At 38.2% G+C, this 72089-nt stretch overlaps 2 protein-coding genes, 2 long non-coding RNA genes and 4 other non-coding genes across 9 annotated transcripts; 3 read left to right on the top strand and 5 right to left on the bottom strand.

The window, feature by feature from the left end:
* Nucleotides 1-181: 181 nt before the first annotated feature.
* On the top strand, nucleotides 182-284 carry LOC125586507. The gene has a single exon (XR_007323037.1). It is a non-coding gene; the product is annotated as a U6 spliceosomal RNA (small nuclear RNA).
* A 265-nt stretch (nucleotides 285-549) lies between these two features.
* On the bottom strand, nucleotides 550-4181 carry LOC111212796 (vacuolar fusion protein MON1 homolog). 2 transcript variants are annotated; one of them, XM_022714395.2, is made up of 14 exons: nucleotides 3614-4173; nucleotides 3338-3417; nucleotides 3188-3259; nucleotides 3061-3100; nucleotides 2660-2761; nucleotides 2454-2575; nucleotides 2088-2220; nucleotides 1916-2007; nucleotides 1744-1825; nucleotides 1587-1651; nucleotides 1239-1514; nucleotides 1057-1148; nucleotides 910-974; nucleotides 550-799 (listed from the first exon to the last, which is right to left on the bottom strand). In XM_022714395.2, exons 1-14 carry the CDS (start codon nucleotides 4076-4078, stop codon nucleotides 704-706), a joined length of 1782 nt encoding a protein of 593 aa, XP_022570116.1. In that variant the 5' UTR covers nucleotides 4079-4173; the 3' UTR covers nucleotides 550-703. The 2 variants fall into 2 exon arrangements, with proteins under 2 accessions (XP_022570116.1, XP_048610478.1); XM_048754521.1 differs by having other exon boundaries at nucleotides 3061-3259; nucleotides 3614-4181.
* A 7080-nt stretch (nucleotides 4182-11261) lies between these two features.
* LOC106391993 lies at nucleotides 11262-14148 on the bottom strand. The gene is made up of 6 exons (XR_002663105.2): nucleotides 13042-14148; nucleotides 12774-12898; nucleotides 12579-12697; nucleotides 12432-12504; nucleotides 11943-12146; nucleotides 11262-11552 (listed from the first exon to the last, which is right to left on the bottom strand). It is a non-coding gene; the product is annotated as an uncharacterized LOC106391993 (long non-coding RNA).
* A 1804-nt stretch (nucleotides 14149-15952) lies between these two features.
* Nucleotides 15953-18441, top strand: LOC125585451. The gene is made up of 2 exons (XM_048754520.1): nucleotides 15953-16269; nucleotides 16577-18441. Exon 2 carries the CDS (start codon nucleotides 17405-17407, stop codon nucleotides 18236-18238), a length of 834 nt encoding a protein of 277 aa, XP_048610477.1. The 5' UTR covers nucleotides 15953-16269; nucleotides 16577-17404; the 3' UTR covers nucleotides 18239-18441.
* Nucleotides 18442-34305: 15864 nt separating this feature from the next.
* Nucleotides 34306-36533, top strand: LOC125585450. Its single transcript, XR_007322364.1, has 2 exons — nucleotides 34306-35895; nucleotides 35998-36533. It is a non-coding gene; the product is annotated as an uncharacterized LOC125585450 (long non-coding RNA).
* A 9214-nt stretch (nucleotides 36534-45747) lies between these two features.
* Nucleotides 45748-45854, bottom strand: LOC125586565. Its single transcript, XR_007323102.1, has one exon. It is a non-coding gene; the product is annotated as a small nucleolar RNA R71 (small nucleolar RNA).
* Nucleotides 45855-50214: 4360 nt separating this feature from the next.
* Nucleotides 50215-50321, bottom strand: LOC125586554. Its single transcript, XR_007323091.1, has one exon. It is a non-coding gene; the product is annotated as a small nucleolar RNA R71 (small nucleolar RNA).
* Nucleotides 50322-68479: 18158 nt separating this feature from the next.
* On the bottom strand, nucleotides 68480-68586 carry LOC125586553. Its single transcript, XR_007323090.1, has one exon. It is a non-coding gene; the product is annotated as a small nucleolar RNA R71 (small nucleolar RNA).
* Between the last annotated feature and the right edge of the window lie 3503 nt (nucleotides 68587-72089).

Genomic DNA, 72089 nt, shown 5'->3' with positions numbered 1-72089 from the left:
GATTCTTTTGGATTCGCTTTAAGAGTCAAGTCTCGTACGAACATAATTTAAAACAAGTCAAATAAAAAACTTGTAAAAAATTTGGGTATGAACGATAGTTTGTTAGACACTCCATAATTGGTTCTCCAGCAAGTTAAGAGAGAAGTCGGTAATATTTGTCACTAAAACAGTAAAATAATTTGTCTGTTCGGGGACATCCGATAAAACTGGAACGATACAGAGAAGATTAGCAAGGTTCCTGCGCAAGGATGATACGCACAAATTGAGAAATAGTCCAAATTTAAGTTCAAAAAAAAAAAAAAACAGTAAAATAAACTTTTTAATTATGTAAACTTTAGAAGATAACATATTGAAATTGATGGGTCATGGGTATTTAAATCTGAAACCACATAACATAACAACCCACACTCTTCTCTACCAACTCCAGTCTCAATCGTTCTATCAAAACTTGAGAAGGCTTTTAAAAAGAACTAATTGCTGTCTTTAAAATGATCAAGTCTGACTATTCAATCTGATTAATAACAACAATAAAGAGCTACAGAAGAAAAGAAGCATTAAACCTTTAAATAGCTTTCTCAAAAGGCAATAGGGTACAACACACCGATAAACTTAAATTACTTATTTAAGAAACAAAGAAAAGTGATACGCTAGTACAAGATCTGGTAAATATGTGTCAAAATAGTAGAAAGATCTGAAGTAAATATCACCAAGAGAAAGGGCTAGCTCCTTGCAAGAACACTTCATTTTCCACATCTTTTACCCTCTGGCAAACCTGATTGCATATCTTTATCGCCATCGCCTGCCACACAAATTCATCATCTCGATGTTATAACGATCCCATTTTGCAAGTTTCTCAAGCATTCTGATTCCAGTATCCAATATAAGTTTCAAGCTAAAAAACTATCTCACCTTGTCTGCAAGTGGGTCAAATGCTGCATAGAGTTCAAAATCTGGTGTGACCCAACATAGAAGAGCTGAAATCATTACACAAAAGTAAAAAACTTTTTGTTAGTTCGCAGCAAGAGTTTTCGTATTTTTGTTGAAATTCATACTTACTGTAATTCTCATCTCGTCTATATTGAGTTTTATGGGGTCCCAATCCCTTTTCATGCATTGAAGCATAGAGTTTCTGGTATGCTCGATATAGACTGCGACATAACCACATCAGTAACTTCTCCATTCCAAATATTTTACAATTTGGTTAGCGTAATAATCCCATGTGAAATTCATGACTTTACCTTTTCTGTTGTCTGTGGCTAGTTACTGGAGGTGAGAACTCGGATGAAACGTACTGATCTAAATATATACTGCGGTACATGAAATGCCAAAGTCCAAAGGGACCTCCTGTTCCCACGGATGCATCTGTATCTTGTCTTTGGTTACAAGTAGAAGACTGTTTCTGTCGAAGAAGACGGTCTATTGGCAAATCCTCAACCCTCAGTCCACCTTCCGCGATTGATCTTTTAACCGTGCTTAGAATATTTGACTTAAGAAGAACATCCTCAATGCGAATCCTAACACATACAAGTTTGTGGACATCAATACAGTCACAAATATATTCAAGTATGAAAGCTATTTGTATGTACCTGCAATCTTTGAGATGATGGAAGGCCTCTGAACGTGTGGTAAGCAAAATTACATATGTATCATCCTACATCACAGATGTGTTAAGTTAATATATCACTACTGTTCGATGAGTTTGAAAAGCTCTTTACAAATTACAAGTCTTAAAATGTGACTCACGTCGAAGAAGTGCACATAGGCATGCAAAAAGGCATGAGGGTTGTATCTTGGTAGGCAGATTGGCGAGAAAGATTCTGATGTCCTGCTACCAGAGAAGTAGTGAGATGAAATGACACAAACAAATGTTTGGTTCACTGTGTGGTAATACACGGACAGAACATTTAGCACTTGCCTGAATGATTCTGATGACATGACGAAGTTTGAGAGTAGAAGCAAGTCATCGGGATGAAGAGAAGCTTTCTGTGCACCAGCAAGACTGATAACCTGCAAGTTAACACACAGTCATCAACTATGATGGCCTTTCCAGGCTGAAATATTTTGCTCGTTTGGACAAGGGCTTCTACCTTGTGTCTGCACATTAGTAGTGCGAACAATACACCAGACGCGCAAACATCTTGCAATATTGTCCCTGTAGCTTGCCTTAACGCATACGGAAGGGGAAGACAAGTGTATGCATGAAGAAACGTAGCTGGATTCCTAAGATTGGGAAAACCATATCAAAGGTTGTTAGAAATTTTTCTACCTAAACCTTAGTGGCAGACCGACAAGAGAAAAGATGTAATGTGTAGAACAACAGTTTTATAGATTTGGAAAGGACAATAAACAGACTTCAACATTCTAATAACCCTTAAAGGTTTGTATACTAAACGTAGTATATACTTTGATAATAATGTGAAAGGAGTTTGACTTATAATAACTCAGAGACAAACCAGCTAAACGAATGGACAAGAGATGAGAAGACAGCATCTGTCCCATTAAGCAAGGGCGCCATGTCGAAATTTGCATTCTTCTCAAAACATCTGTCTATTGAATTTGTTAAAATGAGTATCATCTGCATCAGTAACATTACATTTTTTATTATTTAAACACGAGAAAGTTTTAAAAGAAAGGAAACAGAGCAGCAATCAGATGTTACCTGACCATATAGAAGATCCAGCTGCCCCCTTAAGTATTCATATGTTTCATCTGTACAGCTGATGCAGACCAGGTATATTGGCCCCTTCACCAGAAAGACAACCTGAATTTGACCATTCACATGACTTACTCTCAATAATAATAATAATAACGTAATTGAACAAAACATTTTGTTCAAAACAAACCATATATGTTGAAAGGAATTGAATGAGCATTCCACTCATTCGAACTAGAACGGAAAACAAAAATTCAAAGGAAAAAAAAAATCCTTTATTTATATATTCCCATTCAACTTATTTATATAGTCCCATTCAACTATATACACCAATGGATCTGATGAGTAAGCTAATATAAACACTACCACCTACCTATCAAAATTGATTGCAAGGAATTTTGGAATACCTGGTGTTTTCCTGCCTTGACTAAATTGACACGGTCGCCACTGAAGAAACAATAATAGGTTAGGCATGAAACCACAAGGAAAAAAAAAATATAACCGTAGAAGGGAAACAAATAACAATAATTGTACCCATTCTCAACAAAAGAAATAATAGCTTGAAGAGTAGCTGAAAAACCAGCAAGCTTATGTTCATCTCCATATCTGAAAGATATACAAAAAAAGAAAGTTCAAGAAGAGTAACGCATTTAAAAAAGAAGAAGAAAGAACTGAAGCAAAAACCTGGAATAAATGGGTTTGCCGGAGTGACTCAAAATGAAGAAATGTTTCTTCCTCTTTCTCCATGACATAGAACCATCGTCCTGCGTTTTTATATTAAAGCTTTCTTCTCAGAGTTCCATTCCATCCAAACATTTTCCACAGTGTTACTTAATACTAATTCAAGCTTTACGATCACAATATCTCCATGAATACTAAAGAAAACGATCAAACACTGAGCAAATGCTTGGACTGCTAAACCCTAGAGTGAACGGAGCTACTACATCAATTCAAACTCACCTCGTCGACGTGGCGTTTTCCAGGCAACCACGCGGCTTCATGCTGCTCACCATCCGCATTGGCTTCCCGAATCTCACCACCCTCGCTTGCATTGTCAGCTTTGAAAGTAGAGGCACCTCCGCCGCTGCTCCCTCTCTCCCCATCGTAACCGCTGCTCGTCGGGCTCGGAGGCTCCTCCCCCGCCTCCATTTCAACCGGATGCTCCGCCGCCTCTCCTCCGCTAACTCCCGCCAAACCTGAACCGTTGGCCGGTACAACCTCCTCCTCCTCCTCCTCCTCTTCCTCATCATCGCCGGTAAAATCGGTGTGGCTTCCGTCAGAGACTTCGCTTGGCTGAGACAAATTCAGCGACTCCAATAGACTTTGAACACGATCCGAGCTCGTATCGGGATCGGTGCTAGGGTTCGGATCGGCGAAATCGGTGCCGGAAGAAGAAGGAGAAGAGCTCGAATCTGAAGTCGCCATTGCGGTGGAATCCTTTCAGGGAAGAGAGAGCGAGGGGAGATTAAAACGGTCTCCTCCAACTGCAATATGATTCACGTTTCACCAACTGATCCAGATTTTACTCGGATATATTCGACCCGCTTAGTGACCCGCTGGGCTTTAGGATACATTCAAAGAGCGTGTGCCTACTTTCTGGTTCATAATGAAAACTGAAAACCGTTTTTTTTTTTTTTTTTAATTTAATACCAAATAGTCGAATACAACATTTACTCTTCTCTAACTCTATTACAAATAATGATCGACTATCTCGTTTAGTTTAGTTAATATAATATTTTGGCTTGTTTGAACTTTGAATCAAATACTCTTTTTATTCAGTACTAGAAAAATATAATACTTATGCTTGGTTACTTGCCAAAAATAATTACTTAATTTATTTATAAATTATTTCATTACTTACAAGTATTTGAAGCAAATATTGTAAAGCAAAATATATGCAACATGTTATAATAATATTTATAATTTATTACATTTGGAAATAGAAATAAAACCAAAATTTTATACTCGCAGATGAGAGATACATATATAAAAAGAAAAGAGCAAAAGCGATTTCTTTTGTTATTGTAGAATGTGGTGTTTTACAAATGATCTAATTGATCGTTTATATAGAAGTGAAAAGTAGTGCATAGTAACACTGAACTCAACACAATATATGTTGGTGCATTTTTGTTTGATGGTTTTCTTTTTCACGTTTTACAACACTTCCTCTTTGAGATTAGTTCCATTATTATCATATTTGTTGTCTCCTTACAAAATTTTCAAGGAAAAATCAGTGGAAAAACCGTACTAAAACAAAAAGAGTACAAATGTGTAAGCTCTCCCTCGATCGAATAATCTTATAGGTCTTGTAAGTGGTGTATTCTTATATTATGGACATGCTTCTTGAAAATCGAGTTTGGAAGTGGTTTTCACATGATCATATACATCTTACTTCAATCTCTTTATTCTTCTCGAGCTCGGGGATATATGAGAATAACTTTGGAGGAATGTGTTTGTTTATATCACTTTTGATATATCTTTCTTTCATTTGTGCAACACATGTAGTGTTGTCTTCATACAAGACAATTGGCTATGTGTTTTCATGTAATCCACTACTTGATTGTATGTGTTAGCTCATTGATCTTAACCGCACACAGTTTCTACTTTCTTCATGGAGTGCAATGATTCTGCACGATTTGAAGAAATTTCCATAAACGTATACTTTTGAGAGCATAAATATATAGTGGTGCCTCCAATCGTGATAACGTATTCCATCTGTGATCGAGCTTTATGTAGATATGATAAATAGCTTGCATCTGTAAAACAACCCATTTGAAAGTTTGTATTTTAAGGTAAAACAATATTAAATCAATAGTTCCTTGAAACTACCGAAATAGCATATTTAATTCATTCCAACGTCTAAGTGTTGGGGAGGAACTGAAGCTTGCCAACACAATGATGGCGAATGATATATCATGTCGAATTGCACTTAAATATGAAAATTCATGACCAAGTATCTCTTTATTTTTCTCAGGAAATGAATCATTTTCAACATTAAGTGATCTAACGACCATCAGAGTGCTGAGTAGAGTTGAGCTGCAGTGTATATTAGGTGCATTATATTTATCTAAATAAACAATATGACGTTCACCAAGGTATAACAATAATATGGTGTTGATGTAAAGGTACTTGTATAATCTTCAATTAATTCGAATAAATAAAGTTTTAATGTTAAATATAACTGCCTAATATTATACTTTAATTAAGAGTCTATATATATATATATATATATAAAATAGACTTTTACTTCTTCTCATGACAAGTGGCAGTGGGCTTTTGCGACACGTGTCCCCTTTTGTTTTTATTTTTACATTTTAAGTCATTATTCTTTTAGAGTACTACAATTTGGTCCAACACTTTCTAATTATACATTTTTTTTCTTGAATTGGTCTCAAATTTTTTAAATCGTGATTCTAACCCCTAATGCATACAAATGACTCTTAAATACAATTCAAAGCACTAAAATGATCAAAAATATTAGGTGTCACATACAATTTCCCATCATTCTCTATCTTTAGATTAGAAGCTATAATAATTCCATAGATTTAGATCATCATCTATTTTTCTAAGGAAAAAAGGTGTAGAAATTATCTAAATAGTTGTATTTCTATTTTTTTATCTGATTAATGTCTTCAAATTGAATTTGTCATCATGGAATCCATTATAAATGTAAAATCCAATAGCTCTATATGTAGAGAAAATATATTGAAAAAAAAAATTTGGTGAAGAAAAATGTTCTCTTCTTTTTCATTGCAAATAGCAAACAAAAACCAAAGTCTCAACGCACAGTAAAAATATTGGTCAAGTTAGAGCGTCCAAATGACAACATCTTTATATATAAAGTAGACTTTTACCTTTTCTCATGACAAGTGACAGTGGACTTTTGCGACACGTGTCTCTTTTTGTTTTTTATTTTTACATTTTAAATCATTCTTCTTTTAGAGTACTACAATTTGGTCCAACACTTTCTAACCAAAGTCTCAACACACAGTAAAAATATTGGTCAAGTTAGAGCGTCCAAATGACAACATATAGAACAACAGCGATGCAGTCCGAATAGTAACAAAAACATATAAATATGTAGGTATGTAGAGATTTTGTTATTATAACTGTGGTGCGGTACAGTTTGTAAATATTCGGAATAATTATTTTTGTTGGTTTCGGTATTTGTGATTTGGAAACTAATAAAATGGGATATCAAATCACGAAGTACATAAAAGCATTTATTTTTGTAAATGTCTATTTTTCTCTTTCAGTTTTCACCACTAAATTAAACATGATCTACTTTGATAGATATGACTAGTCGGAGAATTTTATTTAGGGGAATTAGGCAACATGCACATAACAAACTATAAAATTAACTATATAACCATAGTAATATTTAGACTATGATATTTATGTATTATTTTCTAGATTACCCTTTCTCACTTTCACCTCTTCTTTTTATATAACTTTATAAGTTTAAATATTACTTATGTGAACTTTTTAAATACCTATAAAAAACATAGATTTTTTTTGTATATGAAATGTTTTGGATTTTGTAAAACTAACATATATTTATAAATTGAATATGTACAGTTATAATAAGATTTTTTCTATTCTATTAACGAAACATATAATAGAATTGTAATTATACAATATATATTTGTGCAATCTCTCCCTCTATCTATCTTCCCTATCACCATCTTTGTCTCCCTTCATCTTTACCTTTCTCTATGTATCTCTTTTTCTCTTTCTCCCATTCTCTCTCTTATTTTTTTCTTCCGTAATATGTAATGTTCAAATAATGTATTGTTGTATTCTATACTATTTACAAAATATAAAATAAAATTATAAGTATACACACTCACTCTCTCTCTCTCTCTCTCTCTCTCTCTCTCTCTCTCTCTCTCTCTCTCTCTCTCTCTCTCTCTCTCTCTCTCTCTCTCTCTCTCTCTCTCTCTCTCTCCCCACCCCTCCCCATCCCCCTCCCCCTCTCTCTTGCTCTCATACTTCTACATACTATACTATGTGGCCATCAAATATAAAATAGGAAATTGTTTTATTTTGTACTATATCAATCAAATATGCTTTTTTCATATGATACATATACACTTAAGCATATTTCTTACATACAAATATGTTATTTTATTTATAAAATGTTTTTACTCCACTAAACGCTACAAATAAATAATATTAAGAAATTAAATTCTTCTCTATAGTTGTATGTCCGTTTGAAATGATCTATTCTATATCGTTATTCTAAATGGAATGGTATATGATTGTTGGGTGTGGCATACAAACGCTCACGCACTGCAAACGACTTCAATGTCCATTTATGTGGCAAAGAGACACATTTCTCAAACCATGGCTATATTGTTAATTCTTTTCCTACTATGGTTATACCACAAATTCTCCCTTTTAGTTATCTAATCATTCTCACACTAACCATCATCATATGAAATTTGATAATCAATTTTCTTGGTTTTCAGAATTCAAGATGAATAAAAAATAAGTAAAATAATATAAATATATTTTAAATATTTAATTATTCATAACTAAAAATAACATAAACTTTCATTATTTTATTAATTTTACTATTTTCTATTATTTCATTTAAAATTATTTATTTAATTTAATGTTAAAAATAATAAATCAAACTAAGAAAAGGAAACTAGAGCACAACACAAAATTAAACCTAAAACCTCCACAATTACTGAGGAAAACAAAATGTCATAGTAACAATAACTAAATAAAGGTTTGAAGCTGAAATGAGATAAAAAATGAAGACTAACTTCTTCACATTACCATAGAGTATCTTGACAGGAACAAACAAAGGTCAGAAAATGTATAAAGATAAAATCTGAGACAAGGCAATCCATCGAACACAAAGGAAGTGCGATCAAGCACCAACGCAAAGAACCAAAAAAGCGGATCAGAGGAAGAATAATAACCGAAAGGTCAAAGTCACCACGAAGCTAGAGGACACATTCTTAATGCACCAGAAGCACAACCACAAGTTAAGAGGTGAGAACCACCTCACAAACTAAAGAAGCACAAACAAGGCGTCCATGCCAGCGAAGAATCATAAAGCTCTGGATAGAAGTGACCAAAGCTCCAAGAAACTAACTCCGCACACTTATACCAAGTGGAGCAGGAGAAGAAGAGAAACAACCTGAGGGATGAAGAATGTAAGCCAATCACCAAGAAACCAGAGCCCAAGCCTGAGACCAGAAACAACCTTCCAGACCCACATAGCATTCACGGAGGAAAACATTATCTAAACCTGGAGTAGCAAACATAGCGAAAGGGAGAGCCACCAGAGAAGCGAGCAGAGATGAAAACTGTAATGAGATGAGAGAATATATATGGAAGGGGAAACAAAATGAAATCAGCAAACTGTGGAGCCGTCCTCAAGCTATGAAAGAGAGCTAGAATTCAGATCACCAAAAACCAGATCTTGAAAACCAGGGCGAGCATGAACTACTGACGACAAGCCAACGACGAGGAAAACAACATCAAAGACTACAAACTCTGACCTAACCCAAGGATATATTCCATAAAATCAACCAAAATCTAAAGAAGAAGAGGAGCAGACAATATAGACCGGAACATCCTACAACATCGTGAGAAAAAATCACACAACTAAGAACTCATAAACCCGATCTGCAATAAATATCAGATAATCTCACAGGAGAAGAATGTGAGGAAGAACAAGAGCACACATGTGAGTCTTTTTCCAGTGATGGTGAGAAGCACCACATACCAGAAATGTAAACAAAATAAATAGATGGTGACGACTCATTGTCAAAATATGTAGAGAGAGCAAAAAACATCTTAAAATAATAATATCCAAAAATGTTTAAAAGTAAAATACAATTTTGACGCTGAGAACCAACAAATTCCTAAATAAAACGTTATCGAATTTCAATATACTTTACATTAGAGGCTCACTTCATCATTAATAAGTACTACTATACACACAACGTCATATTATTAAAAAAACACATAATTTATTAACGTACACAATATAAACACCAAAATAATACTCTTACCAAATAAACACGACCATATAATATATCATCCAAAAAATTGTACTTAACAACAATGAAACAATATTCTGCGCGAAGTGCGGATACCCCTCTAGTATATATACTAGAGCCTTTCCCGGGCTACGCCCGGGTTGTTTTACAAATTTAATTTAAGGTTTTGGCACTTTTATTTGAATGTATATATAATGTTATCGATTATAGAAATAAAAATCCTCAGAAAAATATAAAATATTTAAACTATTCATGTCAAACAAAATTAAGATACTTAGAATTCAAAATTTCTTACTATGATCTAGTTATTCTTTTATTTTTGATTTATGTTCTGTTAAATTGACAACTAATTTAAAATTTGGAATAATTGAGTTTTCATTTTTCTACTAATAATAAGTTTTTACTTATTCTAACAAAACTTATACTCTTTTGCATTGGTACTATGGTTTTCATTATATAATTCGAGTATCTATATCGATTCATTTTTATCTCCCCTTAGAAAGTGGTGGAATTAGGAACAATTGAAATCATAGTGATTGAAGATACAATTGTCATGAGAATGAGTCGTGAGAATCATGTCTTATTTTCTTTGCCATGCAAGAAAGAAATTTAGAACATAATATCCTAGATCATATTAATATTTTGCAACATCTATTTTGTATGTTCCTCTCCAATATCCATTTCACTGTTTTTTTATTGAAAGAATATAGTATCTGTAGAAAGAAAAATAATTAGTGATTTTAAAAACTCGACATTTTACTAACCTTGATCACGTAGATTATTAATGTGTCGGACAAAGAAAATTATTTGTTTAGGTTGTAGAAAAACAACAGCCATAAAAAGAAGAGTATGTAGTCATAGATCCTCCATTTTCACGTATTGTAGTAGAGACCTTGACAAATTAGTCTGCCAGATACACACTATAAGTACGAACTATATATTAATCGAAAGTAGCATCATCCTGAGGTTCTTCAACAACATACCACAATAGTTTCTACACTCGAGATTTATCCCACAATAGTTGCAACGATTTTATTTTCTTTATACTTGTTAATCATCTATTTGAATGACATGTGTCATTTTAATATCCTATAGTTTTTTAAATACTCATAACTAAGAAATTTTGCTCATTCTCTTTCTTAATTTCATTTCTTTTTCTTTTTCTTTAAATGCTTAAAATTCCTTCTAATACTTATCATTGGAGGTGCTCTTAGCACCTTTTAGTTCCCGATCTGAATACTTCCAATGCCAAGAAAAGTTGTCATAAAAATCCTATTTTAGCACGTTTTCCAGTCCTAAGCAAGGTGGATTCATCACGTTCACATACATAAAAAATGCTTCTGAGACAATATCTTTAAAGGAAATTGGGATCTACTACTTGATTTGCAACTTTATGAGGAAATGCTAAGGTTTTGTCATCTCCATGATTCATACACATAACTCTAATCTATGTTATATGAACCCAATCTTGATATTAGAGAAAATGACATTATCAAAAACGTTAAAACAAAATAAATCACAGTAAGATTAAACAATTACCAATCTGGTATTCAATAGTGATGCCAAAAATCTTTGCAAAAGGCCAATAAAAATGGATCTATCTATAAGAATCATCGTTAATAGGTTTGTGAGAGTTAAAGTATTACAATATTTGATAGAGTAACCATTTGTGGAGTTGCCTTTTCTACATGTACATGTGCAGTGGGTTTTTAGAGAATAAAGGGAACCAGAAAAGATCCTAAACTATTATTTGTATGGAACTCTTAACTGAAGCAAAATAATGACTTTCTGGCACTCCTTGCTCTTCTGATACCTTTCTTTAGTTCTTTCTTTACTCAGTTGGCATAGTGTCTGAACTTCCAGCAGAAGAAGACCACCTTTAAGTACATTTACCCATACAAAGTGATATCAATATTGCATAAAATTAATAAATTTTACATTGAAAAACAAAAACAACATGTAGGGTCCGAATGGCAACATGCGGGACAACTGCGGAATAACTACGATGCGGTTTATATAATAACGAAAATATATGTAGTGCGGGTGCAGTACGGGTACAAACATTCAAAGCCGTAATTTAAAACATATTTTTTTTAAAAAAACGTCATCTATCAAAAAACGGAAAAAGTATAAATATATGATATTCTTTGATTATTTAGTCGTAACTTTTTTACAAAATACTTTTCCGTTTAAACTTTGTAAAAAATTTATGACTAAATAATCAAAGAATATCATATAGCAAAACAAAGACCATGCCGAAGACTTACTATAATCCACGCGGTACACGTTAAATCGCTCTTGCGCATTTCGGATTTCGGGTAACACAGCTTTGTAGGATAAGTCGCATACCGGAGAAGAACCGATATGGTTTATACCAAACAATTGGGTTTGTATGCATTGTGCACCGAACTTAGGAAATCCCTTGAAGACTTAAAGAGGCAAAGCCTTCATAGTTTAGGTTTTACAACTACCTGAGAGACAAACATACACCAACGATGGTTAGCATTGAGGATATGCAATTATAGAAAATGGGTCAATGCATAGTTAAAGCAGAGTATTATTCTGATATATGTGGTGTTGATTATCAAGGAATCATAAAATTTTCAAATAGATTGAGAAGGCTATATTCATGAATGATTATCAAGAAAACATATGTCAAACACTTTAGACGTTAGGATCCAAGGACTTGCTATTAGCTTGTCATATTTTCCGGAAAGGGACCTTGTGTATCTATGCTTTCTTTGGAGACTATTTACCTGTCTGCCTATATGCCAAGCAAGTGGCATTAATGCGCTGAAAATTTAGGGGATCCACTGCCTCACGATAAACCTACAAAATTTGGTATAATAACTTTAGAAATAAGAATCACAACAGTAACTGATTATTTGTAAAGTAAGACTTACTCCAGATAAGTGTTGATCATGTCTTTCATATATCAGCCACCTCACCATTTGATACTTCCTCATTTAGCACAGCATCAAACACAGGTTCATGCTTTTCAACATAGGCTAGTCAACTCAACCTTCAATAAATTTAGTTATAGATCAGTCTTAGTTTTTTGCTACAGAGATGTCTCAGACAATTGAGGATGCTCGAACCCAAAACATGAGAGACTGAGCTTAAGTTTGGTTTCATGAACTGTTAAGCAATTGGAATTTGTGTCAACAACGTCTTCCTCGTTTTTTGCTGAGTACTTTTTTTAAAAGTTACTTAGGCATCTGTTCTGAAAAAACCAGGGAGCATCATGTTGAAGAAGCGATTAGTACTCAGTACTCACAATGCAAAAAGGCATGTAAATTTCTCAGTTCAAAGTTTAAAACCAAGTGATGCCTGATAGAGAGAGAGAAGTGAATGAAGAAAACGTACAACAACTTTGATCTTTGCGACATCATTCATCCTTTCATTCTCAGCCGCCAGGTTTTCAGTCATGGTAACATTGTAGGAATACGGATCAAGCACAAATCTTAGCTAAGTCTAATCATGATGACATAATAAGGAATCGAAAGTTGAAAAAAAAAAAAACTCAACTCTTTGTTTGATTCCTTCAAGACCCAAATCTTCATAGCTTAAGAGAGACACTGATTTTACTTTGGCGGAGATCGGTTTCAGCTGTAGTCAATAGAATACTTGGAAAACGCTGAAAGTGGTTGGTCCGATCGTTAAGAGGTTGAAGACGGCGACGAAGACGAAAATCTAAGAGATCAGAAGTAGTAATTATGGCATAATTAAAACAGGGAAGCTTAAGAGATACGAATGGGAGGCGAAGAGATGAAGCTCTGAAAAGTGGAGGCGAAGAGATTGAGTTCTGGAAGAGAAGATAACATGAAATTTGGGCCAAATAATTCACTTCACGGATAAAAAAAAAACAGCTCAACACTACCCAAATCCGGTGTGATGTGGCAAAAACCAAGTTTCTCATTGGCTGATTTTTTATGCTGACGTGGATAGGTTTAATGGAGCTTATATTACTTTTTTATTACTTGTTTGATATATTAATATAAAGAAGAGAATTATCTCTTTAGAGGCTGCCATGTCGGAAAATAGGAAAATGAGAGAATGACACGTGGCAATTCATTAACATATTCATTACTTTCTTTAGATTCCAAACGGGCTTCGTGGTTGTTATCTTATTATTGTAAATATGTATTGTCAAGCCTAATAAAGAGATAAAGGTCCATTCACGATAGTCATTTTTGAGAATTAGGGGTTTCAGCTTCTTCGACATTCTGTCGGTACGTAAACCAACAATGGAGAATCAGCATTCTGAGATTGAAGAATCATTGTGACTAGAATCTGTATGGTGTGTCGTTTGCATCGAATCGTCTTCAGTTGGTCCCCTTCGAGACGTTACGGGATCTCTTGATTCATGGTCTTTAAGAAACATTTTAACTCAATCGACGTAAATCAAGCACGGCAATTCATTCAATGATACTTATCACAGTTCTAGGTGGTGGATTTTCATCTATAAAAAAAGGTAATCCTCGATCCCTTGAACATCATCATCACATTTGGTGATAATCCAAAGAACTTATTTGCAGAAAAATGGCTAACACATATGTTCTTCTTGGTGATTTGGAGGCCGGATGCTGTTGTTCCACCATGGAGGTTTTAGGAAGCCAAGAACTTCAAACGCCGTGGTGAATTGATGGGGGGGGGGGGGGGGGGGGCTTAGACATGCTTCTACTTTGTATTCTGATCTTTAATCTCATCATTAATTATAGTATTTCTGCAGTATTCCGTCGCTCACATTCATAAGTATGAAATTCTATAATTTTGATTTTCATCGAATCTTTTTGAATGGTATATTATGAAACTGTTTGTTGATGCTCAATGTTTTTTCAAAGTTTTTAAGGTAACCGTCATGCCATCGCCACTTTCAGGCCACGTCTGAAGGCTGATTCAATGTTCACACTGAGCGGGTTTGTTGTTCCGTGCAATCAGAACTTCAGGCTGTCTGATTATCTTCTGACGATTCGGTTCAGAAGACAACAAGACACAACCTATGAAGATCAGTCCATCTTCTCTAGCGCGTTTCAATGCAGAAGAAGTTTCAAAAGCAGCAGCAGAAGCAAGGAAGAAGTTCAAAATTATCCAGCCAGTGTTGAAAAAGGAACATCCGTTTGTTGGGTCACAAGCAAGAAGCATCAGCTTTAGAATGTTCTCAGCAAAATTTGAATCTGTTAACAGTAATGGGAAACAGGGAAGGCAAATCAAGCGCATACGGTTACCAGCAGAGCCGCTGATGAATGTTCAGACAGGAGTAGCTATGGAGACATCAACTAACTCAGGGCTAGCTCCTCTTCATCTAGACGTAAGAAGCGCGTTTCAGACAAGCCGAGCCATGTCAGAGTCAGGTGGTGTTATGGTGACATCTTCACCAGAGAGCAGCTTAGAATCACACGACATTCACCCTTTTCTAGAGTGTCGTCTGAAGCAGAACGGTCAGTGCTCAATGGATTTTGGTTTGATGGGTCAGAAGAGAGGACAGCACCAACAACAATCCATGATGATGTTGATGCTATTGTCAACGTCTACAAGTGATAATCATAGAATCCTTGAGGCATTCTATGGCTGGTCACGTGCAGATGGATTGGTCAAGAAAAGTCTTTAACATTCTCAGAAAAAAATATTTATGGAACTCTTGCAGTGTTTGCAAGGACCGGGGAGCATCTGTGGGGGAAAAAAAAGGGAAGACTTTTGTGTTTTCTTAAGATCTTTATTGCTTAAGTGCCTCTTTTGTTGGTGTCCGTTTCTGGCTACCACCCGATATGCTTTCTCTCTTGACTAACGATGATATTTGCTTTGTTACGTAGAGACCTTTAATCTTTTGGTGTTATGAAATCCATTTATTAATTGCCAGAAATCTTAGTTTATTACAACTGAACTGAAAGAAAGTAATGTACTCAGTCGGTTAGTACTTTGCGAAAGCCATCATATAAGAATAAAATTGAGACAATTTCGTAGACGTTGTGGATGCAAACATCAATTTCATCATACTAAGAAGATAAAAAATAAGGAAGAAATCTATCAAATATCAAACTGAGTGATTGCTTTGACGAATCCGAATCACAAAACCAATAAAAAAATTTCTAAAATGATGAAAACTTTGAGAGCATTATTGCTACTCAAGATAGGTGAAAAATTACAAAGTGGTTTCTCCATCTAATAAGGTCCAAACTCAAGATAGGTAGGCCTTAAAAATTTAAACTCTTTCTTGGTGAAAATATTAGTTAGGAATTAAAAATCATTCACAATATGACCCTTACGAAAAAGAGAATTAAAATCTTTTCATAAGAAAAAAAATGTAAAATACTTTCCATATTAAAAAACGCTCTCAAGACAAAAATGGCGATGACAAAGGAGATCTAGGGTTTAGATGGATTCTCGACGATGGGATCCCGGTGAAGGAGTGGGTGGTTGTTTGGAGCGGTGTTACATCTGTTGAAGGATTATGGAGAAACGGACGGGCGATTTCAGCCAAATCCCCGATGGATGAAGATGGCAATGGAAATTGATTTTCTTGGAAAGTTGAGGAGATATGGAATCAGATTTTGATTTCAATCATCTTCAAGATGAAATCGCGAAGGTTACAAGGTATGATATCTGTTCCAAATATTGAAATAAAGAGATTCAATTTTGGATTTGGTTTGGGAGTCTTATGGGAAGTATGGATCATATTGGTAAGGTAATGGGGTTTAAATGCTTACGAATCAAATCATTAGGTGAGATTGAGATGGAGATTGAGCGGATCAATTCTGGTGGGCTGGGTTTCATTAACGAATATTCTATCTAGGTTTCTTATAAAAGGATGATTGGGTTCATCAGTTGTCACATAAATCTTATTTCTCTTTCCCCTTCTTGTTACAACAAAGATAAAAGTGTTCTTTTTATCATGACGCAGAGTCAGTTACTACTCGTTAACAACACCGACGTGAAGAATGGTGAGGGCACTCGCAAAAGGTTGAAGATTTCGGTCCCACACTTTGACAACTCTGAGCTGATCAAAACAACATTTTCCAAAACGTTGATTGGAAGGTGTATGAAGCAGGATATGAAGGCGCTGATCACGAATCTCCCAAAGATATGGAAGTTGGAGGATCATGTAGTAGGAACGGATTTGGGTTTTGGGAAATTCCAGTTTGTCTTTGAGAAAGAGGAAGATATGGATGGAGTTTTAAACTTTCAACCGTTTCATTTCGATTATTGGATGCTTTGCTTGGCTAACTGGCAACCAAAGAAATCTCAGCATTACCCGTCGGAAATTCCGTTTTGGTTCCGGGTTCTATGTGTTCCGGTGGAGTTCAAGACGGCACCTATGTATGAGAGTATTGGAAATGCTATAGGAAGAACGGTGGCGGTGGATGTGGAGCACTCACGAGTTCAAGTGGTGGTGGACGCGTTCAAAGAACTATGTTTTGAAACCACGGTGGACTTCGCAGGTGGGGAGTTTTATGAAAGTGAGGAAGCTCCGGTCTCATTGCGATATGAGAAATTATTTGGTTATTGCTACATCTGTTTCAGTTTGTGTCACAAGGATGAGGAATGTCCTCTACACGAATAATTCTAAAAAGGGAGCTGAAGGAAACCGGGAGGTAATGGTGGATGGCGCGATGGGGGTAAGCATGATGAGAGGGCTAGAAGCTACAAAGGAGTGATCATTAATGGTCCTGTGAGTCAACAGAATAGAAATAGAGAGAGTCGGGATCACCATGGGAAGGGGAAAGACAAGATGTTTGTAGAAGCTGACTCTAAGTGGGTGAAGGTGGCAGATAGAGGTCACAAAAGAAACTCCACATATCGTGGAAATTCCCGCGGGGATGGAGAGGCATCACACTATAGAAATACCAGAAGGGAGGAGCCAAGGCATGATACTCAGGAGGGGCGCACTAGGTTATCTTCAGACCAAACCCGGGTTCACAATGTTCAGAATATGCCACGGGAAGAGGCCAAGGAGGAGGGGAATATCAAAGATGATGGAGAAGGGGAGGTGAAATTGATGGAGGAGGATCTCATGGATCAACCATCTCAGAAGTTTCAAGAAGAATTGGCCAAAACTCAGGCTACTGGTGCAGAGACCGTATCGGATCCTAATGATGCAGAGAAGGGGTTACAAGAGGTTCAAGGTCTATTAGGGGAAAAGTTGGTGTCTCCAGAGGATGAAGACCACGTGATGGAGATGGATGAAATAAAGGCTCACTTACTGGAACATGGGATCGACATGGATGCAGCAGATGATTTACCGGACTTTTCAGAAGAGGAAACTGAGGAAGCGATCATGGCATATGATGAGGAAGCGCAGCCGCAAGAGGAGGAGGAACAGCTTCTGACGGGTGATGGAGATGACGCAGCTGTAGCAGACTTGGGGAATAAAAAGACCACTCGCAAGAGGTTGTTTAAACCAGCAGCAAATACTGCAGGAAGCACGAAGATGAGGATTGCTTCAGCTTTGGTCTCCCCGCGCAAACGAGCTGCAGCAAAGCCAAGTATCCACCGGGGTGACAACAACAAACAACAGGAGAGTAAGGGGACTTCATTCCCGAAACCTGGCCATCAAAACGCTTAGTTTATGGATCAAGTCTCTTTAATATTTGGATCAAGAAAGCATGGTTTTACTTATGATTTGAGGGTAGTATTATTTTCAATAAGCTCTATGAGCGTTTGTTTCTTAATGGGTTCGATGGGTTTTTATGGTTGTTGTTTCAGTTGTTTTCTCAGGGAAGTTTTGTGTTTGGGTTTTACAATGGAAGTTTAAGGGATTTTTATTTTCTTGGTGGTTGAGTTCATTACAGTCTTTTCTTACTTATGCTACTATTTTCGGAACAGACCATATATTGGAGCATGGTAGGTATGGATTGATCTCTAGGAACATGTGGTATTATTTGATACTATGGCAAATATATGAAATATCACTCAGGTTGCAGCAGCTACTGCATTTGGTCTCATTAAACCAAGTGCAGTTTCAGTCAAGATGGAGAGTATCGAGGTATGTTATAGACGAATTCAGGGTATCATCTGGGTACGGTTTTTCTTATCTAAGAATGGAGACATGAGCTCTAACGGTTTTTCTTATCTAAGAATGGAGACATGAGCTCTACTGCTTTTAATCGACTGATATGTACGCTGGGGAGTAACAATTCGGAGAAGGAAGATGGTGGGGGTCTCATACTGAGACCGAGAGGTAATAGGAAGAAAATGTTTGGATATAGTGAGAGGATACAGATGTTGTTCATCTAGCACTGATCGTACTTTATATTAATGATGGAGATGTCATTGCTTGGGATGAAATAACAACAGATATCTTGTTCTCTGCTAGCAGAGTGGAGAAGATGCTAATGGTTTACGCTAATATAGCGGTGGTTTACGAATCGTTGGACAACAAAATCGTAAAACCAGAATTGCAACGGAAGCTATGAGGTTTCAGAAGGAGATCATTGAGAGGCTATGGGGTTTTACAGTTTCTTTCAGAGGGTCGGGGTTGTATTGGTTGCTATGGGGTTTTAGCTATGCACTACAAGAAAACAGCGACATACTGAGGGAAAAAATCGTCGGTATGTCGTCGGAATAACGTTATTCCGACTACATACCGACGAAACAAGTCCTCGGAAATAACTCCTCGGAAATTCATTTTTCCTCGGAAATCCCTCGGAATTTTCCGACGGAATTCCGAGGAAACAAATTTCCGAGGAAATTCTGAGGACAACCTGTTCGTCGGAAAGCTCCTCGGAATATACCGAGGGAGAACTTCCTCGGGATATTTCGATGGATTTTCCGATGGTCCAATCCTCGGAAGTTCCGACGAAATGTTACTCAGAATTTTCATCGGAAAATTCCGAAGAATAGGTCACTCGGAAAATTCCGAGGAACGGTGTCCCTCGGAAAATTCCGAGGAACGGTGTCCCTCGGAAAATTCCGAGGAACGGTGTCCCTCGGAAAATTCCGAGGAACGGTGTCCCTCGGAAAATTCCGAGGAACGGTGTCCCTCGGAAAATTCCGAGGAACGGTGTCCCTCGGAAAATTCCGAGGAACGGTGTCCCTCGGAAAATTCCGAGGAACGGTGTCCCTCGGAATATTCCGAGGAACGTGTCCCTCGGTATATTGTCTCTCGGTATATTCCAAGGGACCCCGTTCCTCGGAATTTAAAAAAAATTAATTTTTTTTAAAAAGTAAAATTTTTGAAATTTAAATTCGAAAATATAAAAATAAAATTAAAATTGAAATCATTAAAATTAAAATTAAAATTAAAATTAAAATTAAAATTAAAATTAAAATTAAAATTCGAAAATATTCAAAGTTTCACAAACAAAAATAAAACATTCCGAGTTTTTGGAAAAAAAAAAACTACGGGTCTGGCACGTCCGGGAACACCTCGTTCGGGTACATCCTCTGCATCATCTCCATCATTTGCTGGTTCAGCCTCCTCTGTGCCTCATAGCCCGCCTGTTGAGCCGTCATCTGGGTCTCCAACAAAGATATGCGATCATCCTTGTCCTTCAACTGAGCGGTAAATACTTCTGGATCAACAAAGGGCAGTGGTGCAGAAGAAGGAGGAACCGACCGGGTGCGACGACCCAAACCGACCAAACGTCCCTTCTTCTTTGGAACCGACTGAAATAGAAAATAGCCAAATTTAAATCAAGAAATAAATGAATTAAACTTAAAAAAAAAGAACTTACGGATTCAACGATTTCGTTGATTCGAAACCGGGACAAGTTGGTCGAAGCCGTCGAAGCGTCATCCTCGGTTTGAAGCTGAGACACTTTGTCCTGCATTTGAGTTTGGACCAGGGGTGACCACTTCCCTCACAATACCGTCGTCAATCTGGCCGGTCTTCTTGTTGGTATACGCCCTCTTCATTAGGGCGAGATCATCAACCGGCTCGCCATCATTTTCTTCCGCCTTGAAAAAAACATAAATTAAAGAAACATTAGAAATTAGAAGAAATGCACAAAAAAATAAAATTTCAAAATTTAAATAATTGAAGAAAAAACGACTGAACTTACCATGCTATCTCTCAGAGAGGCAATAGATTGAACACCCAAGTTATGCTTGAAGACGCCCTTCCCTTTACGGTCGCTCCTGCGATTGGTGGAGTTGGTGGAAGAAGTTTCTTTCGTCTCTTCCTTATCCCAATGCGCACACAACTCCGTTCAGACCGTGTTGTTTATCGACTTTGGGACCTTTTAATAAAAAAAAAAGAAAATAGTTAAATAAATTAAAAAATCGTTTAATAAATTAAAAAAAATTGTTTAATAAATTAAAAACAAACCTTGTTGATTTCCCACTTCTTCTTCCACTCGTGGATCTGCTTTCCATAGTTGTTCATAACTTTATGGACGAAGTGGTGATAGATAAAGAGCGTCTCATCGGAATTCCAGTTGAACTCTTGCTGAAAAAAAACATAATTAGTAGAAAATTTATATTAAAGATTAAAAATATAAGTAAAAAATTAGAATACTTACCGCAAACTGACGAAACCACAGATGCTGCTTGTCGATAGGGAAGTGAGTGAAAGTCGGATGTCCCCTGTCGAGGGCCGAGTACATCATACGGTTGATCCATGCGCTGATCCCGTTCCCGGATCGGTTGAACCTAATAAAAAGAACAAACGGTTAATAATGAATCAAATTTTAATGAAAAAAAAATATGTTTAATTACTATGTTTGACCCCGTCCATGTGGATACGGAGTGAGATAGGGAAGATGGTCACGACCGGGCTGTCGAACCAACTCCGCAACACTCATCACTCCCGGAGGACCCGGAGGAGCAGGAGCGGGTGCAGCAGCGGGAGCGAGAGGAGCAGGAGCGGGTGCAGCAGAGGGAGATGTATAGTAGGAGCTGTGGGGCGAAGGGGAATCCTGAAAATGGCTGGAATCCCGAGACTGGCTCCCCGTACCACCACGACCACGACGCTGTCGAGGCCGGGTCTAATCATCATGAGACCTGTAAATTAAAAAAAATATATTTAATAAATATAGAAATATATAAATTAATTTTTTTTTTTAAATCCCAAATAATAGTTTTTAATCACAAATTTTTTTTTTATAGATATTAAAAATGTTTAATAAATATAGAAATTTATATAATATAAATATATAGGGTATATTTTTTTTTAAAAAAAAAAATCCCAAATAATAGTTTTTAATCACAAAAAAGTTTTATAGATATTAAAAATGTTTAATAAATATATAAAAATAGTTCTAATAAACAAAAAAGAGATTTAATAAATAAAAAATAGTTTAATAATTACAAAAAATAGTTTTAATAATATTAAAAATGTTTAATAAATATAGAAATTTATAAAATATATATATGTATATATATATTTTTTTTAAATCCCAAATAATAGTTTTTAATCACAAAATTTTTTTTATAGATATTAAAAATGTTTTGTAAAATCCAAAAAATCAAATTTATATACAAAAAACGTTTTGTAAAATCCAAAAAATCGAATTTATATTCAAAAATCGTTTTGTAAAATACAAAAATTGAATTTATACACAAAAATCGAATTTATATACAAAAATCGATTTTATAAATACAAAAAAATAAAAAAATTATAAAAAAATTCTAAATCAATTCAGCAAAACAAATTATTCAACCAGATCACAATTCTAAACCTAATATACAACCAAATCACAATCCTAACCAATCACCCTAACAAAAATCTATCAAATCTACACAAAAACCTAACAAATAGAACCTAAGAGAGTGGAGTAGGGTCCTTACATGATTTGTGTAAGAGAAGGGGGAGATCGCCAGAGATATCGTCGGAATTCAGGGGGAAATCGCCGGAAAGGAGAGAGGAGCCGCGCAGAGGAAGAAGAGAGAAATGGGGAAGAAGAAGCGGCTCGTGGTTATAAAACCTAGGGTCCGACGGATAGTATCCGTCGGAATTCTAATTTCAATTTTCGCAAAATATTTGTCTGGTTAAATGAAAATATTCTGAGGAAATTCAGACGGATACTAAAATATCCGTCGGAATATTCCGAGGAAATACCGAGGAACTAGTGTTTGGGGTTTCAAAACATCAATTTTTTTGCCGTATTTCATTTCTTATACAATTGTAATGCATACCATTGAGGATTCTTTGTATAGATGATCATAAACCATGAAATAACAAATTTCAAAGCGAATTGAAAGTATTCCCTTTACCGTTCATTAAAGTGTATAAGTGTTTCTCTTATGTTGTGGGGATTTCGTTAATACAATCGGAAAAGTGTTTATTATAGGGTAAGGAACAAATTTTTGACTTCATAATCAGTCTAAGACACTTAATAAGGGTTATATAAGTGTTATTCAAACCGCAAAACAACAACGTTGTTTTTGGTTTAAAAACCCTATTTCCTCGGAATTTCCTCGGAATATTCCGAGGGAATTCCGAGGAAACCATTATCTTCCTCGGAATTCCGTCGGAATATTCCGAGGAAATACCGAGGAACTAGTGTTTGGGGTTTCAAAACATCAATTTTTTTTGCCGTATTTCATTTCTTATACAATTGTAATGCATACCATTGAGGATTCTTTGTATAGATGATCATAAACCATGAAATAACAAATTTCAAAGCGAATTGAAAGTATTCCCTTTACCGTTCATTAAAGTGTATAAGTGTTTCTCTTATGTTGTGGGGATTTCGTTAATACAATCGGAAAAGTGTTTATTATAGGGTAAGGAACAAATTTTTGACTTCATAATCAGTCTAAGACACTTAATAAGGGTTATATAAGTGTTATTCAAACCGCAAAACAACAACGTTGTTTTTGGTTTAAAAACCCTATTTCCTCGGAATTTCCTCGGAATATTCCGAGGGAATTCCGAGGAAACCATTATCTTCCTCGGAATTCCGTCGGAATATTCCGAGGAAATACCGAGGAACTAGTGTTTGCGGTTTCAAAACATCAATTTTTTTTGCCGTATTTCATTTCTTATACAATTGTAATGCATACCATTGAGGATTCTTTGTATAGATGATCATAAACCATGAAATAACAAATTTCAAAACGAATTGAAAGTATTCCCTTTACCGTTCATTAAAGTGTATAAGTGTTTCTTTTATGTTGTGGGGATTTCGTTAATACAATCGGAAAAGTGTTTATTATAGGGTAAGGAACAAATTTTTGACTTCATAATCAGTCTAAGACACTTAATAAGGGTTATATAAGTGTTATTCAAACCGCAAAACGTTGTTTTCAGTTTAAAAACCCTATTTCCTTGGAATTTCCTCGGAATATTCCGAGGGAAGTCCGATGAAACCATTATCTTCCTCGGAATTCCGTCGGAATATTCCGAGGAACTAGTGTTTGTGGTTTCAAAACATCAATTTTTTTTGCCGTATTTCATTTCTTATACAATTGTAATGCATACCATTGAAGATTCTTTGTATAGATGATCATAAACCATGAAATAACAAATTTCAAAACGAATTGAAAGTATTCCCTTTACCGTTCATTAAATTGTATAAGTGTTTCTCTTATGTTGTGGGGATTTCGTTAATACAATCGGAAAAGTGTTTGTTATAGGGTAAGGAACAAATTTTTGACTTCATAATCAGTCTAAGACACTTAATAAGGGTTATATAAGTGTTATTCAAACCGCAAAACGTTGTTTTCGGTTTAAAAACCCTATTTCCTCGGAATTTCCTCGGAATATTCTGAGGAAATTCCGAAGAAACCATTATCTTCCTCGGAATTCCGTCGGAATATTCCGAGGAAATACTGAGAAACTAGTGTTTGGGGTTTCAAAACATAAATTTTTTTTGCTGTATTTCATTTCTTATACAATTGTAATGCATACCATTGAGGATTCTTTGTATAGATTATCATAAACCATGAAATAACAAATTTCAAAACGAATTGAAAGTATTCCCTTTACCGTTCATTAAAGTGTATAAGTGTTTCTCTTATGTTGTGGGGATTTCGTTAATACAATCGGAAAAGTGTTTATTATAGGGTAAGGAACAAAATTTTTGACTTCATAATCAGTCTAAGACACTTAATAAGGGTGCTAGTCTGTTTCCGAGGGAATTCCGAGGAAACCATTATCTTCCTCGGAATTCCGTCGGAATATCTATTAAAAAAAAAATTCGATGCTAGTCTGTTTCCGAGTCATCATCACCAGATTAATCTGAATCTGGATCTTGGTGAAACTCTCCAATCACTGGTTCATCCTCTACGTGAACGACGACTTCCTCTCCGAAGTCGGTTAAATCGACTACAAGGCCAACTCAAGCTAAATCTTCTGCTGCACTTAAGTTGCCGGATGTGCTTGGTTGTAGTGGATCTTCCAGCTCAGAACTTCCCTGAACTTGGCCTCTCGGGTTGAGTCTTGTAACAGTAACCCATAGATCATCTCTGTTCCTTACCCGGGGGTACTTGATATAACAAACCTGTAACATTTAAAAAATTATTAGTAAAATTATAAATTAATACACATGATGATGAATCATTCTAAATAATTAACATTTAATTACCAGATCGGCCTGAGAAGCAAGAATGAAAGGATCATAATATTGCAGCTTTCGCCTCGAATTTACTGATGTAACACCAAATGCATCTGTTCTCACACCTCGATCTAGAGTGTTGTCGTGCCAATCACAATAGAAAACAGTACAGCGCAATCCAACCATGCCCAAATACTTGATTTCCAAAATCTCACGTATGTGTCCGTAGTATACATCATCTCCTGATGCAGAACAAACGCCAGCATCATAAGTCATACTCGAACGTCTCCTCTTCTGAGTTGTGAATGCATATCCTCGAGTACAAAATCTCGGATATGACTTCACAACAAATTTTGGTCCAACGACCATCTCGCGTATCCAATCGTCAAATGTTTCACCTCTGGCCAAACCAGCAGACACCTATATTAATAGCACATATATATGTTATATCAATAAATGTGAATTAGTATAAATATGTGATAAATGATATTTTAATTTGTTTAAAGCACTCACATAAGTAAACATCAATCCAGAAAATTCTCTCTGCTTCATTTCTTCTAGCTCGTCCTCTGTGGCGTATCTATATTCGAACCGCTTTTCTGCCATGAAAATCCTGTACATATGATGACAATAATGTAATTAATTAAGATTTAAATTTCAACTTTTTAAATTAAAAATTTGTAAGCTAATTTATTTACCTCTCATATTGAAGAACATCTTCGCAGTTGGTGAGCAAATATGTTTGCAAATTAATGCGCTCATGCTCAGTAAGTCGACGGTCCTTTGGTTTTCCGCTAAGTCGTCCAACGTCTGTAAAAATGTCTGGAACCGTAACATGATATGTTGCCCGTTCGCCTCTATCATCATGCCGAGCAGGTCTTCTGTTTTTGGTCTGAACTTCTGCTGGAAAGTAGTACTCGGCAAAGTTTGAAGTTTCTTCATTGATCATCTGTGCGACTATAGAACCTTCCACCCTACTTAAATTTTTCACCATCTTCTTCAAATGGAACATATACCACTCATACAGATACATCCATCTATACTGCACAGGACCACCAAGTTCCAATTCTCTTGCCAGGTGAATAACAAGATGCTCCATAACATCAAAAAATGAGGGAGGAAATATCTTCTCAAGGTTGCACTGAAACACAGCTATGTTAGTCTTCAAATTTTCAATACCTTCAAGAGTCACTGATCTCGTGCATAAATCGCGGAAGAAACCACTTATCCCTGCAATTGCTTCATGAACATTTCGTGGTAATAGTTCCTTGAAGGCAAACGGAAGGAGGCGCTGCATCATTACATGGCAATCGTGGCTTTTCAAGCCAGTAAACTTTCCTTCCTTTCTGTCGATACAGTTACGCAAATTTGATGCGTAATCGTCTGGAAATTCCACATCGTTTGAAATCCAATCAAAGAACGCATCTTTTCCCTCTGCATCAAGTCGGTATATGGGAAAAGGAGCCCTACCATTCTCATCAACATGAAGTTCTGAACGAGCACATATATCGACTAAATCCAGTCTTGATTTCAAATTATCCTTTGTTTTACCTTGAACATTAAGGATCGTGTTCATGAGATTGTCAAAAAAATTTCTTCTCAATATGCATGACATCTAAATTATGCCTTAGCAGATGATCCTCCCAGTATGGCAGATCCCAGAAAATACTTTTTTTTGTGCCAGTTATGTAGGTCTCCAACAGCATCTACCGGAAAACGCTCATGTCCACCGACGTCTGGCGTCGTTTCTGCACCAAAATCTCTTAGTTGTATCTTCAAATCTTTCCCACAAATTTCCGGAGGTGGACTGTCAAACACCCTCTTGTTCTTCGTAAACAAATTCCTACTCCTACGATATGGATGATCAGGTGGTAGGAATCTCATGTGACAGTCAAACCAACACGTTTTCCTTCCATGTTTTAGTTGGAAAGCATCAGTGTTATCTTGACAATATGGACATGATAGCCTTCCATGCGTTGTCCATCCAGATAACATACCATATGATCACTTATTGTCCACATTAGTACTGCCCGCATTTGAAAGTTTTCTTTACACGAAACATCGTATGTTTCAGCACCTTGAGCCCATAGTTGTTGCAACTCATATATTAGTGGCTGGAGAAACACATCAAGTGATCTCTTAGGATGCTCTGGTCCGGGAACGAGAATCGAGAGAAACAAAAACTCTCGTCGCAAGCACAAGTTTGGGGATAGGTTGTATGGTGTAAGAATGACGGGCCATAGAGAATACTGTCTTCCACTCTTGCCAAATGGGCTGTGTTGTGGTCACGAAATCCATGGTTCAACCAGAGTCTCACCAAACCGGCCATCTAGGAGGTACTAGCGACCGAGGTTCAGTCCAAGGCGTATATCTCTACAACCAGAAGGACTTTCAACATGAAACCAATTTTATTGGATTCTACACTCACGAAGGAGTCCAGGCCAATTGTAATTGGGCCAATATATTCATGGAGCAAGAAGTTATGAATTTTACAATTCAGAGGTTTCTCAACCCGTCCATCTGCGAGTACCCGACTTTAGAAGAAGATTAAAGCTCAATTAAGGAGCCCCCTGAAGCAAAGCCCATCATAGGAGTCAAGAGGAGTTTATCAGCTTTCCAAAAAGCCCAAGATTAGGAGAAATGGCCACGGAAATTAGGAGTTATGATCAATTCCCCAGAACCGGCCAAACCGACGTCATCTATGGAAAGTCTCCAACCAATTCAACTTGGTTCGACCCAGAGCTATTTATGGGAACCAGGAGATCATCTTAACCAATCAGGAGGTATTCCAGAAGTCCTTTGCTGCACCAGAACCCAGGAGATCAGTTGGTTCAATGGAGAATCACTTAAACCCAACCGGAGCTATTTATGGAAAGATTGGACAATCTTTCGGTTTGATCCTTTCCAAGCAATTCCAATCCAACCAGGAGAACCAGACGACGTCCAGACAAAACCAAGACATCCAGGAGACATTATACACGAGCCAGAAGAGTTCTACAACTTCATCCCATGCACTAGCCCACATAGGAATAAGAAGATCCCCATTATCACCAAACTGCCTTATTTGGAGTCTCAAGCATTAAAACTCCAACAGCTCTTTTTCCTTCAGTCTATGCACGAAATCAGCACCTTCCAGACCATTAAGAAGATTCCCAGGAAGCTCACTTACCCCCTCAAACCGTCCAGATACAAGGAGGACACCATCTACATTCATTTGGCCAAGATTCTCATCATTAAGCCTCCAACGGCTAGTTTTCAAGGAGCCATCATTTCCTTTGCTTCCAAGTTTATTATTTCGGTTTTATTTCTTTCCTTATGTCATTTTATGACTGTTAGAGAGTCCTTGGTCGAGCTTATAAAGCTCTAGTCTTTGTTTCGTTGTAAAGCACCCCATTTTGAAAGTAATAAGAATTATTCAGTTTTCTAGTTTTCTTAAAACTATTGTTCTAAGTCTTTTGAGCTTGTGTGAAGCAACTCCAAAGCACCTTGACTTATCAAGGCTCCTTTCCATAGAGTCTTGTGGCGTCCTCAACCCCCCCATCCTTCCACTCCAATTCGTTTGCCAAGCTTGAGAGTGATACACGTCCAGCAAGCAAAGCACCATCTCAATCCACTTCAATCATCAACTGATTAGGCTGAGAGTGTCACACGACCAGCAGCCTAATTCCATCCTATCTATCTTTATTTATCTTATTTTATCATATTAGAAATCATATCTCATTTGTTTTTGCATTTGTTTTCAGCATCATAACTTGCATTCCATCCTATCGCCCATCCGATCATATCTTTGGTCGATCCATCAAGCTTCCATCAACCATTTTGCCATCCCTGATTTCCAGCCTGCAACAGGCTGAAACCATCAGTACATAATCCAAGGTAGACATCTCTTCTCTCATACGCAAAGTCGGGATACTTTGATTGGAAATGCTTCCACGCTTTTTCATCTGAAGGATGTCTGATCTCACCATCTGTTGAGTGCTCCGCATGCCATCTCATTGGTTGCGCTGTGCGTTCAGACAGATACAACCTCTGCAACCTTTCTGTCAAAGGCAAATACCACATCCTTTTGTATGGCACTGGAACTCTTCCACTCGTATCTTTATAACGAGGCTTTCCACAAAATTTGCATGTAACCCGCTGTTCATCCGCCCTCCAATAAATCATGCAGTTGTCGCTGCATACATCTATTACCTGATACGATAAACCAAGACCAGCTACGAGTTTCTGAACGTCGTAGTATAAACCAGGAGCTACATTATACTCGGGTAGAATACCTTTTACAAAATCAGCAATCGCATCCACACAGTCTTCAGCCAAATTATAATCTGTTTTAATGCCCATCAATCTTGTAGCAGATGATAAAGCTGAATGACCATCTCTGCAACCTTCGTACAATGGTTGCTTTCCAGCATCCAACATATCATAAAATCTCCTAGCTTGTGCATTGGGTAAATCTTCCCCTCTAAAATGATCATTTACCATCAGCTCAGTACCTACACCATAATCTATATCTGTTCTAATTGGTTCTTCTAATCTAACCGCTGGCTGAGGTTCGCTAGTACTACCATGTTCATAATCATTTTTCCCATGATGATACCAAATTTTGTAACTTCGTGTAAACCCACTCAAATATAGATGAGTCCAAACATCCCACTCTTTAATAACCTTTCTATTTTTACAATTAGAGCAAGGACATCTTAACATACCTGTTTTTGGTTCCGGTTGTCGGTGAACTAACCCCATGAATTCGGTTATACCTCGTTGGTATTCTTCCGTAAGCAATCTCGTGTTCGGATCCAAATGAGGTCGATCGATCCAAGAACGAAAATAATTTGAAGAAGACATGTTTTTTATGAATCAATTTCGTGTGTAAAGAGAGTAAGAGGGAGGATGAAGATATGGAGTGAATGAAGAGGAAGAGGGGTGCTTGTATTTATAGTTGAAATCCTATCGACAGCCCGAGGAAATTCCGACAGAATTCCGACGCCAACGGCTAGTTCGTCAGAATTTCCTCGAAATTTTAAAAATCCCCCAACGGCTCTCTAACGGCTAAAATATATCCTCGGAATTCATCGGTTTTTTCCGAGGAAAACGTTTTTCCTCGGTATTCCATAAGAATATTCCGACGGATTAGTATTTCCTCGGAATTCCCTCGGTATATTCCGAGGAAACCAAATTTTGTGTTTCCTCGGAATTTCCTCGGGATATTCCGAAGATTTCATTTTCCGTCGGAATGTCCGTCGGAATACCGCTGTTTTCTTGTAGTGATGGCTAAGGTTCTATGGAGAGGTTTCTTGGTGCAGTTTGATATAAGGATGGCAACAAGGCCTGTGGGCGGTTATTACTTGAACCTAGCTTGCAGATATCCATCAGACATGAGCTTTCTAAAACAACGCTAAGGGGTTATTTCAATAATGGAAATAATTCAGGAAACGATGCAACTAGTGATTTGGTGTTTAGCTTGGGATGGATAGACAGATTATGCTCTGTAACATATCTAATAACAAATGGTTCTCTTTGGAATGACTTGTGTTTCTCTATGTTTATAATGGTAAGTATTGGGATCAGTTATTACAAATTGGTTTGGAGAAAGTACATAACTCATTGCAATGTTGTAACATAAAGCGTTATTCACTTATTATACATATTTCATGGATGTGTTTTTCTTTGGTTATGAGGCTCCGAAACTTGTTGATACGGTTTGAGTCTTTTGGCTACACAACGTCTTGCATTGTCTTCATTGGTACTTATGTGGAATCTATGGTGAAGTATTGGTTTGAGGATATGAGGAGAAATTATACTCTTGCTGGTCGGAATGGATTATTAGCTATGTTTAATCCGGAGTTTATAAAAAGTTATTTATGTATGGTATTGGACTACGATTGTTTTTTCTTTGGTCACTTTTGGGGGTCTTGGAGATTATTGTTACTAGAATATAATTTAAATTTGGCTTTGCTAAATAAAATGACGATCATGATGGTCTCGATTTGTGACTGGTGACTATTTGGAAAAAAATGGTACAATGATCACCATCAGAATGCTGAACTAGGACGGTGTGCGCTTGGTTTCTATGGGTTTGGCGAATATTTGGATGCAGTTCTGATATTGTGGCCGTGGGACTTTGATGTTAAAACATTATTGGGTATCATTAAACCTGTATTTTCTGGCTCGAAGGAGCAATACAAATATTGTTATATATGAAAATACTAAGCTGGAATTGTAGAGGACTCGGAAGTTATTGGACCATAAGTTATCTCCGGGAGATATGACACAAATATAAACCATAATTTTTATTTTTATCTGAAACGAAACATGATTTCAAATTTGTACAAGGGTTTCAATCACACTTTGGATATAATAGTTTGGTTACTGTGGACCCAAATGGGAGGAGTGGTGGTTTAGCTCTTTTTTATAACAATGAATATCATGTTAAAATTTTATATTCTAGCAACAAAATGATAGATATCAAGGCGGTGGCCAAAGGAAAACAAGTTTTCCTTACCTTTGTCTATGGGGAACCGGTACAAGAGTTAAGAGAACATGTATGGGAGAGACTAACTCGGTTTGGATTAGCACGATCTGAACCTTGGTTTAATCCAAATGAGATTACTGGGAATCATGAAAAGGATGGGGGTGCCCTTAGATGTACAAGTTCCTTCATTCCTTTTAACAACATGATAAGGAATAGTGGACTACTAGAATTTCCGGCTAGAGGTAATAAACTGTCTTGGCAAGGAAGGAGGGACAAAGGAAAAGGAGCAGTGATGGTCAGATGTCGATTGGATCGGGCCTTGGTGAATGAGGAATGACATACGCTTTTCCCATGCTCTTACACAGAATACTTGAAGATGGTGGGTTCCGATCATCGTCGTGTGGTGGCTTTTTTGGAGGATAATTTATCAAGGAAAAAAAGAGACAGTTCAGGTTTGATAAGAGATGTGTGGGACATGAGGGTCTCATGGAATCAATTGTGGCAGGCTGGACAAAAAATCAGGGAGGACAAATAGTGGATTTTGTTACAAAAATCAATAATTGTCATCATGAAATATTCTCATGGCGAAAAGATAAACTACCATATGGGAAAGACAAAATTAAAGATCTTCAACAGGCACTGTAAGAGGTTCAAATGGATAATAATAGATCACAAGAGGAGATTCTTAAAGTTTCCAGGAAGTTACAAGAGGCTTATAAGGATGAAGAGGAATATTGGCACCAGAAAAGCCGGAATATGTGATATTCATCTGGAGATCTTAATAATAAGTTTTACTATGCCTTAACAAAGCAGCGTAGGGTCCGCAATAAAATAATGGGACTCCATGATGAAATGGGTAATTGGATAATATAAGAGAACAGAGTTGAGAAGGTGGCGGTTGATTATTTTGAAGGTTTGTTTAGCACTACCGATCCAACAGAATTTGATAGTTTTTTTGGAAGAGATAGTTCCATCTATTTCCCCCCAAATGAATCAAATTTTATTAAGAATAACAACGGAGGAAGAGGTCCGACAAGCTTTATTCAGGATGCATCCAGAGATAGCGCCAGGTCCTGATGGAATGACAGCTCTTTTTTTTCAGCATTCCTGGCATGTTATTAAGAAGGATGTGGTTGAGATAGTGAATAATTTTCTGGTTACAGGAAATATGGATCCACGTTTATATATTACTAATATTTGCATGATTCCAAAAATAGAGAGACCTACAAGGATGGCAGAACTAAGGCCGATAAGCCTATGTAATGTTGGTTACAAGATCATCTCGAAAGTTTTGTATCAAAGATTAAAAATTTGCCTACCACGACTAATCTCGGAGAGACAATCGACTTTTGTGGTGGGCAGGTTAATATCAGATAATATTCTTATAGCGCAGGAAATGTTTCATGGACTAAGAACCAATAAGTCTTGTCAAAACAAGTTTATGGCGATCAAAACGGATATGAGCAAGGCGTATGATAGGATAGAACGGAGTTTTATTGAGGATCTTCTTCAAAAAATGGGATTTGATCCTCGTTGGATCAATTTGATACTGGAATGTATATCGTCGGTTCAATATAGGATACTTCTCAATGGTCAGCCACGGGGTCTTATAACTCCCCAGCGGGGCTTACGTCAAGGGGACCCTTTATCGCCTTATTTATTTATTATGTGCACTGAGGCATTAATTGCGAATATTAAGAAGGTAGAGAGAGTGAAACAATTATCTGGACTGAAGGTAGCAAGAGCTTGTCCAGCAATCTCTCATTTGCTATTTTCAGATAATAGTCTTTTCTTTTGTAAGGCAAATAAAGAGGAGTGTCAAACCATTCTCAGGATTTTAAAGGAATATGAGGTTGTCTCAAATTTATTTCCAGAAATCCTCAATTCAATTTGGACATAAGATTGAAGAGTCCAGTCGTCAAGAATTGAGAGATATTTTGGAAATTCAGAATATAGGAGGAATGAGATCTTATTTAGGTTTACCAGAAAGCCTTGGAGTATCTAAGGTACAAGTGTTTGGTTTTGTACAAGACTGCTTGAATAATAGGGTTAATGGATGGACTTTTAGATTCTTTACTAAAGGAGGAAAAGAGGTGATTATTAAATCGGTGGTTACGGCCCTGCCAAACCGTGTGATGTCTGTTTATCGATTACCGAAGGCTACAATTAAAAAATTAACGAGTGCAGCAGTTCAGTTTTGGTGGAGTCCAGGAGGAAGCACAAAATGCATGCATTGGAAATCATGGGATAATGCGTGCCTATAGATAATGGTGGACTAGGCTTTAAGGATCTTATTGATTTTAACACGGCGATGCTTCGAAAGCAATTGTTGAGGCTGATTGAGAAGCCAAATACTTTTTTTTCGAGTCTTCAAAGGAAGGTACTACAGGAATGCCTCACCCCTGGAACCGATCCGTTCATACTCCCCGTCATATGGCTGGAGGAGTATTATTTCTGCTACGTCTTTGGTTTGTAAAGGACTAATTAAAAGGGTGGGAACATGTTCATCTATTTCAGTATGGAATGATCCTTGGATCCCAACCACTCGCCCGAGACCAGCAAACAAAAACCTTCAAAACAATTACTCGGACCTCACAGTGGATTCTCTCATTAACTCGGAATCCCAAACATGGAATTTACAGGCAATCAGGGCTTTGGTGGATCCTTATGATGTAAAAATTATTGAAAGTATTCCATTAAGTAGAAATCAGATGGAAGATAGGAATGGATGGCATTTCACTAACAATGGGAAATACTCGGTTCAATCAGGTTATCAAGTGGAACAGGTCTATCCTGATAAGGAAAAACCACAAAAATTTTATGGTCCCATAGTGGATATACTAAAAGCGTTCTGCTGGAAAGTGCGGTGCCCCCCGAAAAATAAAGCATTTCTTATGACAAATCCTTTCAGGATGTATAGCGGTAATGAAAAATCTAAAAGCGAGAGGAATACAAGGGGATATATGTTGTGCTCGATGTGGAGATCCGGAAGAATCAATAAACCATGTGTTTTTTGAATTTCCTCCAGCACGTCAAGTGTGGGCATTATCTAAGATACCATCGAATCCTAATATTTTTCCTTTTAGTTCTTTGTTCGCTAACATGGATCATCTTTTTTGGAGAGTCAATCCAAAGATGGATGACCACCAATTTGCATGGATATTATGGTATATATGGAAAGGTCGGAATAACAAAGTGTTTAGCAATCTGGATATTGATCCAAGGAACACACTTAAAATAGCAGAATTGGAATCATCACTTTGGGCTGAGGCACATGTAGTAAATGGTCAAACGAGGGGGCATCTAGTACAGACCAGACCCACACCAGTGACTTCAGGACGATGGTGCTTCGTAGATGGTTCATGGAAAGATAAGTATTTATTTTCAGGGCAAGGCTGGCATAGCACTTTACCGGGCTTTGATGGTTTATTAGGGACAAGGAATGTAAAGACATGTCTTTCACCTCTTCATTCAGAGGTGGAGGCATTAATTTGGGCTATGGAATGTATGAAGAATTTAAGACAGTTTCAGGTTACGTTTGCAACGGATTTTTCTCAATTGGTGAAGTTGGTTTCGGAACCAGAAGAATGGCCGGCATTTGAGAGTTACCTGGAAGACATTAACCTTTTAAAAATAAGCTTCCTCAACTAAGACATTGTTCATGTACGCTGGACGGAGAACATACGGGCGGATAGCTTAGCACGCAGTGCTTGGAAACAACCTTCTTTCGTCGTTCACATGAATGCGGAGTTATCGGTTTGGTTTACAGACTCATGTTGACTCTGTAAATGTTTGTTGTAAAAAAAAAAGGTTGATTTTTTCTAGTAAACTAATACAAGAATAATTCACTTCTTCCAGAAAATTTAGTTTTGGAGCATTCAAGACTGATTCAGTTAGGTTGGATTTTTTTTGTTTTTGTTTATAGCATTCAAGAGTAATCCAGTTAGGTTTGTATAAAATCGAATTTAATAAAAAAATCCTCTCCTGAGGCGACACGTCAGCAGGTACGTGGGTCCCACCTTTAAAAAAAAATGTCGAAACATGGGTCATCGGTTTCATCTGTATTTTGGGTCTTTGCACATTTCTTTCCTGGGCTTCTCGGGCCCGTTACCGTCCTTATGGGGGTCGGCTTTGGCAGATTAGGGTTGTCGTCTTTCTTCGTTTGAGGGCTGAGGGCGCTTCCTCTTCCAGAGTTCATTTTTGTTACTCGATCATTATGAACCTACACATGATCTCTGCCGACATCGCGAATCATCTTCCTGCAACGGATTCTCCAGCTTCCTATATATCGAGATTGTCTATGACTCTATGGTGAGTCCTCATTTGTCTCTTAAATTTTCTTCTCCCCTTTTCTCCTTCGTTTAACTCTCAAAACTTCATTGCTTCGTTGTTTCCTTGGTTTTGTCGTCTCAGGAGAGAAATAACTGCCTCGTTATATTATAGATTTATAAATCTACTCAACCACAAACGGATGAGGATACAAATCTTTGTAGAAATGATTTAGACGATAGTTCGATACACTGTCAAAAAAAAAAACAATTGTTCAATACATGTACACCAGTAATTCATGTACTCTTGTGCTATTATAGTTAAATCCAATTGCTTAGTAAGGCTTTTATATTTAGTGAAATATTTTTTACGAATGATTTAGTTTTTTTGTCGAGTTAAGCTGCCTACAGCTTCTTGACTTTAGCTCGAAAGGCATATGTATTTTGGTTATATTATCCTATTACTTGCTAAAACAATTCGATTTCTCGCATTGTCAGAAACCATATTACGTTATATACACATTTGATTACAAGTTTTTAAATATCTGTTGACTTAAACATTTTTCCCACTAAAAATTCATCAGCATTAGCAGAGTATTTCTAACCAAAAAAAACCAATCATAGGCTTACAGACTTGAAAAAAAATTACAATATAAACAACAATGAACTCATAAAAAATATTAAAAGTGACTACACTTTAATCTTAAATTTACAATATAAACAATAAAGAACTAATTAATGTATCTGATCGACAAATATCCCGCGCCCAGTGCGGTTTTCCCTGGTTTTCATATATAAGAAAGAGTCAGGATAAAATTAATTTGTTACCAGTATATACTTACTGAAGTTTGGGTTGAGATTGAAGATTTTTGTCTAACCCCTAAAAAAATAATATTTATATCTAGATTACTGCCTTTATATTATGGGGAATTATGTTTTTACCTCATGTTCTTTTGTACCACTTTTTAGTTTACTTTAAAAATATATTTTCACAATACCTAAATTAGAGGAATTTTCATGTTTACCAACTTGTTGGTACCTTTATTAATATTTACTACCATCAAAGAGAAATTTTCAAAAATATTTTATTCATTAAGAGGCAAAAGACTTTTATACCCCTGCTCTCTATATATAATAGATAATTATTTAAATAAATAAAAATAAAATAAAATATATATTTTTATGTTTTCTAATTATATTTTGGGCTTTTTGCAAATATGACTCAAAACCTGAAGTCAAACACAAAACTAACCCATGTTTTTTTGGAACTTTGACTCGCCTCTTTCACCACCAAAGTTCAGATTATTCACGAAAATGCCATCATTTTTCTTTTCAAAAATGCATATTTTACTCTATCACTCTCATCTTCCTTAAGTATTCACAATATTACCATTGTCATCAATACACCAACCACCATGAACAACCAATTTGAAGCTCTTAATGCACCTAAAAATCGATTTGCACTCTTTCTATCTCAATTCTTATGAACTAAAAAAAACATCTCCTTCACTTTCTCTCCATATTCATCCAAAAAAAACCCAAGATTTTGATTCTAAAAATTTTATGGTTCATAGAGCCATCAAAGCTTTCGATTCTTGGTGGGTCACTTTTGTTTGAGATTCTGGGTGCTTAGAAAAGACTTATGTGTGCTAAACAAGTTATCTCACTGGTTGAAACTATGAAATAAATTTTTTTTCCAGATCTGTTCGTCTAGACGACTTACATGTAAGTCTTCTGGTCAATGCAGAGGTTAGTTTTGTAATTTACTTTTAAATGTGTTTTTATAGACGACTTATATGGAAGTCGTCCATTTTTATTTGTTAAAAAAAAAAAATCCTAGACGACTTCCATGTAAGTCGTCTAGGGTAAACGGGCTAGTTTTGCATTTGACCGGATTGTGTCAGAAATTTTGACTTTACGAATTGCACGGAAGTCATCCAAGATAAGCAAGGTTTGACCATAATCTCGGAATAAAATCATGGACGACTTCCGTGTAAGTCGTCTAGAAAAAAATATTTTTTTTCTGTTTTATTTTTCAATTGCAAAACTAACCTGAGACAACATACATGGAAGTCGTCTAGGTATAAAAAAATATTGATTTTTTAATTTTCTATTGGACGACTTAGGTGTAAGTCGTCGAGGAAAAGTCAAATTTCTGACACAATCCGGTCAAATGCAAAACTAACCCGTTTTCCGTAGACGACCTCAATTTTTTTTTAACAAACAAAGATGGATGACTTCCATGTAAGTCATCTAGGTTAAAAATTAATTGCAAAACTAACCTAAATGGACGACTTCCTAGAAGTCTGCCAGACAACCTCTGTGGAAGTCGTCTGCGTCAATGTTTAATAAACTTTCATTTTCTCTAAAACTATAAAGAAATTTTAACATTTCTTATTAATTCATGTCTATTAATCAATATTTTAGCTACTGAATGAAATTTATAACTTAATTCGTGATATTTATGAGGTTACCAATATTCATGTTTATTAAAGTTTCTTGCTGATTCGAGAAGTCTTCTACGCTAGTTTTTGAATAACTTGTATTTTTAAGAGTATTAAGTAACTTCAAGATATGTAAAATTCATATTTTCAAAATATGTTTTCTGCCTTAGTTTTACTAAATTTGACTAAGTTTTTCAACACAAACTTGTGAAAGTTGTGATATGTTTTGACTAGTTACTATTGTTTGTTTCCATCTCTTAAGTATGCACCATTGATGATTATTGCTATGAGTGTGTAAAATACTTGTTTCTTAAAATGTTGTATCAATGACTTAAGTATCATTATTGTTATATGCATCAATGATGTTTTCTGCTATGAGTGAGTAGAATGGTTAAAATGATTCTCAATATGTTGTATCAATGACTTAAGTATCATTATTGTTATATGCATCAATGATGTTTTGTGCTATGAGTGGAATATTGTGGAATATGAATATATTTACCAAGTTTTTTATTAATATCTTTTCAAATTTACAAAAAAAGTCACAACTAAAGGAGTACACATGCAAATCACATAACAGACCAGAAACAAAACTATTATAGATCATTCCTCTACAAAGACAAACTTGGATTCCACTTGATATGGAAGAAGACTCCGTCATCTAGCACATTATATTTTAGAAGACTTTGGAAGAATTAGGGGAAGTCTTTTTGGAAGTCTTCTAAAATATAATGCGCTAGAAGACTTCCTGGAAGTCTTCAAAAGTCTGTTCCAGATCTGAAAAACCTGCATATAAAAAAATGTTCAATTGGCTTAAAAATAGAGAAAATAAGTGAAAAATTATATAGATATACTTTTATAGAACACACAAAGTACATATCCAAGTGGAAGATGAGGATCATCTGGTTAAAAATCTGCAACAAAAAAGATAGATTAGTGAGAAAGACATGAGACAAAAATGAAAAATTCATATAAAGTTTGGTGTTTTCAAGTCAAAAAGATTAGAATGAGTTTGGAGAGTTTTACTTTGGGAAAAAGGTACGAACTTTATGCAACATGAAGTTACCAAATGAAGAAAAATCAGATATTAAAACTTACCAAAACGCTCAGATCTGTTATGAAAGGGAGACATGTGAGAAGACTCTGTCAGAAGACTTCCAGGTAAGTCGTCCTGGAAGTCTTCTAGCGCATTATATTTTAGACGACTAACAGGTAACTCGTCCCAGAATTCTTCTAGATCTGAAAAACCTGCATACCAAATCCAGAATTGAAAAACCTGCATATCCAAACACGTTCAAATGGCTTAAAAACAGAGAAAATGAGTGGAAGATTAGATAGATCAACCATTATAGAACACACAAAAATAAATATTTAAAATTAATAGATCTACCTTTAAATGAGTGGAAGATGAAAACCATGTGATGAAAAACCTGGAAAACAAGATAAACTAGTGAGAAAGATATGAGACAAACAAATAAATTGATATAAATTTTGGTGTTTATGAATTAAAAAAGATTAGAGAGAGGTTGTAGAGTTTTAGAATGAGGAACATACCATTTTTTTTGCAGCCATTTGTGAGGAGGAGAGAGAATGTGTAAATTTTTCTTCATACATGGAGACAAAAATTCTAATAAGGTTAAATATTTTCGATTGAGAAGACTTTCAAGCAGAAGACTTACTAGACGACTTACCTGTATGTCGCCCAGAAGACTTCAATATTTTTAGTGAGAAACTAAAATATTTTTATCGGGAAACTAAAATATTTTTACCGGGAGTTAGAAGTCTTTCAGAGAAGTCTTCTAATCGCCAGACAACTTACATGTTAGTCGTCTAGACGACTTACAGTATCTCAGAAGACTCAGACGACTTTCCGGGGATATAATCGTAAAAATGAGTTCTGTTTTTTTGTTTGGTCACAAGGAGCTGGCTGTAATTTCACGAGACTTTTAGGTTAGTTTTGCATTTGATTCAAGTTTGGCTGTAAAGTCATGTTTTGAGTCATATTTGGCAAATCTCTCTTATACTTTTTCAAATTCGATTTATAAATTTCTATTTTTGATTTTTTTTTTCAAAATTTGTTTTTTCAAATTTTATTTATGAAATTTAAAAATTATTTTTGAAACTATTTTTAAATTTTTTTAAAAGTATTTATTTATATATTTATTAGAACCATAAACTCCACATTCCAAAAACTTTATCTCACCCTCAATTCTAAACACTAAGTCTAGATTAGTTAACCATACGGTTATAAATGTCATTTTCCTTCTTTAAAAGTGAGAGTCAAAGTGGTTCATGTAAACATGAAAAATGGTATTATGAATGTGGTACTTTGGCAATTTTCCTAAATTATAAGGTTTTATTGAAGAGGCAAAAGACTCTTCTACCATTACTTTATAAATATATAAATGTAGATAATTAGTTATTTAAATTATAATTTAGAAAAATAAAAAATTAATTTTTATATTTTTCGTATTATACGTTTTCAAATGCAAATTTTTATTAAAAAGATCAATTTTTATTAAAAAAATCAATTTTTATAGAAAACAATTTTAAAAACATTTTTTTTATAATCCAAAAATTATTTTTGAAACTATTTTTTTAAAAAATTATTTTAAATTGTTAGTATTTATTTATTTTAAAAAATCCTAAATCCATCTTCCAAAATTCTATCCCTTAAATCTAAATCATAAGTATCTATTTCCCTCTTCAAAATTAAAAGTAAATGTAGTTAAAGTAAACATCAACATCATCGTATATTAAGAATTTGGTTGTTTAATCTATTTCTCTTTATATTATTCATTTTATCATATACACTACTATGAAAAGAATCCAATGTTGTCCCAAAAAAGGATTCCAAGTCATGAATAGTTAACTTTTAATTATAGATTAGGGTCTTATATTTACAATATGAAACGTTTATATTTATCTAGATTGAATTTTCTGCATTTAAACGAGATTGCCAAATCCGATATATAAATGGTTTTTTATTCTTTCCAACTTCCACTTTTAATCTTTTTAATTTTACCAATTAAATAAAATTATTTAATTTATACGTATATACTACTATTATACATTTATTTCATTAGTAGTACAATGGTAGATATATTAATAAGATTAATATCATATAAACAAAAAATATTAGGTACGAATTTTATGTACAACTTATATAGTATGTAACACACGTTATTGTACATTTTATATTAATGTTCACACACTACAATAAAAAGATTGTCTCACATCATTTATTTTCTATTTTTGTATTACTTATAAATGATGCAAAAGAAATTTACATCACTTAAATAAATGAATCTAAAAGTGATGATACAAATAACTCACATCATTTATTAATAATTGATCCAATTTTTTAAAATATTTACATCAATTTTATAACCAATGACAATCTGTATCAATTTTAAGAAATGATATTAAAATTTAAATCAATTTTTAAATTGATGTTAGTACTAACATCAATTAAATCAATCAATTTCAATTACTAAAATTAAATTAATATAGAAAATAAAATTTTAAATAATTATATTATTTATAATAATCGATTTCTATTATTAATATTTTTTACTGTAAATAATTATGTCAATAGGTAAATTTAAAAATTATTTTCATTGACTATTTCCTATTTTTTTCAACTGAAAATATAATATGATAAAAAATGCAAAAAGTAGTTTTAAAAAGGGGGAATTGCCTAATCTAGCACTTTCTTAATACCACTTTTCATGTTTATCTTAAAAACATTTATCCTATCTTCTAAAGAGGTAAATATATATTTATACTCATAGAGTTAACTAATCTATATTTAGAGTTTAGATTTGAGGTGATTTTTAGAGGGCGGGGTTTAGGATTTTAATAAATAAGTGAAAATAATTTTTTTTTAGAAAATTTCAGAATTATTTTCTAATTTCAAAAGAAAATTAGAAAAACAAAATTCAAAGACAAATTCAAAAATTATTTTTTATAAAAATTTCAAATTTGAAAACATATAAGCAAAAAAATAAAAAAAACTATTTTATTTTTAGTTATTTATTTATTTAGTTATCTATACTTAAATATTTATATATGGAAAGTTGCCACAAATACCACATTCATAATAACAATTTTCATGTTTACACTAATCACTTTTACTCTCACTTTTAATGAAGGATAAAAGACACTTATACCCCCTAAGGTTAACTAATCTAGGCTTAGGGTTTAGAGTTGAGGGGTGGGGTAGGGTTTTTGGAAAGTGAAATTTAGGATTCTAATAAATATTTAAATAAATACTTTAAAAATATAGTTTTTTTTAGAAATAGTTTCAAACATAATTTTTGATTGTCAAAAAGAAATTTTGAATAAAATAAAATAAAAAAATTCGAAAAAAAATTCGAAAAAAGTTCGAATTTGAAAAAAAGTATAATTCGAAAACATAATTTTTTTTCTATTTATTTAAATAATAATTTATTATATATATAGATAACAAGAGTATAAGAGTCTTTTACCACTTAATGAAGAATGTATTTTTGAAAATGTACCTTTAGTGGTGGTAAAGATGAAAAGTGGTAGCATGAAAGTGGTAAACATAAAATTTTCCCTTTATATATTTAGTCTTTTAATGAAGGCAAACATAAATAATGGTACAATAGTTATGGTAAATTAGAAATTCCTTCTAAAGAGAGGAGGGGGGGGGGGGGGGGGGGGGGGGGGGGGGGGGGGGGGGGTACCATTTGATATATTTACTTTCAATAGAAAAATATTTTCACAAATACCTAAAGTATGAGGCTTTCTTAAAGAGACAGAAGATTTTTATATCCTTATTTTATAGATATATAAATATAATTAGTTATTTAAATAAATAAAAAAAGTTGAAAAATTAAAAATTATTTTTTATAGTTTTCTAGTTATACGTATTAAAATTCAAACTTTTTAATAATTTTTTTTTCGAAAATAATGAAATTATTTTGAAATCCAAAATATCTTTTGAAACTAATTTCTTAAAATTTTTTTTAATTACTAGTATTTATTTTTTTATTTTTTAAATCTTAAACTGCACCCTCCAAAACCACAGTCCTTAAATCTAAACCATTAATCTAGATTAGTTAACCGTAAGTGTATAAATGTCTACTACCTCTTAAAAACTAAAAGTAAATGTGGTTAAGATAAACATAAAAAATGGTATTAAAAATTTGGTACCTAGCTTAATCAATATTTTTTTTTTTGTAGTGATACATACATGCACATAGTCTAGGGAGAATTTCAAGTTTACCACATTGTAGGTAATATTATTCATGTTTACTTTCATTAAAGGAACATTTTCACAAATAGCTTCTTCATTAAAGAAGCAAAAGACTCTTATACCATTGTGATATCTTGCATATTTTCATTGTTTTATCCATTCACTCATGTGTATTTTGATCATATAGACTAGGATTTAGCCATGTTTAGGTTGCATTTTGCATACATGAGTCTTTATCAGGTATTGGAGTACCACATGGAGTTCTTGGAGACATTTGAGTGCATTTGGAGCTCAAAAGAGGTGATAAAGGTGATAATTGGACGAGCAGTGCATGGGAGCGACCTCACCGGAGCGACACCGTGAGGTCGCTGTGACACCCCTTCAGAGCGACTTGGCCAGAGCGACACCCCGATGCCGCTCGCGTTTTCATCGCTCGGAGGCACGAGAGCGACCTTACCAGAGCGACGCGGAGAAGTCGCTCGCGTTTTCATCGCTCGGAGACACGAGAGCAACCCGGAGCGACGTCTCGCAGCGACCTCTCGGAGCGACTACTGGAGGTCGCTGCGCGCCTTTTGTTTGCTCGACTTCATGTTTACTCAAGGGCCTTTTGGTCATTTCATTATGCACGTTTTTACATTCTAAACCTAAGTTTAAGTATCTTTTGTAAGCCATTAGAGGCAGATTATCTTTTATCAAAAGAAAACCACCAAAAACCTCTTGGAAAGTTCATCTCTTTGAATCAATTGATCATTTTGTTATTGCAATTCTGTTGTTTTCATATCTATTATCTGAATTTCTCTACATGATTAATCTGAAATCCAATATGGGTTTAAGATGAATCATGAAGAGTAGTGAGTAATCCATTCTTGAATTCATGGGTTAGGGAGATCAAGGGTGATTAGGCTAGATCTAGGATGTTACAGTGTAGATCCTTTTTATTCCTTGCTAGTAGAGTATTCATAATGCATCTTCTGAGTTGGTCTCTCAAAAGTTGATCTTTAGGCATTTTCCACCCACAAGGTGTTTGATGAAATGCCTGAGACAACTCTCCTAAGCTTTTAACATACTTTACCAAAGACATTTGTTGTTAAAGGTGTTAAGATAGCCAATAGACTTGTTAGTAATGATTGCTTTCATATTATTCAACCAAAGACATTTGATGTTTGAAATATGTTAGTAAATGAACATTCATCTAGACATAGAGTTTGTTTAAGATTGTGTCTAAGCTTAAGGTTGATAGTTTGATTGATCATTTGTCATCCTTAGTTCGAAACTTGATCACCCAAGGTCTAATTCCTATACCCATGAGTTCTCTTTTATCATAACCAAAGAAAGTCACTTTTTTATTGTTTTATTGTTCTGTTCTTGCATTCTATTATTAGTAGTAGTTTAAAACCATCCAAATTATCGGTTGCACTTAGATTAAGTACGTACTTGCATTCTCGGTGCTTTGAAATCCCTTAGAATTGGTTCGACAATCTTTTATACTACATCATTTGTCTTAGGAGCCTTGAAAACTCTTAACATCAAATTGGCGCTGTTGCCAAATTCTGAGTAGATTTGAACATTGAGATTTAGTCAGTTGCTTGAGACTAAGTCATTTTTATTTTCTTTTGTTACTGATTCTTCTTTTTCACCTCTCTTTAATTTACATGTGTATGAACTTGAGGAGCAGGGGTCTATCAAACCTAGTTCCAAGAGCTGCAGACATCAGAGCTTTAGAGAGAGAGTGTGCTAGGAAGAGAAGAGAAGAAGAGCAACATGCTCACTTGAAGAGATTGGATACTGATATGGGAGACATACCTCAAAATGATGCGGACGCCAATGGAGCTAACAACGTTCCACAAAACCAACAGCGAGCAGCTCGACCCATTGGCACTTATGACCGCCCAACATTCATGGTCATAGATTGGGAATCCGAGCACCAGCTGTAGCAGCCAACAACTTTGAGATCAAATCAGGACTCCTCAACGTGATCGAGAACAACAAGTATCATGGCTTGGCTCTAGAAGACCCATTTGATCACTTGGACAGGTTCGATAGCTACTGTGGGTTGTCAAAGACCAATGGTGTGTCCGAAGATGCCTTAAAGCTCAAGCTATTCCCTTTCTCTTTGGGGGATAAGGCACGTCAGTGGGAGAAGTCTCTACCCAGCGACTCTATAACCACCTGGGATGACTGCAAGAAAGCATTTTTGGAGAAGTTCTTCTCTTCTTCAAGAACTGCTAGGCTGAGAAATGAGATTTCCAGCTTTCAACAGAAGAACTTGGAAGGATTCAGTGAAGCCTGGGAGAGATTCAAGGGCTACCAACTTTAATGCCCACACCATGGCTTCTCTAAGGAAAGCTTGCTGAGAACATTCTACCGGGGTGATCTTCCTAAGTACAAGGCCAGACTGGATACAGCTAGCAATGGGTTCTTCTTGGGGAGAACTGAGGAAGATGCAGAAGAGCTGGTTGACAACATGGTAAAGAGTGATGCAGTCTACAGCGGAGACCACGACAGAGGCAGTAGATCATATGACAAGCAGACGAGGAAGGAGTTGAAAGCTCTACAGGATAAAATAGACATCCTCATTGCTGATAAAGCCACCCAAGAGCAGCTGCACTTTGTTGGTAACCCAAGCCAAGAGACACCACCTGTTGTCCATGAGGTTGAGGGTTTGGAAGGTCAAGAAGAGCTGTGTTTTATCAACAACAATGGTATCTGATACAAAAAAGAGCTCAACTTTCAGTACAACAACTACCAACTGAAATCCCATTCCAACAACCAACAGAGTGGTTATCAGCCTCAGAACAACCAGCAAGGCAGCTATCAGCCTCAACAAAACCCTCCTCTTGGTTTCAACAACAAAGGACACCATTCTTCCCAACAACAAGCTAATCCTTCTACCTCTACTCCTCAAGTCAGCAGCACTGATGCGCCACTGAAACAAATCTTGGAGTCTCAGACAAGAAGTGAGAAGCATGTTGGCTATGAGTTGAAGAACCTTCACTCAAAGATTGATGGAAGCTACAATGAGCTCAACAACAAGTTCAGAACCTTGGAGAACCAGTTTACTGCCATGAACACTCAACAAAATCGCCAACAAGGTTCTTTACCTGGAAAATCTGAGCAAAACCCCAAGGAGACCATGAAAGCTATCACCCTCAGGAGTGGTAAGGAGTTACCTCAGAGAGCTCTCACCAAGGATGCTGAGAAACAAGGTGAGGGGGTTGCCATCAACATAGATGATGAAGTGGTGATTGTTGATGAGAAAATGAATGATGAAATCTTGGAGAAGATTGTGGAAGCCAAAGGTAAAGGAAAGGTTGGGGAAGAGAAGAAAACAGTGAAAGATGGTGAAGTTGTTGCTCTAGCAAGTGAGAATTCTTTTGTCCCTCCTCCCTATGAACCCAAACTTACATTCCCTAGTAGATTCAAGAGGCAGCTGCTAGAGAAGTACAAAGCTCTATTTGAGAAGCAAATGAGTGAAGTTCAAGTTACAATGCCCATCATTGATGCTTTCATGCTGATTTCTCAAAATAACAAGTTCCTGAAAGATGTTGTAGCTTCAAAGAAGAAAGTGATGGAGGGCATGATGATTCTCACTCATGAGTGCAGTGCCATCATCCAGAGGCTTGTTGTTCCAAAGAAGCTAGAAGATCCAGGATGCTTCACATTACCTTGTGCTCTTGGACCTATGGTATTTGATAGATGTCTCTGCGATTTGGGAGCTAGTGTCAGCTTGATGCCTTTATCTGTTATTAAGAAGCTTGGTTTCACTCAGTACAAGAAGTGTAGACTGTCTCTGGTATTGGCTGGTCGTTCAGTGAAGTACCCTGTGGGTATCTTGGAGGACCTCCCCGTTATGGTTGGAAACTATGTGATCCCTACAGACTTTGTGGTGCTTGAGATGGGTGAGGAAGCTTAAGATCCCTTAATCCTTGGAAGGCCTTTCTTAGTTACAGCATGAGCAATTGTTAATGTGAAAGAAGGCAAGATTGATCTCCACTTGGGTAAATGGCATGTTCTTCACTTTGACATCAAGGAGGTAATGAAGAAACCTTAGTTCAAGGGCAAGTTTTCTACATTGAAGAGATGGACGCCCTTGCTGATGAGCTCCTTAAAGAGTTGTCACTAGAAGACCCTCTACAGCATGCTTTGACGATAGAGAGAGAAGCTGAAGTGATTGAGAACCTGGAGAGTGCTGCCTATGGGATGAAGATAGATTCACACAAAGGATTTGGTAGTAAGGATCAGTATGAGGAGCTGCCACAAGTGGTTCATCAAGAAACCTCAGTCATTCAACAAGAGGACACCCAGCAAGACGACTGGAGCGAGCTTAAGGCGCCTAAAGTGGAGAAGATTGTGGGGACTACAAGGAAGGATTGGTCAATTAAGCTTGATGATGCGTTTTGGGCTTATAAGACAGCTTACAAGACACCTCTGGGGACCACACCTTTCAACCTAGTGTACGGGAAAGCTTGCTATCTGCCAGTGGAGCTTGAGTACAAGGCACTATGGGCAGTAAAGTTGCTGAACTTTGACATCAAGAGTCCCAAAGAGAAAAGGCTTTTTCAGCTACATGAGCTTGATGAGATAAGAATGGATGCTTTTGAGAACTCAAGGATCTACAAGGAGAAGACTAAAGCTTTCCATGACAAGAATATACTGAAGAGAGAGAGTTTAAAGAAGGAGATCAAGTTCTTCTCTACAACTCTAGGCTGAAGTTATTTCCAGGAATGCTTAAGTCAAGGTGGTCCGGTCCTTTCAAGGTCAAGGAGGTTAGGCCATATGGAGCAATAGTTTTGTGGAGTACTGATGGAAGAGACTTCACAGTCAATAGGCAAAGGGTTAAACTCTACATGGCAAATGCACCCGAGGAAGATGGGGTTTCAACTCCACTGTCTTATCCTACCCCGGCCTAATCCAAAAGGAGGCAAAGTCAAGCTAGAGACTTAAAACAAGCTCACTTGGGAGGAAGTCTCATGCGTATCCTTGTCCCGAAGCCTGGAGCGACCTCTCGGAGCGACTACTGGAGGTCGCTGCGCGCCTTTTGTTTGCTCGACTTCATGTTTACTGAAGGGCCTTTTGGTCATTTCATTATGCACGTTTTTACTTTCTAAACCTAAGTTTAAGTATCTTTTGTAAGCCATTAGAGGCAGATTATCTTTTATCAAAAGAAAACCACCAAAAACCTCTTGGAAAGTTCATCTCTTTGAATCAATTGATCATTTTGTTATTGCAATTCTGTTGTTTTCATATCTATTATCTGAATTTCTCTACATGATTAATCTGAAATCCAATATGGATTTAAGATGAATCATGAAGAGTAGTAGGTAATCCATTCTTGAATTAATGGGTTAGGGAGATTAAGGGTGATTAGGCTAGATCTATGATGTTACAGTGTAGATCCTTCTTATTCCTTGTTAATAGAGTATTCATAATGCATCTTCTGAGTTGGCCTCTCAAAAGTTGATCTTTAGGCATTTTCCACCCACAAGGTGTTTGATGAAATGCCTGAGACAACTCTCCTAAGCTTTTAACATACTTTGCCAAAGACATTTGTTGTTAAAGGTGATAAGATAGCCAATAGACTTGTTAGTAATGATTGCTTTCATATTATTCAACCAAAGACATTTGATGTTTGAAATATGTTAGTAAATGAACATTCATCTATACATAGAGTTTGTTTAAGATTGTGTCTAAGCTTAAGGTCGATAGTTTGATTGATCATTTGCCATCTTTAGTTCGAAACTTGATCACCCAAAGTCTAATTCCTATACCCATGAGTTCTCTTTTATCATAACCAAAGAAAGTCATTTTTTTATTGTTTTATTGTTCTGTTCTTGCATTCTATTATTAGTAGTAGTTTAAAACCATCCAAATTATCGGTTGCACTTAGATTAAGTACGTACTTGCATTCTCGGTGCTTTGAAATCCCTTAGAATTGGTTCGACAATCTTTTATACTACATCATTTGTCTTAGGAGCCTTGAAAACTCTTAACATCAAATTGGCGCTGTTGCCAAATTCTGAGTAGATTTGAACATTGAGATTTAGTCAGTTGCTTGAGACTAAGTCATTTTTATTTTCTTTTGTTACTGATTCTCCTTCTTCACCTCCCTTTAATTTACAGGTGTATGAACTTGAGGAGCAGGGGTCCATCAAACCTAGTTCCAAGAGCTGCAGACATCAGAGCTTTAGAGAGAGGGTGTGCTAGAAAGAGAAGAGAAGAAGAGCAACAGGCTCACTTGCAGAGATTGGATACTGATATGGGAGACATACCTCAAAATGATGCGGACGCCAATGGAGCTAACAACGTTCCACAAAACCAACAGCGAGCAGCTCGACCCATTGGCACTTATGACCGCCCCAACATTCATGGTCATAGATTGGGAATCCGAGCACCAGATGTAGCAGCCAACAACTTTGAGATCAAATTAGGACTCCTCAACGTGATCGAGAACAACAAGTATCATGGCTTGGCTCTAGAAGACCCATTTGATCACTTGGACAGGTTCGACAGCTACTGTGGGTTGTCAAAGACCAATGGTGTGTCCGAAGATGCCTTAAAGCTCAAGCTATTCCCTTTCTCTTTGGGGGATAAGGCACGTCAGTGGGAGAAGTCTCTACCCAGCGACTCTATAACCACCTGGGATGACTGCAAGAAAGCATTTTTGGAGAAGTTCTTCTCTACTTCAAGAACTGCTAAGCTGAGAAATGAGATTTCCAGCTTTCAACAGAAGAACTTGGAAGGATTCAGTGAAGCCTGGGAGAGATTCAAGGGCTACCAAGCTCAATGCCCACACCATGGCTTCTCTAAGGAAAGCTTGCTGAGCACAGTCTACCGGGGTGCTCTTCCTAAGTACAAGGCCAGACTGGATACAACTAGCAATGGGTTCTTCTTGGGGAGAACTGAGGAAGATACAGAAGAGCTGGTTGACAACATGGTAAAGAGTGATGCAGTCTACAGCGGAGACCACGACAGAGGCAGTAGATCAGATGACAAGCAGACGAGGAAGGAGTTGAAAGCTCTACAGGATAAAATAGACATCCTCATTGCTGATAAAGCCACCCAAGAGCAGCTGCACTTTGTTGGTAACCCAAGCCAAGAGACACCACCTGTTGTCCATGAGGTTGAGGGTTTGGAAGGTCAAGAAGAGCTGTGTTTTATCAACAACAATGGTATCTGATACAAAAAAGAGCTCAACTTTTAGTACAACAACTACCAACATAAATCCTATTCCAACAACCAACAGAGTGGTTATCAGCCTCGGAACAACCACCAAGGCAGCTATCAGCCTCAACAAAACCCTCCTCCTGGTTTCAACAACAAAGGACACCATTCTTCCCAACAACAAGCTAATCCTTCCACCTCTACTCCTCAAGTCAGCAGCACTGATGCCCTACTGAAACAAATCTTGGAGTCTCAGACAAGAAGTGAGAAGCATGTTGGCTATGAGTTGAAGAACCTTCACTCAAAGATTGATGGAAGCTACAATGAGCTCAACAACAAGTTCAGAACCTTGGAGAACCAGTTTGCTGCCATGAACACTCAACAAAATCGCCAACAAGGTTCTTTACCTGGAAAATCTGAGCAAAACCCCAAGGAGACCATGAAAGCTATCACCCTCAGGAGTGGTAAGGAGTTACCTCAGAGAGCTCTCACCAAGGATGCTGAGAAACAAGGTGAGGGGGTTGCCATCAACATAGATGATGAAGTGGTGATTGTTGATGAGAAAATGAATGATGAAATCTTGGAGAAGATTGTGGAAGCCAAAGGTAAAGGAAAGGTTGGGGAAGAGAAGAAAACAGTGAAAGATGGTGAAGTTGTTGCTCCAGCAAGTGAGAATTCTTTTGTTCATCCTCCCTATGAACCCAAACTTACATTCCTTGGTAGATTCAAGAGGCAGCTGCTAGAGAAGTACAAAGCTCTATTTGAGAAGCAAATGAGTGAAGTTCGAGTCACAATGCCCATCATTGATGCTTTCATGCTGATTCCTCAATATAGCAAGTTCCTGAAAGATGTTGTAGCTGCAAAGAAGAAAGAGATGGAGGGCATGATGATTCTCACTCATGAGTGCAGTGCCATCATCCAGAGGCTTGTTGTTCCAAATAAGCTAGAAGATCCAGTATGCTTCATATTACCTTGTGCTCTTGGACCTATGGTATTTGATAGATGTCTCTGCGATTTGGGAACTAGTGTCAACTTGATGCCTTTATCTGTTGCTAAGAAGCTTGGTTTCACTCAGTACAAGAAGTGTAGACTATCTCTGGTATTGGCTGATCGTTCAGTGAAGTACCCTGTGGGTATCTTGGAGGACCTCCCCGTTACGGTTGGAAACTATGAGATCCCTACAGACTTTGTGGTGCTTGAGATGGGTGAGGAAGCTCAAGATCCCTTAATCCTTGGAAAACCTTTCTTAGCTACAGCATGAGCAATTGTTAATGTGAAAGAGGGCAAGATTGATCTCCACTTGGGTAAAGGGTATGTTCTTCACTTTGACATCAAGGAGGTAATGAAGAAACCAACAGTTCAAGGGCAAGTTTTCTACATTGAATAGATGGACGCCCTTGCTGATGAGCTCCCTGAAGAGTTGCCACTAGATGACCCTCTACAGCATGCTTTGACGATAGAGAGAGAAGCTGAAGTGATTGAGAACCTGAAGAGTGCTGCCTATGGGATGATGATGGATTCACACAGAGGATTTGGTAGTAAGGATCAGTATGAGGAGCTGCCACAAGTGGTTCATCAAGAAACCTCAGTCATTCACCAAGAGGACACCCAGCAAGACGACTGGAGCGAGTGTTGGGGTCAAAATCGGTCACGACGGAATCAATGTCTGAAAGTCCGTAAATATCGGCATGAACGTTTTTACAAAAAATAAATCTTAGAAAAAGACTTATTTTTACGAATAATCTTGCGGAGAAAACACATTCACAAAAAATCGGAGAAAGACGCAAACAAGGTTGCCGCGTAGCAACCAGCGCAAAAGCTGGTCGTTACGTAGCGACCGAGAACGTACACGGCTCGGTCGCTACGTAGCAACCAAGCTCTCCCCGAAGCTCGGTCGCTACGTAGCGACCGAGCACGCACACGACTCGGTCGCTACGTAGCGACTGTGCATTCTTAAAAATCGATAAAACACGAATCCATGCATTCTCGTCTACTCTTTAATGCTATCTCCCGAAGACCGTAGCCAACCCATTTCATGTTTCTCGTCATTTGAAGTCATCAATCGAACTTTACGATAAAAACCGTGGAAAGTTCGTTTTTATCGAAAGAAGCCGTAATTAACATTTCGAGTCAAACAATGGCCCAAAGAGACCTAAGAAGTGACTCGAAATCCACTTATGATTTCTTAACCAAAAGCCCATAAACCGTAGGACGGTTTATGCTTGGTTCGTAAGGAAAGATAAATGTCAAGCTTCCACGGATAAATATGAAGTATTCGAAGATAATTAGAAAGATCGGGAAAATTGGAATATCTCCATTTTTAAGTTATGACGGCCTAAGGGCAGAGGAGGAAAAAGCGTAAACCGACCTAGGAGCGAGTATATAAGGAGTCCTAGGCGAGAGGCACGAGGACGTTTTTTTGAGACTCAGAACTCTCGGCACTTAGAAACTCTGAGGCATTATTCTCGACATGCTCTGTTTCCATGACTGGCACCCAATTACCAGACGAACGTGCACAAGCAGTTCGATCTCTTGGTTCACTCTTGAACTACGTTCGGCTTGATCCTTGAAAGGGGTACGTAGGCAGCCTTTAATAAGGTTCAGTCCGAAATCAATCAAAAACCTTTTCCGTATTTTCTTCGTCTTTTGTTATCGAGCTGCGAGTCAACTAGATTTGAGCTTTTAGGCCGCTAGAACTAGGTAACTCGCTGACAGCCTTTGCGGCCAAAGCTATTATGATCTCTTGTAATGATCGCAACGCTCTCACGCGGCTCTAAATAAGATCTACTGTTTTCTCTAAACTCGTTTGTTATCTTTTCATGATTTCCACATATATTTGGTCACTTGCCGTTGGCTCTCGCAGAGATCCGGGACCTCTGGGAAATTAGGGTTTTTCCTAGTTTCCCACAGTTTGGCGCTAGAAGGAGGGGGGCGACAGATTACTCTAACTCATAGCCGCAAAACGCTTGATCAAAACAATGTCTGGAAATACGAAAGACAAAATCGCAGTTTGCAATAACGCTGGTAAGACAACTCCAGCCGCCACTGCGCCTACGGCGAACGCTTTGGCAAACGCCACAGTTTTTGAGAAAATCGAAAACCTAGCCGCGACTCTTCGCGACAGGAAGTGCAACGAAATGAGCTCGCGATTTCTCTTTTTAAACATAAAGGGAAACGATAAATCTGATCAGACCCCGTAAGTTTGTCTCATTACCGAACAAAAGAAATCTCAATGTGTAAAGATTTTACCAAAACACGTTTTCCGAAAACATTTCAGAAGGGTAAAACTTGTTCTCCCAAAAACCGCAGAAAATCCTTAGGTTAATCGCAGAAAAAGGAAGCGCAACAAATCGATTACACAGCTCGGTCGCTACGTAGCGACCGAGCAAGCACATGGCTCGGTTGCTACATAGCGACCGAGCTCAAGCCATCTCTCTACTCGCTATGTAGCAACCTGTCAGGCCTAAAAAGGGTCCTCCTTTGCGTTCTCTTTTGAATCCTCATCGTAATGCTTTTCGTTTCGTCTCAATCGGAGTTTCCGTTGAGATTTTACGACGAAAACAAGTAGGACTCTTCTTGGCTTGCTTCCACTGGCTACGTAGCGACTTGTCAGACATCCAGCTCGCTACATAGCGACCTGCCAGGCCTCAAAAAACTCCTCCTTTGTGTTTTCTTTTGAATCCCGATCGAAACGCTTTTCGTTTCGCTCAATCGGAGTTTCCGTTGAGATTTTACGACGAAAACAAGTAAGACTCGTCTAAACTCCCTCGCTTGCTCCTACTTGCCCTTACCTCCATCTTTGTGCTCTCCTTCAAATCTTGATCGAAACGTCTCGTCTCGTCTCGATTGGAGTTACCATTCAAACTTTACGATAAAAAATACCCGCAAAGACTAGTTTTCTCGCATGGATTCAGATTAATCGTATAATACGGCAACGGTTAACTTAACACCTTAGCCGCCTCAACTATACAATTATGTTGAACCATTTTATTGACTTCGTATCAGTCAAGTTCGGAAGATAAATGTCAAGTTTCAAAGGATAAACACCAATATCGAAAAAGGCGAACATACACAAGAAGAGGAAGTTGAAATGAGCAAGCAAAACTGAGAAGAGACAAAACTGCATCTTCGAGAGAACTAAGGTATTTGCGACTTGAAATTTTTGAAATCAGACTTGGAGTTTTCCTAGGAAATTACTAAGAAATAAAAACGCCTTTGAGACTGCCAAAAAACTATAGGGAACGTTAAACCTAGGTGGATAGTCTAGCGAACTAAGTCTTAGGTGATTTTTCGTGTCTCGATATATTGTCCCGTAACTGTTCGTCCAGATCTTGCAAACCGATCTAAACTCTCTGTAAATCTAGAAACGATCGCCACGCATAACAAGCTCGCTTCCTAAGGATAGAAAAAACTAGAGACATGAACGTCGTCTTAAAACCGATTCGTTTCTGGCAATTCTCTCGGAACCGACATATTCCAAGTCTTTAACCTGGAAACAACCAAATCACAGTCCAAGTGTCGTCTTCAAACCGACTCGGACTGTCGATCATTCTATTCCTCAAAAAAAAAGGGGATGGAGTAGGTGCGTATACTATACTCGTATACTCCCATACTTCAAAAAAATATTCATACAATGCGATGTCTCATCAAGATCATCCTAAAAGCAAACGACAATCTGAGATTTGCCTAAACGCTAGGAACTGATCCAAACCATGTTGGAAAAATTCTCAAAGACTATACATCATCTATCATCGCAATCATTCGTTTAGAAAACCTCTGCCAAACTTCAGAATGAAAGTCGATGATTTTCTGAAGTCATAAAGATCTTTTCCGATTTGATAAAACGAGTTTCGTATAAGAATCATTATACGAGAAATCTTCAGGCATCAAAGCATCACTCTCATTTTCCGTTGAACCAACCGACTCACGGAAAAACATCAAAAACATTTGCGACAAAGCAAAATCAAGAACAAAAGTAACAGATAATACGACAAAGAGAACACGTCTTCCCCGCTCGTCGACTAAGTCTATCGCTATTTAAGTGATTCATTCAAGAAACCTGCAAAAACATTTCGCGACTAGATCTCGGTGAAATAACCTTTGGTAAAAATCCATGAGTGACTCAGAGAAACTTTCACCGAAAAATAAAAACAAAAGCGAAATCGTTACTTACGCAAAAAAACCTTCGTATAATCAGATCATGTCATACGAAGTAACTTTCGAAAGTAAACGTAACAGGTTTTACGAAAAAGTACTTTCCTTATAGCAAAAAACCAAGCTGTATGATCCGACATTGGACGACCAATATAAACTTTACTTCCTCGCGCCACAATCTGAAAGGTCTCATTCTTTATCTCCGCGACTCACTGGCATCCGCTCTCATTCCGCTTGGTCACGTCCGAGCAGGAAATCACCCCGCAACTGACTCCGCACGGGCTCTTTATCGAGCTTCTTAGGCTTTATCTCCCTTGGAAACAAAGGAAACAACTTCCATACGAATAAAGGAAACATTATATGAAACTTTCATCGTATAAATTAACCCTAAAGTGGAAAAACGTTTTCTACCACCATGGGCATACTCGGCCTATCAATCTCGAAAAACGCCATTCGTCACTCGCCCAATTACGCCTTTCCTTCGAAGCCGAACTAGGTTACAACATCCCCTTTAAGGACGATTCTAACCGACTTGACCTTATTGACAGCCCGAAAGTGTCATGGTCTAATCCTTTGGCAACAACGTCCTTGGCTATAAAGCTGAGCACAACCTTTATGCAAAGCCAAAACAATTGAGCAACCACCGCTCCAATAACTTGACGGCTAAAAGGTAATCCGGAATTTGTCTTGAAACGCCAAGTAACGATTACACAAACAATTATCGTACCACCCAAAAACGGGAATCATATGGTAAATTCGTCATAACAAAACTCAGTCCTAACAACCAAATAGTTAACGGAAAGGTTCCACTTGTCAAAAATCGACCAAGTTCCATATACTACGATTCACTTTAAGCCCGCTGTGTTTTACTCGTAAAATGCGGCATGTAAGGAAAAATCGTAACAGAGCTCCTATAGCTATACAGAACATCCTCAAATAGACACGAAAGAAATCTCGGAAGGCCAACACCACACAAAGCACGGTATAGGAGGATGCCTCTTTCCGGAGACAAATTTACGCGACCCCTTGGTCCTAACTCCTCGATCGCAAATCAAATCCAAACAGGAACAACAATTCTAACTGCAAACATCTGTAGTCAAACCAGAATGTTTCCCAAACGCAGGGCTAAGACTAATCCCTTGCAACATCGCGAAACATCTTCAAGCCCGCGAACATTTCAAGCACGAAACGCGACATACGAAAGAATAACAAATCTTCAGCATCGCGAGACGTCGAAGACACCTGAAGATTCGTTCTTCGACGAAATTTCCATCCTCGATAAAAACACTTTCTTGGAAGACCAGACAATCATACGCACTAACATCTTCTCAAAACATATCCTTCGCAAAGACTCGAAACGATAATTTTAACCATTAAGTTTGTTGCTGATCACAACAAACTCTTAACGTCCTAAACAGACTTAGCCATCTCGTAGAGATGACTCTCGTACATCCGACACAAGGATAATAGCGCTATAAAAGAAACCCAAAATTTTTGGTCAGCACTTCCAGGAGGCTTAAAAATTGTCCTTGGAGAGATGCTCAGTTCCAACCATACAAGTCGTATAAGCCGAAAACCTATCGCGGACTTTAAATCGGTATGGAATCAGGATGAAACGGGATACGTAAGTCAAATTAGTCATCGCACCCTCTAAAACCAGGAGTAAACCTAGGTCTTGCCCTAAACCCAGCGCACTGGTCTCTAACATCTCTAGGCATAGTATCAAAAATCTTGATACGAGATCCCAAAATTTGTCTATTTGCCAATATTCGAGCGTCTTCAGAAATCCCGCAAATTTACACACTGCGGAAAACTCTCGAAATAGATCACGGATATAGCAATACACACAGAGTTAGATTACGAGATGACAACTCGTAGTCTTCCTTCTACACCAATATAAAATGCCATCGGCAGCAACACGCCTGATAACCTCTACATAAAAACCAGACCGTAATGGTCTCGCTGGAAAACTAATCATACGAACCTTAACTCCAAGACGAACTACGAAAGGCTTGATCCCATCAACAAGGGTACTTAGGCAGCCGTCATAAGGTGCAGCCCCAATCTTATCGCGTTTTACTATTAGAAGAGCGAGAAGACCACTTACCACGGACCTTTTCAACCATTAATTCCGCCTAACTCACCTAACTTGCCAAGCCACTTTCTAAAACCTCACGCTAGAAGCTCATGGTTCTAACGAGCCGGTGGGCTAACTGTTGGGGTCAAAATCGGTCACGACGGAATCAATGTCTGAAAGTACGTAAAAATCGGCATGAACGTTTTTACGAAAAATAAATCTTAGAAAAAGATTTATTTTTACGAAGAATCTTGCGGAGAAAACACATTCACGAAAAATCCGAGAAAGACGCGAACAAGGTTGCCGCGTAGCAACCAGCGCAAAAGCTGGTCGCTACGTAGCGACCGAGCACGTACACAGCTCGGTCGCTACGTAGCGACCGAGCTCTCACCAAAGCTCGGTCGCTACATAGCAACCGAGCACGTACACGGCTCGGTCGCTACGTAGCGACCGAGCTCTCACCAAAGCTCGGTCCCTACGTAGCGATCGAGCACGTACACGGCGAGCGACCGAGAACGTACACGGTGTAAGGCGCCTAAAGTGGAGCTTAAACCTCTCCCCAATGGTGTAAGGTATGCGTTCCTTGGTCCTAATGAAATTTACCCAGTCATTGTGAGTAGTGAACTTACTGAAACTGAACTATCTTAACTTTTGAAAACACTTAAAAGATTTAGAAAAGCAATAGGTTACTCTCTTGATGACATCAAAGAAATATCACCCTCTTTGTGTATGCATAGGATACATCTTGAGGATGAATCAATGACTTCTGAGCATCAAAGAAGGTTAAATCCTAACCCGAAGGATGCTGTAAAGAAAGAGATTCTTAAACTCTTAAATGCTGGTGTTATTTACCCTATTTCAGATTCTAAATGGGTATCTCCTGTGCATGTTGTGCCAAAGAAGGGTGGTATAACTGTAATTAAAAATGACAAGGATGAATTGATACCAACAAGAACAGTCACTGGTCATTGAATGTGTATTGATTACCGAAAACTGAACTCTGCATCTAGAAAAGATCATTTTCCACTTCCATTTATTGATCAGATGCTTGAGAGACTTGCAAACCATCCATTCTATTGCTTTGTTGATGGATATTCAGGATTCTTCCAGATCCCCATACATCCCAATGATCAAGAGAAAACGACATTCACATGTCCTTATGGTACCTTCGCATATCGAAGAATGCCATTTGGTCTATGTAATGCTCCAGCCACCTTTCAAAGGTGCATGATGTCAATTTTCTCTGATCTAATTGAGGATGTTGTGGAGGTGTTCATGGATGATTTCTCTGTCTACGGATCGTCGTTTTCTGCTTGTTTGTCAAATTTGTGTAGGGTCCTACAGAGATGTGAAGACACTAACCTTGTGCTGAATTGGGATAAGTGTCACTTCATGGTTAAGGAAGAGATTGTGCTGGGACACAAGATTTCAGAGAAGGGGATTGAGGTGGATAAGGCCAAAATCAATGTTATGGTTGGTTTGCCCCCACCAAAGACAATGAAAGACATCCGAAGTTTTCTTGGTCATGCTGGGTTCTACAGAAGATTCATCAAGGACTTCTCCATGATCACTAGACCATTGACCAGGCTGCTGTGCAAGGAAGCCACTTTCAGCTTTGTTGTGGAATGTCTACAAGCCTTCAAGAAGCTGAAAGGTGAACTCATCAGTGCTCCGATTGTCAAGCCACCTGATTGGGATATCTCCTTTGAGATCATGTGTGATGCTAGTGACTATGCTGTGGGAGCTGTTTTGGGGCAGAAGAAAGATGGCAAGACCCATGTGATCTACTACGCGAGCCAAACCCTGAATGATGCTCAGATGAGATATGCCACAATAGAGAAGGAGATGCTAGCCATTGTCTTTACCTTTGAGAAGTTCAGAAGCTACTTGGTGGGATCTAAAGTCATTGTCTACACAGATCATGCTGCGCTGAGACATCTTTTGGCAAAGAAGGATGCAAAACCCAGGCTCTTGAGATGGATTCTTTTGCTTCAAGAGTTTGATTTAGAGATCAAGGACAAGCCAGGAGTTGAGAATGGTGTATCTGATCACTTGTCCAGGCTGAGAGTGGAGTGTGGCATTCCTATTGATGAAGGACTTCCTGAGGAACAGATCATGGCTATTGGAGCAGTGATGGCAGTTTGTGAGACTGGTAGGAAGCTTGAAGAATTCAAGGCAACAGAGGAGAAAGAACCTTGGTATGCTGATTTGGTAAATTACATAGCCACAGGAAAAAAACCTTTGAATCTTGTGGGCTATGCCAAGAAGAAGTTCTGCAAGGATGTGAAGAGATACTACTGGGATGAGCCCTACCTCTACATTCTCTGCAAGGATCAACTTTATTGGAGAGTGGTTGCTAATGAGGAGATTGATGGGATCCTTACACAGTGTCATGGATCATCCTATGGAGACCACTTTGCTACCTTCAAGACTGTTGCGAAAGTGCTACAAGCTGGATTCTGGTGGCAACATATGTTAAAGGATACACAGGACTTTGTTTCAAAGTGTGATTCATGCCAAAGGAGAGGGAACATCACAAAAAGGAATGAGATGCCTCAAAATCCAATCCTTGAAGTTGAAGTGTTTGATGTATGGGGTATAGATTTCATGGGGCCATTTCCATCATCTTTTGGCAACAAATACATCCTTGTAGCTGTTGACTATGTCTCCAAATGGGTGGAAGCTATTGCAAGTCCCACCAATGATGCTAGAGTTGTAACCAAGATGTTCAGGAGCACCATCTTTCCAAGGTTCGGGGTTCCAAGATTTGTAATCAGTGATGGAGGGTCTCATTTCATCAACAACTGCTTGAGGGACTTCTCAAGAAGAACAGTGTTAAGCACAAGATTGCAACTCCTTACCACCCTCAAACAAGTGGTCAAGTTGAGATTTCTAACAGAGAGATCAAGTCCATTTTGGAGAAGATTGTGGGGATTACAAGGAATGATTGGTCAATTAAGCTTGATGATGCATTTTGGGCTTATAAGACAGCTTACAAGACACCTCTGGGGACCACACCTTTCAACCTAGTGTACGGGAAAGCTTGCCATCTGCCAGTGGAGCTTGAATACAAGGCACTATGGGCTGTAAAGTTGCTGAACTTTGACATCAAGAGTGCCAAGGAGAAAAGGTTTTTTCAGCTACATGAGTTTGATGAGATAAGAATGGATGCTTTTGAGAACTCAAGGATCTACAAGGAGGAGACTAAAGCTTTCCATGACAAGAATATCCTGAAGAGAAAGAGTTTAAAGAAGGAGATCAAGTTCTTCTCTACAACTCTAGGCTGAAGTTATTTTCAGGAAAGCTTAAGTCAAGGTGGTCTGGTCCTTTCAAGGTCAAGGAGGTTAGGCCATATGGAGCAATAGTTTTGTGGAGTACTGATGGAAGAGACTTCACAGTCAATGGGCAAAGGGTTAAGCTCTACATGGCAAATGCACCCGAGGAAGATGGGGTTTCAACTCCACTGTCTGATCCTACCCCGACCTAATCCAAAAGGAGGCAAAGTCAAGCTAGAGACTTAAAACAAGCTCACTTGGGAGGAAGTCTCATGCGTATCCTTCTACATATTGCATTAGTATAATCATTTTCATCATATTTCAAAAAAAAAAAAAAAAAAAAAATTTTTTTTTGAAGTGGTGTGCAGGTGCTTGATCAATCCGGTTTGAGCAGAGAATCGATCGTGGGAGCGAGGATCAGCAGCGACTTTGAAGGGTCGCTCCAGCTGGGAGCGACGTCTTCGGAGCGACACAGCCAGGTCGCTCGCCTTTTCGCGGTTTTTGGGCACGAAATCGACCTCGCAGCGAAGTTCCGCAGCGACACCATAAGGTCGCTCCAGCTGGAAGCGACGTGGCCGGAGCGACACAGAGAGATCCCTCGCGTTTATGACGTCGGATACGCATGAATCTCTCTCGGAGCGACTTCCTAGAGCGAGCACATGAAATCGCTCCATCTGGGAGCAACGTCTTCGGAGCGACACAGCCAGGTCGCTCGCATTTTCGCGGTTTTTAGGCACAAAATCGACCTCGCAGCGACGTTCCGCAGCGACACCATAAGGTCGCTCCAGCTGGGAGCGACGTGGCCGGAGCGAAACAGCGATATCGCTCGCGTTTATGGCGTCAGATACGCGAGAATCGCTCTCGGAGCGACCTCCTAGAGCGAGCACATGAAGTCGCTCCATCTGAGAGCGACGTCTTCGGAGCGACACAGCCAGGTCGCTCGCGAAGAAACGACCCGGGAACGACCTCTCGCTGCGACACCCTCAAGTCGCTTCCGAGCCGGTCCAGGTAAGTTTTCTTCGTTTTAAACCCGGTTTAATTAAAATAAACCAATCCTCAATCTACTTAAACCGAACCGGACGCCCCTAAACCTACCAAACACCCACGATTTCATCTTCCTCACCCTCTCCTCCTCTCATAAACATTCATACTCTCTCAAACTCACCCACACCAAAAATCCCCTAACTTTCTCAATTCTCACCCAAATCAACAAGTTCTTGTTTCTAAATCCAAGCTTTCGCCCCTGTAGTCTATTCCTCACCAGCCATTCACCATTTCCTTTCATCCAAAGCAAGGTATTGAGTTTTTAAGATCAAATTCGTAGGTCCATGAACTCTAGAATTTGAAAATCGAATTTTGGTCATTTTCTTGCTAGATTGTGGTAAAATAGACTAGGGAAAGCTTACCTATCAAGTTGGATTGTTGAATCAATAGTTAAATTGAGTTTAATTTGAACTTTGGCAAAATTAGGGTTCATGGATGTGGGGGTTTTCAAAATTGACCCCAATTGAGTGTGCTAGTGGGTAAGTTAGTATGTTAAGGTGTTGAAAGGTTTGATTAAAGAATTCTCTCATTCTAAAACCACTTTAATTTTTGAATTTTACTTGTCTTGTAATTTTCAAAATTTTAAAAGATTGAGAAGTGTGATTCATTACTCTTAGCTTGACTGCTTAATTAACTTGAGTTTAAATTGTTATTCATTTGTTGAGTCTACTCCTGCCATTTTCATTTGCAAAGTTTATCCACTTATCCCTTTCCAAGTTTTGAATTTTTCAGGTGCCAATGGTTAAGAAAACTAAGGGAAAGTCAGATGCTGAGAAGCAAGAAGCTGAGAGACGAGAATCTGCATTGAGAGGGAAAGATTTATCCTCGGAGCAGACTGGCTCTGGTACACAGAGGACTTCTCGACAGCAAACCTTGGCTGCAAAGAAGACAAAAGAGCAGAAGAGGAGGGCAGAAAAAAGTGTAGCAGTTGCCACAGACGAGGAGAGTGGCAATGAAAGTGCGGATGAGCAGGCTCCTTCAAAGAGGGCCAAGATGTCAAAAGGGAAGGAGGTTGCCGTTGATAGAGACAGGGCGAAAACTCCATCTGAGGAAGAGCTGTATCATCATTTGCTGAATGGGGTGACTTGGACTCCAACCAGATTCGCCGACCTTGATTTGCTGAAGGAGTTGGGTCTCGATTCTGATATTGAGGCAATGCTGAGGCACCTGAAGATGCCCAAACTCCTCACCATGGCCTACCCTGTCTACAGGGATGTCTCCTGTCAGTTCTTGTCTTCCCTTGAGGTCACTTACCATGACGCTCCGCCCGTGAGGCAAGGATGGGGCAAAATCAGGTTCAAGGTCAATGGGAGAGATTACAACATGAATTTCAAAGACATTGGGAGAGTCATGGGTTTCCAAGACTTGGCAGACTACTCCCTTCCCAAGTGTGAAAACCTCCCCACCCAGCTTTGGAAGTTGATCACTTGAAACAAGAACTCACATATCCGGCACCTGTCTGTACGCTACCTCCATAGGATGCTCGTCCATGCATTCTACCCACAGAAGCAAGCTGGTAATGTCACCAAGGAAGACATGCGACTGCTCTGCCTGGCTATCCGCCCCTACGCCCCACATGGAGCGTTGCCCCTTCCAAGCACCGACATCTATGCTACCTTCGGGATGATCCGCTTCTTCGTGAATTGTCTCGAGCACTACAGAAACTGGGCATGGTACACCACTGATTCGCACCCAAAGGTTGGGATAGGCGGGATGATCACACCACTGCTCCAATTTCTGAATGTTCCCTTGGGAAAGGACGCAGCAGGGCCTAAGTTAATCGATGGCACTTACTTGAGGATTGCCACCTATTTCAGTGGGATGTATGGGAAGGACTACGTCTACCACTACTACTTGCAGGGCAAGCCTGTCGAAGTGGTTCTTCCAAACCAGAACCTGACGAGCTTAGAGAGACCTGGAGCTATCAGTTTCAACATATCACAGGAAGACTTTCTTGGAGAACACGGGTCTCTCGGTCCCATTGCTCCACCAAGGAAAAGAAGTGTTTCGACGAGACATTACGAACCTCCTAGGGAAGCATCTGTACCTGTCTATGGACCTCCGCGGTACTACTTCAAGCCACATGATGGGGTTCTTCCTCCTGGTGCGCTTCGTGATGCTCATGAGCATATTGGTCGACTTCAGAGATGGAACAAGGCACAAGACAGGACAATAGAAAAGCTGAAGGACAAGTGCAAGGCACTGAGCAAGACGGTGAAGAAGCAAGCAAAGACTTCAGCCAAGTTCATGAAGAAAGTGGTCGATGTCTTGACCAGAGGAGGCATAGATGGATGTAGCTCAGCGGACTTCGCCTTCGCGAACACATCAGTACCCCAGCCCCCACCTCAGCCTACTGATCTTGGTTTCCCCCTCACTGATAGACAGCTCCAGCGAACATGGAGGAACCCACCCATTCAACCCTCCACCTCAGGAAACAAGTCTCCATCCCTAGCCTCTTCAGATAGTGAGGTTGAGATTGACGAGGTTCAGAGCCAACAATGGTATGGAGACTACAGCTCAGCACCTGGGGGTTACTACACCACATTCCCACCGGACGACGACGATGCTGGGGCCTCTGCCCCTACTCACTATCTTTGAAGGTACTTCACTATTTCCCCTTGTATATACCATCTCATTTTTGCATATTAGCTTTTTCTTGTGGGTATCTCCCTCTACTTGTGTGTAACTTAAGTTTGGGGGAGGTACCAAGTATTTGATCATGTTTGCTTTGATGAATTTGCATTGAGTCTTGCACACATACCTTTTTGCATAAAAAAAAAAACATATAGATTGCATCACTTGCATTTTTAGGAGAGTCTAGAGCATATAGGTAGCATTCACTTGCATTGGGAGCAATGATTTAAGATGCCTTGTAAAGAACACTATCTCACACTCGAGTAGCTATTGCATCTCTAAAAAAACCTTGTATGTTTCGAGCATTGAAAACCCTTCCTGAATCTCATTAGTTGCTGAAACTCAATCTTTAAAGCCAACTAAAACCTTATTTGAACTGAACGAACTTAATGCTTCTTGCTTATGGTCCATTGTGTACTGAGTCATGGATATACACACTTGAGTTGTCACATCCTTTATGCCAATCTTTTTGACAAACTCGAGTGGTACACCACTCCCAAAACCCTTTCCTCCTTTTAAGCTTTCATTGTTTGATGAGTGAGGTCTTTTTCGGAAAGTCTTACATGTGCAGAGAGTATCGGGAATGACAATGCTTGATCTTCATTCTTGCTAGATTAGGCACTCTATTGTCTAGCTATAGGTGGGGGTGAGTATTGTGATTATGATTTGGAAGCATGAAAAGTTCGAAGGAAAATAATAGACTCTTTGTGTTTAAATGGATAATCTTATTCGAATTAGTAGATAAACATCTAGCTCGAGTTTATGAAAAGTCTTGGCCCCCGAAAAAAAAAGAGAAGAAAAATATAAGAAAAGAAGAAAGAAAAAAAAAGAAGAAAAAAAAGAAAAGGGGGCTAGTAAAGTTGTAAGGAGCTAAGATTGTTTTGAAGTTGAGGAAAATCTTTTATAGATTTCAAAAAAAAAAGAGTTTTATGTGCAAAGTGTTCTTGGGTTCTTTTGGTGAGAGATGTGAGTTGGGTTTGACATTGGGAAGTGATTGTGTAACTTGTATGTTTGGGAAAAGGGTAGAACAATGGAGATTGAGTATTGTATGCATGAGTTGGTCCCTTTCTTAGATATATTATGTGCAATGTCAAGGCTACTTGTTTCGAGAGTAAACCACCTTAAAGATCATATATCTTGAACCTCTTGACTCACTTGAATAAAAAGCCTACCCTTACCCAACCAAATGATTTGGAAAAATTGACCATTTGCAAGAATTCACCTGATGTTTTATGCTTAATGAATGTTAGAGTTGGTTGATTTGAATGTGTGGATGCTTGATGATGAGTGTAAGGGCAAAAGGAGTTGAGATAGGCCTAGAGAAGCTAGAGTGTAATAAGAGAGTGTGCTCATGTTGGATTAGATGTTGAATTGAGTGCTAGTTGTGTTTCTTTTGGCTATGAGCTCCCACCTTCAACCCTCTCTCCCTATGAGTTCTAGAAAGTTCACTTGTGGACAAGTAAAAGAACAAGTTTGGGGAAGTTGATATCTTGCATATTTCCATTATTTTATCCGTTCACCCATGTGCATTTTGATCATATAGACTAGGATTTAGCCATGTTTAGGTTGCATTTTGCATACATGAGTCTTTATCAGGTATTGGAGTACCACATGGAGTTCTTGGAGACATTTGGGTACATTTGGAGCTCAAAAGAGGTGATAAAGGTGATCATTGGACGAGCAGTGCATGGGAGCGACCTCACCGGAGCGACACCGTGAAGTCGCTGTGACACCCCTTCAGAGCGACTTGGCCAGAGCGACACCCCGATGTCGCTCGCATTTTCATCGCTCGGAGGCACGAGAGCGACCTTACCAGAGCGACGCGGAGAAGTCGCTCGCGTTTTCATCGCTCGGAGACACGAGAGCGACCTGGAGCGACGTCTCGCAGCGACCCCTCCAGGTCGCTCCCGAAGCCTGGAGCGACCTCTCGGAGCGACTACTGGAGGTCGCTGCGCGCCTTTTGTTTGCTCGACTTCATGTTTACTGAAGGGCCTTTTGGTCATTTCATTATGCACGTTTTTACTTTCTAAACCTAAGTTTAAGTATCTTTTGTAAGCCATTAGAGGCAGATTATCTTTTATCAAAAGAAAACCACCAAAAACCTCTTGGAAAGTTCATCTCTTTGAATCAATTGATCATTTTGTTATTGCAATTCTGTTGTTTTCATATCTATTATCTGAATTTCTCTACATGATTAATCTGAAATCCAATATGGATTTAAGAGGAATCATGAAGAGTAGTAGTAATCCATTCTTGAATTCATGGGTTAGGGAGATTAAGGGTGATTAGGCTAGATCTAGGATGTTACAGTGTAGATCCTTCTTATTCCTTGCTAGTAGAGTATTCATAATGCATCTTCTGAGTTGGCCTCTCAAAAGTTGATCTTTAGGCATTTTCCACCCACAAGGTGTTTGATGAAATGCCTGAGACAACTCTCCTAAGCTTTTAACATACTTTGCCAAAGACATTTGTTGTTAAAGGTGTTAAGATAGCCAATAGACTTGTTAGTAATGATTGCTTTCATATTATTCAACCAAAGACATTTGATGTTTGAAATATGTTAGTAAATGGACATTCATCTAGACATAGAGTTTGTTTAAGATTGTGTCTAAGCTTAAGGTTGATAGTTTGATTGATCATTTGCCATCCTTAGTTCGAAACTTGATCACCCAAGGTATAATTCTTATACCCATGAGTTCTCTTTTATCATAACCAAAGAAAGTCATTTTTTATTGTTTTATTGTTCTGTTCTTGCATTCTATTATTATTAGTAGTTTAAAACCATCCAAATTATCGGTTGCACTTAGATTAAGTACGTACTTGCATTCTCGGTGCTTTGAAATCCCTTAGAATTGGTTCGACAATCTTTTATACTACATCATTTGTCTTAGGAGCCTTGAAAACTCCTAACATCAAATTGGCGCCGTTGCCAAATTCTGAGTAGATTTGAACATTGAGATTTAGTCAGTTGCTTGAGACTAAGTCATTTTTATTTTCTTTTGTTACTGATTCTCCTTCTTCACCTCCCTTTAATTTACAGGTGTATGAACTTGAGGAGCAGGGGTCCATCAAACCTAGTTCCAAGAGCTGCAGACATCAGAGCTTTAGAGAGAGAGTGTGCTAGAAAGAGAAGAGAAGAAGAGCAACAGGCTCACTTGCAGAGATTGGATACTGATATGGGAGACATACCTCAAAATGATGCGGACGCCAATGGAGCTAACAACGTTCCACAAAACCAACAGCGAGCAGCTCGACCCATTGGCACTTATGACCGCCCCAACATTCATGGTCATAGATTGGGAATCCGAGCACCAGCTGTAGCAGCCAACAACTTTGAGATCAAATCAGGACTCCTCAACGTGATCGAGAACAACAAGTATCATGGCTTGGCTCTAGAGGACCCATTTGATCACTTGGACAGGTTCGACAGCTACTGTGGGTTGTCAAAGACCAATGGTGTGTCCGAAGATGCCTTAAAGCTCAAGCTATTCCCTTTCTCTTTGGGGGATAAGGCACGTCAGTGGGAGAAGTCTCTACCCAGCGACTCTATAACCACCTGGGATGACTGCAAGAAAGCATTTTTGGAGAAGTTCTTCTCTACTTCAAGAACTGCTAAGCTGAGAAATGAGATTTCCAGCTTTCAACAGAAGAACTTGGAAGGATTCAGTGAAGCCTGGGAGAGATTCAAGGGCTACCAAGCTCAATGCCCACACCATGGCTTCTCTAAGGAAAGCTTGCTGAGCACATTCTACCGGGGTGCTCTTCCTAAGTACAAGGCCAGACTGGATACAACTAGCAATGGGTTCTTCTTGGGGAGAACTGAGGAAGATGCAGAAGAGCTGGTTGACAACATGGTAAAGAGTGATGCAGTCTACAGTGGAGACCACGACAGAGGCAGTAGATCAGATGACAAGCAGACGAGGAAGGAGTTGAAAGCTCTACAGGATAAATAGACATCCTCATTGCTGATAAAGCCACCCAAGAGCAGCTGCACTTTGTTGGTAACCCAAGCCAAGAGACACCACCTGTTGTCCATGAGGTTGAGGGTTTGGAAGGTCAAGAAGAACTGTGTTTTATCAATAACAATGGTAGCTGGTACAAAAAAGAGCCCAAGTTTCAGTACAACAACTACCAACATAAATCCTATTCCAACAACCAACAGAGTGGTTATCAGCCTCGGAACAACCAGCAAGGCAGCTATCAGCCTCAACAAAACCCTCCTCCTGGTTTCAACAACAAAGGACACCATTCTTCCCAACAACAAGCTAATCCTTCTACCTCTACTCCTCAAGTCAGCAGCACTGATGCCCTACTGAAACAAATCTTGGAGTCTCAGACAAGAAGTGAGAAGCATGTTGGCTATGAGTTGAAGAACCTTCACTCAAAGATTGATGGAAGCTACAATGAGCTCAACAACAAGTTCAGAACCTTGGAGAACCAGTTTGCTGCCATGAACACTCAACAAAATCGCCAACAAGGTTCTTTACCTGGAAAATCTGAGCAAAACCCCAAGGAGACCATGAAAGCTATCACCCTCAGGAGTGGTAAGGAGTTACCTCAGAGAGCTCTCACCAAGGATGCTGAGAAACAAGGTGAGGGGGTTGCCATCAACATAGATGATGAAGTGGTGATTGTTGATGAGAAAATCAATGATGAAATCTTGGAGAAGATTGTGGAAGCCAAAGGTAAAGGAAAGGTTGGGGAAGAGAAGAAAACAGTGAAAGATGGTGAAGTTGTTGCTCCAGCAAGTGAGAATTCTTTTGTTCCTCCTCCCTATGAACCCAAACTTACATTCCCTGGTAGATTCAAGAGGCAGCTGCTAGAGAAGTACAAAGCTCTATTTGAGAAGCAAATGAGTGAAGTTCAAGTCACAATGCCCATCATTGATGCTTTCATGCTGATTCCTCAATATAGCAAGTTCCTGAAAGATGTTGTAGCTGCAAAGAAGAAAGAGATGGAGGGCATGATGATTCTCACTCATGAGTGCAGTGCCATCATCCAGAGGCTTGTTGTTCCAAAGAAGCTAGAAGATCCAGGATGCTTCACATTACCTTGTGCTCTTGGACCTATGGTATTTGATAGATGTCTCTGCGATTTGGGAGCTAGTGTCAGCTTGATGCCTTTATCTGTTGCTAAGAAGCTTGGTTTCACTCAGTACAAGAAGTGTAGACTGTCTCTGGTATTGGCTGATCGTTCAGTGAAGTACCCTGTGGGTATCTTGGAGGACCTCCCCGTTATGGTTGGAAACTATAAGATCCCTACAGACTTTGTGGTGCTTGAGATGGGTGAGGAAGCTCAAGATCCCTTAATCCTTTGAAGGCCTTTCTTAGCTACAGCAGGAGCAATTGTTAATGTGAAAGAGGGCAAGATTGATCTCCACTTGGGTAAAGGGCATGTTCTTCACTTTGACATCAAGGAGGTAATGAAGAAACCAAGTTCAAGGGCAAGTTTTCTACATTGAAGAGATGGACGCCCTTGCTGATGAGCTCCTTGAAGAGTTGTCACTAGAAGACCCTCTACAGCATGCTTTGACGATAGAGAGAGAAGCTGAAGTGATTGAGAACCTGGAGAGTGCTGCCTATGGGATGATGATGGATTCACACAAGGATTTGGTAGTAAGGATCAGTATGAGGAGCTGCCACAAGTGGTTCATCAAGAAACCTCAGTCATTCAACAAGAGGACACCCAGCAAGACGACTGGAGCGAGCTTAAGGCGCCTAAAGTGGAGCTTAAACCTCTCCCCAATGGTGTAAGGTATGCATTCCTTGGTTCTAATGAAACTTCCAGTCATTGTGAGTAGTGAACTTACTGAAACTGAGCTATCTGAACTTTTAAAAAGACTTAAAAGATTTAGAAAAGCAATAGGTTACTCTCTTGATGACATCAAAGGAATATCACCCTCTTTGTGTATGCATAGGATACATCTTGAGGATGAATCAATGACTTCTGTCGAGCATCAAAGAAGGTTAAATCCTAACCTGAAGGATGTTGTAAAGAAAGAGATTCTTAAACTCTTAAATGCTGGTGTTAGTTACCCTATTTCAGATTCTAAATGGGTATCTCCTGTGCATGTTGTGCCAAAGAAGGGTGGTATAAATGTAATTAAAAATGACAAGGATGAATTGATACCAACAAGAACAGTCACTGGTCATAGAATGTGTATTGATTACCGAAAACTGAACTCTGCATCTAGAAAAGATCATTTTCCACTTCCATTTATTGATAAGATGCTTGAGAGACTTGCAAACCATCCATTCTATTGCTTTCTTGATGGATATTCAGGATTCTTCCAGATCTCCATACATCCAAATGATCAAGAGAAAACGACATTCACATGTCCTTATGGTACCTTCGCATATCGAAGAATGCCATTTGGTCTATGTAATGCTCCAGCCACCTTTCAAAGGTGCATGATGTCAATTTTCTCTGATCTAATTGAGGATGTTGTGGTGGTGTTTATGGATGATTTCTCTGTCTACGGATTTTCGTTTTCTGCTTGTTTGTCAAATTTGTGTAGGGTCCTACAGAGATGTGAAGACACCAACCTTGTGCTGAATTGGGAGAAGTGTCTCTTCATGGTTAAGGAAGGGATTGTGCTGGGATACAAGATTTCAGAGAAGGGGATTGAGGTGGATAAGACGAAAATCGATGTTATGGTTGGTTTGCCCCCACCAAAGACAGTGAAAGACATCCGAAGTTTTCTTGGTCATGCTGGGTTCTACAGAAGATTCATCAAGGACTTCTCCATGAACACTAGACCATTGACCAGGCTGCTGTGCAAGGAAGCCACTTTCAGCTTTGATGTGGAATGTCTACAAGCCTTCAAGAAGCTGAAAGGTGAACTCATCAGTGCTCCGATTGTCCAGCCACCTGATTGGGATCTCCCCTTTGAGATCATGTGTGATGCTAGTGACTATGCTGTGGGAGCTGTTTTGGGGCAGAAGAAAGATGGCAAGACACATGTGATCTACTACGCGAGCCAAACCCTGAATGATGCTCAGATGAGATATGCCACAATAGAGAAGGAGATGCTAGCCATTGTCTTTGCCTTTGAGAAGTTCAGAAGCTACTTGGTGCGATCAAAAGTCATTGTCTACACAGATCATGCTGCGCTGAGACACCTTTTGGCAAAGAAAGATGCAAAACTCAGGCTCTTGAGATGGATTCTTTTGCTTCAAGAGTTTGATTTAGAGATCAAGGACAAGCCAGGAGTTGAGAATGGTG

The sequence above is a fragment of the Brassica napus genome, chromosome C4 (assembly GCF_020379485.1).
Source record: "Brassica napus cultivar Da-Ae chromosome C4, Da-Ae, whole genome shotgun sequence".
Taxonomy (NCBI): domain Eukaryota; kingdom Viridiplantae; phylum Streptophyta; class Magnoliopsida; order Brassicales; family Brassicaceae; genus Brassica; species Brassica napus.
This window is presented reverse-complemented; position numbering and strand designations above follow the sequence as displayed.

Bases quoted from the DNA above. Each gene is read 5' to 3' on its own strand.
- LOC111212796 (XM_048754521.1), bottom strand. From the start codon at position 4,078: ATGGCGACTTCAGATTCGAGCTCTTCTCCTTCTTCTTCCGGCACCGAT. The intron at 2,008-2,087 runs GTAGAAGCCCTT...GTTAACTTGCAG, and splicing joins TACTAATGTGCAGACACAAG to GTTATCAGTCTTGCTGGTGC. The intron at 800-909 runs GTGAGATAGTTT...TTTGTGTGGCAG, and splicing joins TTGACCCACTTGCAGACAAG to GCGATGGCGATAAAGATATG.
- LOC125585451 (XM_048754520.1), top strand. From the start codon at position 17,405: ATGTTTGTAGAAGCTGACTCTAAGTGGGTGAAGGTGGCAGATAGAGGT.